Below are 71,751 nucleotides of genomic sequence, written 5' to 3' on the forward strand. Positions count from 1 at the left end.
GGCTACCTTTCTAAGCAAAAGCAGTACCATGATGTGGAAACCCAGGGCAGTTGAAGTTTTCAAAATACCCCCAGCAGGATATCCTTAAGTATCCTTGAAAGTATCCTCTTGAAGCGTGTTCAGGAATACCATGCCTTTTTAGTACTTGGTGCTGAGAATTGTGGATGCTTGTAATTCAGAGCAGCACGAAGATATCTTAACACTTCACCTCTGTGAAACTTCAGAACTATGAAAAAACCCATCACCTTTTATTTTATACATGCAGCTTCACAACTTATTATCCAAATACTAATTACATTAGCATTTTGCTCACCATATAGTAGAGCCATGAAAGTGATGATTCTGCATATAAACACTTCCTCTAACATGTCATAAATCAACAGAAACACAGGTTTAAAAATTTTCAACTTTGAAATTTATTTAGAACTCAGGGGTTAAGCGTGGTAAGTTTCCAATTGTCTGATAATAGCATACCCATTTAACTACCATGGAAATTGCACTAATTCCCCCTGCCCCCCTCCCCCTTAGAAATCTGGTTCATTTTAACAGCCCGTGGTTTTGCAAATAGTGCACTCTAGGACACTACTGCAATTCCTGAGTGTTCAAAGCTACTGTATAATACATTAAGCTGAAAGAAAACCAACAAAATTATTATTCAGAGCTAAACCAGCTATTTTACCTTACTGCTAAAGTACAGAATCTTCAAATGCAAATGTATTTTAACAAAATCAAGGAAATTGTTCTAGAATGCTTAAAAAGGGGAAGAGAAAAAAAAGAAAAGAAAAAGCCCACTGTTTTAAAAAATGGCATCCTTTTTGCCTTAGTTTAAAACTAAATAATTTTTAGCCTGAAGTCATTAGCCTCAAGACTGTTAAAAATGGTGAACTTAAGACTCACTCAAACTGATATGTAGTTGTGACTAAAATATCCATGTTGGTATTCCTTGACCTTTTAGGGTATTCCTAGCGGCTCTAACAAAAGCAGCATAACAGGGTATCTCTGGTTTATCATTCTAGTGCTCTTGAAAATGAGTTACTAACAGCACTGACCAGAGTGCTTACACAAGGAATTTCAGACAATCACCCTACAATGCACTTCAGCTTTACCGTGCAAAGCCAATCTAGTCACAAACATCCCCACATTAAACACATTAAATTGTGCCAAAGTATGTGACGTGAATAAATGTCAGCTAATCTACCAACACACTGACAAACGTCAGCATTGTTTAAGCCCAGAATAAAATTTCGTTTGTCAGAACTGACCTCCTCCATGGGCAGACTGTACAGTCTATCTAAGTTACTAGTTTTCATCCAGGAAAATCTCTTCCAAGTTGTATTTATGTTGACAAACAGGTTTAGAGGATAGTTTCAGCCCTCTAAATTAGCTGTGAGTTAAAACATCGAGAAAGAGGTTCCACCATCAGTTGATGGGATTTTTCCATGATAGACCACAATCACTTCTTGATCAAAACAAAGCTGAAGCAGTGGCAGCTGATGGAAAAGCCTATTACATTGTTCTTGCATCATTTCTCATGATGCAATAGTTAATTCTCATTTACAGATTATTTTAGCAGAAGGGTTCTTCAGGCTACAGCTGAACAAAAAGCAAGTTTTTGTCTTAAGTTATTTGTTTTCTTTATGGAAAATTGTTTTGAACAAAGAACTGATACTACAGGCAACTGCGAGCAAGATCTACCAAGAGATAACATATTCCACACTAGTATTGTGTCAATTGGCTTGCCAATCCTTTTCCCCTAAAACATTTTTAAAAACACTGGAAATACCTATGAAATTTAAAAAACAGCTCCTAAAACATCTGCTTAATGTCCTTTCCTTCAAATATAAAAGACCTCCACATTTCAGGGTCTTTTGCTATGGGTACAAGGGAGAGGTTGAGGAAGAGGTAAAAGGTAGGACAACTTCTATCTTTTCAGTTGCTATGTTACAAAACTTAAATGACTACTACTCTAGAGATTAAATACAGACTTTACATAAACAATCAGAACAATGGAAATAAACCATAACGGAAGCCATATAAAATCCTTATCAGGTCAAGTGACAGTATATTAAGAAAAACCATATATGTTATATAGAAGATAATATACACAGATTTTAAGAGTTATTTTGCCCCTTAAAAGTCACTGTCAGTAGGATCACAGTCTTACTGTACAGACAGGTGACTGGAATATTTGAAATTACTAATGGGGTAAATTAAGGTTATAGAAGCAAAATGTTATCAAGTACACCTTTGCACATGTCTAAACTATGACTTAAATTAAATGCCTTAAGCATTCTCCTACATACTCCACTTTCAATCTAAATGGAATATCACCGACAATATACAAAGAGGGCACTTCTAACCTAGTTAGTGTAACTATTCTACAGGACTACTATCTTACAAAGGAGATTAAGTTCAGATGTTTAGAAACTTTAAAAATAAAAGAAAGCTAGAAACCCTTAACAGCTACTCAAATGTAACTATAATTATCTTTTAGAGAGTATTAGACTAAACTCCAGTATTTGCTACAGCCATTGTATTAAAAGAAAGTTCTACCACACCTAAAGGATAAGGCATAGCCATCTACTAATTGGCATATTTGTTTATTTGTCTCAGTTTGTGAAAAGGTCCTTATTTGTGTAAGCAGCAAAACAAACTCCAACTGAATGATTGCTATATGCAAAAGAACTGAAGGCAATTGCCTCTGCAGTGAACTTTACAGTTCTCAACAGCACACACGCAACATGCTATCTGAAAAAAGTTACTAACTGAACTACATGTATTAAATACTGAAAAAAGTTTTACATTTTTTTATTATAATTTATTTTATTTAACAATCTAAGAAGTTTGCAGCCATCAGAAGTTCCAGTGCAATTTCAGGTGCAATTGGGAATTCAGGAATCTCCGTAGAGCTGTTAGTATAGCGGACCTTGTAGGTGAAATACATGCATACTTTGGATAGGACATGGGATGGGATCTCTCTAAAATTGACCTCATTTGTTTCATTTTCTGCAAACTGACCTGTAGAAAGAAAAAAACAACACACAAGAACACCAAACCAGAAGTCAAAATCTCAATTCACTGTAAAATGAAACAACTTACCATATAAATACAGTGCATTCTAAATGGACCTGCCTAAGTCTCATCTTCCTGGGTATTACATTCTCCATTGTAAAGCAGGATGTGCCACATTCAGAGCCCTCAAGAATATTAAGACACCCAGCATTATGAAATGTTTATTTAGGCTGCAGCCTATCAACAAGCCTATCAATTCTGAACAACTACACCAGCAATTTAGGTTTACTCCAATACAGCTGATAGGTACTTAGCTGCGTGCTAAGCTCTAAGAGGCATCAATCCAAATTTCTGGCTGTCTTATCAAATGAAAAAAAAGAAGTTTCTAGATGTTTCATATCTACACACACATGTGTATATCAGTAGTCCCTTCTATGACCCCGTAGCTTTGAATTCCTCAGTTTCAGGTAGATTTGATAAAAGAGTTGAAACCTCAAAGACACATTAACTTGACAAACAGTGAAAACAGCAGGGACAGGGAAATTCTAGTTGCACTGGAGGGAAGTTTACATGTAGTACAAGTTTATCCCTATTAGATACGAAAGAATTTATTCAGAATTCAAATCTCAAAACACAAGTACATTTGAAATTCACTTTCTATAGTGCCTTAGTGCCTATAACCATGAAACCTGGATGATACAAAAGTTAGGATCCTATGGTTCATTCCACAGGATTTCTATTATTTTTGTCTCTCTTCCCCTCACATCCTTGGACTTTCAACTCATTAAACTGAAAGACAATAAAAAAATACTAACATTAACTCCATGTTTATGGGAGACTAGCAATGTTTAGATTCACACTATTTCTATGGGCATCTCCTTCTAGATACAAAGCAGAGCTATTTACTAATGTCTACACAGATTTGTGTAGAAATATCTGCATGCACTGAAGCCAATATGGCTTGAATTCTAGCACAGGAACAGTTGGAAGCAAAAGAAGAAATGTTGGCATATTGACCAAGCTACAGCACTGAAATAAAAGACTTACAGATTGGTGAAATTATGACCTACTGAACTAGACAGCAACAGTTACTTTTCCTTGTGACCTATTTATCTTGTTAGTACTTATATAAAATATTCTGGACTGCTGAGTCCTATACAGAGTCAGTTTCTAGCCCTCTAAGCAGGCTACTTTGTCTTTTATTCCTTCACACTGAATGAATTCAGAGCAAGTCTTGTAACTATTCTTCCTCTTAGATGTCTGGGAGGCTGACATGGACACAAAACACTTACTACATATTTTCAAATGCAACTATTAAAATGACACTGAGCATTTTAATTGCTCAGTTTGTCCAAGTATTACTAAGTAATTAAAAAATATATTAAACCAATAGATCTCTCCAGTCTCACCAGAATCTGAATGAGAACATAAGACTGACCATATTCAGCTCCAAGCTCCATGTAGCCTACTGCCCCACCACTGAAGTGGCCAAAGGTAAACACACAGGATGCAAGTATTGAAGAGAGAAAGCACTTGTGTTAACTTCTCCCTGTTCTGTCCCCCACCCTTTTAGTCTTCAAAAATTAGTTCAGACACTTCTTAAACCAGATATAGTTTCATATATTCAGCACCACGTGAGGTCCTTCCCTCCTGGAAGTTTATCTACCCTCACCTCAAGCTAACTTTGATCATTAAGCTCAGGAACTCCCTGCCATAGGATGCTGTTAACATGTGGCCTTAACCCCAGTAGGCAGCAAAGCATCACACAGCCTCTTGCCCATTTACCCCTGATGTGGGAGGCCAAGGGAAGAGGAAAGGAACAGTAAAAGCAAGAAAACTTGTAGGCTGAGAGAAGAGAAAGGAAACAAAACAAGTGATGCAATGGTAATCACCACCTCCCATGGGCAGACTGATGACCAGACAATTCTCAAGCAAAAGATGGCTCACTTCCCTTTTTTACACCTCTCCCTTTTTCACTCTGGAATAAGACATATGGAATGTAATATCTCCTTCAGTGGTTTGTTCAGGTCATGTTGGTTGTGTTCCCTCCCAGCTTCTTGCACACCCTCATGTCTGCTTATTGAGAGAGTAAAGAGTGAGAAACAGAGGAGGCTTGAACAGTGTGCATCTTTCAGTAACAGCTAAAACAGGCACTTTATTTGCTCTGTTTTAGTCACAAATAAAAAGCACAGAACCATGTGACCTGCTATGAAAAAAATTAACTCCATATGGAATACCAGAAGTTCTGCCATAGATGTGGAAATAAAGAACTACCAGCTCTCATTCGTTTTGAACTTGGCAGCTCCATGTTTCATATAATACCCTCAAGTTCTCATACCATAGGAAACTAGTAGAAATGTAGAACAGAGTAAGATCCCTAACTGTCCAAATAGCAGTCCAATTTTATGTCTGGTACCACAATAACCCAACAGAAATGGACTGTTCTGCTGGAAACAGGAATTAGGCAGGATGTGGAAAAGTCAGCATTTTTTCTAACTTTCACTTACTGCATGATAAAAATCCAAACTGTCCAAAAGTGAAAACAAAGAAGGTAAAGGTACTAAGTCTTCTGTACCTACCTGGTCCACTCAACATAGCTTTTATTGTTCCTGATGTTAATGCATGCTCTCGTTTTACAATGAACTCATGGCCATCAGAGGATATTAACTTCACATACATAGCATCTGGGCCCTCACACCCACCGTATGTCTTCTCTTCTCCATCTGTAATGGAAAAACAACAACAGTTTCAGAGCACAATATACTGATTCACATTACTAAAAATGCAAGTTGCAGTTTTTTCTATGACTACATTTGCAGACTGAAGAGCCCAATACAACCAAAAATGAGAAAGAAGCATTTTGCATATTTGAAGCTTATTTTTCTGAAGTAACCAGCAATCTGTTTTAAAGTAATTTTGCAAAACTTGGAATTTTTTTATTAACATCCCTCCATCATCGAATTCTGACATGATTTTAAAAATCTCCATAGGAATGAAATTTTCCTTTAGACATTCTCAAGTCAATTGAATATGCTACTGCTTCCTTCCATTAAATATACAGTCATGTTTATCATACTAATACTTGCTAAAAATTAACCAAACACATATCTGATACTGAAAAATACAGACAGGAAAAAATGCCTTCTGAAGCACTGGTAAGAACAAAAGCAGTCAATATTCCTGCACTGAAGAAATGACATGAAGTAAGACTCATACTCTCTGACTGCCCAACCAGACCCAGAATCATACAGCATCAGTGCATACCTGTGCTGTGGCCTTTGGCAGAAAGCATGGAAAGTGCCAAAGCACGAAACCCAGGGAGATTTGAAAACTCTCCCCACAGCAGTTGGACTGTGCTTCCTCTGTTTCCCTTCTCCCTTCTGTTTCTCTGTATACCTGCTCTCTACTTTGTTGCTTCTGAAGGCTACATCCCCCTTCGCTTTTTGCGCCTTCTTTTATTGTATCCTGACAGTGCTACTTTTAAAAGCTGAATTACTGTTGCCTGTGTAGCAAATAAAACATTGCCCCAGTCAAGTTGCTTTGTGAACTTGAAGTTTAAATTGCATTATGTAGCTATTACCAATTTTAGTAAAGTTCTACCAGTGCCAAACATGCTATAATACAGTCAGAGAAAGTATAGACAAAATCAGAATCCATCCAATCCTGTTTCATTAACCAGTCATTTGTTGAGGCAGAAACAACAGTTTCAGAAATGTAGTCATATCACACACAATGTAATTTATCAGAAATCAGTCCGCATTATGATCTCTGAGCCAGAATTCAAGAGGCTGACTTTAGTTAACAAACAAACAAAGAATTATTTTAAAATAAGTACGCAGTGAAATTTTCTTGGGCACTATATAAACATTTAGTGCTCTAAAAGCCTAGAAGCATCCTATTTTAGTATGTACATTTTCAGGACCATGCATGTTAAGCAAGTGAAGTTTTTTGTTAGAATAGATGCACTCTAACAAATCTTCCAGTAAACAGTCACTTGAGAAAATTCTCCTACAAATCATCTTTAGGAAGTTTGAGGCTACAAGAAGTGACAAGATCAACATTTAAAGCCTTAAAATCCACCTCCTCTACTGACATGAGAGAATGCTTCAAATAATACAAAACCAAGAAACACTCTTGAGGTTGTGAACTTACCCATTCTCTTCTTATAAAAAAATGTTTCCTTTCAACTGCAGATTTTGCAATAGGAGCGTCTGAAAAAACACAAGTGGCAATATTTTGAGTCAGCAGCACAATTTTTAAATTCCCCTTACTTATTAGTCTTTATGTTACCATAAACACTCTTCCAAAGAGAACATGATGACAGACAACATGCAGTGTTGATGAGCAGTATGTTTTGAAAACAGGAAATCTAAGAAGTTCACCCATGGGAAATGCAAACCCTCCACCTTAGCACCTCCAGTACAAAGTGGAGGCCGACCTGCTGGAAAGCAGCTTTGCACAAACAGACCTGAGGGTGCTGGTGGACAAGTTGGACATGAGCCAGCAGCGTGCCCTGGCAGCAAAGATGGCCAACAGCACCCTGGACTTTATTTAAGAGCATTGCCAGAAGGTTGAGGCAGGTGATCCTGCCCCTCCACTTGGCACTGCTGGGACACATCTGGAGTGCTGGGTTCAGTATGACAGACTGAAGTGAGTCCTGCAAAGGGTCACAAAGATGACTGGGGGATTGAAGCACTTGTCATACAAGGACAGGCTGAGGGAACTGGGGTTGTTTAGGCCAGAGGAGAGAAGGCTCGGGGATCAGTCTAATCAGTATGCACTAAATACCTGGCCTTCAACCTGTCCTTCACAGAAGATTGACATTTCCCCATATCACCACCAATATCACCTAGATAATCTACTTCAGACATATAATGCAGGTACAGTTAACCAGGATCTCCCATAGCTGGTATACTGATATCCAGCTTGCTGCATGTGTTTTTCTCTGTGGAAAGGAAATTAAAGAGTTAGAGAAATGGAAGTACTTATTTGCAAAATAAATCTGGTATGTTCAGATACAACTTCTATTTCTTTACCCCAAGCTGCATCTCTTCTGTCTAAAAGAAAACTTTGGAAGAGAAATTCTACCCACCCACCTGCTGTCCTAAAATTCCTTTCGTAACAACAGCCACTCTGCAAACATTAACCCAGTACAAATCAATGACACTGCTGTGTGTCCACAGATCCAGGAAAATAGCACAAGTGATTCCAGATGGTCTCCCAGCTGATATTCAGGGTTGAGGGCAGTAAAGAGATCAGAATAGAGACCACATCCCACATTTGCTGCCTCCTATGTTTCTGGTAAACATTTATCAAAAAAATGTAAGCAAGCTGAGGAAGCTGCACAGTTTGGAAGAAGTACTACAGACACCTCATTGCTATTGTTGAACACTTCACTTCTGCCCAGCACTTTGATGCTGGTTTATTCCATCTGTCTTTTTACAAATATGAAGTAGTGCAAATGTCTCCTCAGGCTTTCATAAAAAGGCACTTTGTTATGCTCACCTAATGAAACTACACACACATAACCAATAGTTTTTAGTTGCCTGAAATGAGCAAAAATAATCCTCCACTTACACTGCTGCTTTCTTTGAAAGTTATCCTGACTTTACAAAACTATCTCTAAAAAATATTTTCTTTAGGACTGATATAAGCAACATTTTAACCTGTACTCTTGCAGGGGAAAAGTTCCTGAATATAAGGCACACTTAAGAATGTTCTTTGAGAGTTAATTTGCATATGCTATAATAGAAATTCCCTAACATGGTGTGTTAAATGCCTTCATCACTTTCCCTAATTCTAGGAACTCATCTAAGGAAATTACATTTGGGTGCTGGGACAGTAAGGGCCCAAAACTGATCTTGCACCCTATTTCAACAGTTTTTGCAAATAAAAATCAGTCATCTTATTGGAGAGTATCTGTTGCTCAGGAACTGAAGAAATACCTCACATTACTACTTCTACTTCGCAGAAGACGATCACTTGTACTACCTCTTTTTCTAGCCACAAAACCATCTCCTACATTGCAAAAGAGTAGTGAAACCATCTATGATTTATAAATAATAATACTTGGAAAAAATAAAAGAAAAACAACACGGAAGTGAAACCACTCTTTGGAAGTGTTGGTGATGATAAAATATGCCTTGGTTTACAATACAAATAATGCCACTAAACATGGAAATAAAAGCTAATTAATGGGATTGCAGATATATTAGCACCCTGCAAGGTAAAAGCCTAAGTTGAGGAAACTAATACATTGAAAGATTGAAAATGGAGAACTGAAAAAGTCTACACAAAAAAAAGTAGATGTCACAAAAATGCACAAAGAGTGTTTTAATAAATCAAATGTGCTATCATATGATTAGAGAGGAAAAAATACAGTAATTTACAAAGAAGAAAAAAATTATCAGGCTCAGTGGTCTGAATTCAATTGTACTAAACAGTAAAGCAGGATAAAAATGCAGTAAGCCTTTGTAGTTTTAGGGCATGCTGAACCAATCTAGTTTTTAAAAAATTAATCAGTCATTTTCTTTGGGAAAAAGGAAACTCAAACAAGATGCAATCTGGACTTCATACATCATCTGGGGTTAAATAAATGTGATGAGAGGTAATCTTAAAATGAGAAAGAATCTTTCTACAAGACTAGAAGAGTACAGTATGGTGTTGCAAACATAGAAAAGAACTACTAGTTCCTCCAAAGAAATATGTTGATTTTTTTTTAAACAATGCTGCCAGAAAAGAATAGGCAGATTTGGATGAGATAGAAGTGGAAAGCATTCCAACAGAAGTGGGACAAAACGTAACACAGACAAGTGACCAGTCCTGAAAACAGTGTACTAGAAGCCACATGAAATTAAGCCATATGAAATCAAGATTCCTGCATGAAGGGACCAATACAGTCTTCTTTCATGTAGTCAGGGCATGTTATTTGGGACTACAGTCTTTCTGTGGTAAACTATAAACTGATGAAGGTCTGTGGGAGCAAAAGAAAAACAAAATGGTGAGGCACAAAGAGGCAAATGCACATTGAGGATTCCTTTTCAATAAAGATAGGGAATATGAGTAATGTTGCACATGAACAACAGCTTGTCTGGAATACCACACGCAATTCTGAATTCCTTTTTTCAAGAAAAAAGTTTGAATTAGAAGAACTACAGAGGGAACCTACTGATATGACTAAAAAGCTTGTTTATAAAAATAAAAATTCATCTTCCTTATTCAGCTTAGCAAAACTGGGATGAAGATAAATATAAAAATTCATTAAAAGGATAAACATTGGTGGGAAAATGATGCCAGCATAATATCTCAGTTTCAGTTCAACTAATGAAAATAAGCAAAAATAAGGTACAATTTATAGCGCTATTCCAGAATCCAAGTTTGGTTCTGGATATGGAAAACTCCAAACATTCGACTGCCAAAAGTAAAAGATGTAGAAAAGCCAATGTGCTTTTAAGGAAAAGACATAATATTTCCAATATATGATGCATCTGACATGTTAGCAAGGGACGCGCTGAGTTTCACTCAATTTCCACTCTGATGCAATGATGTATCATTAAAAAAAAAATCATGGATACCATTAGCAGTATAGATTTATTCCTGACAAAATAGCCAACAGCAGGGAGCCCAGAAAAATCAGAGAGCCAATGCAACAAATGAGGAGAAAGGAAAACCAAGAAACTCAGGAACTCTGAAAAACCTAAAAAAACCAGTAACGGTTCCTCTTCTGGATCAAGAAGTGCTCAGTCTGTCACGATATTGTATGAAGATCAGAACACTTTCAAAGCCAGAAAAAAGTGCACACAGAAAATAAACCAAAAGAATATAGAAATACCTCCCACAAATTCTCACTTGTGCATACAGGGAGTACAAAAAGAATATGGAGGGAAATTTTCTGTACCTTTTTTAATTGACAATGGCATGGCCTTAAGTTTTAAATAACAGGTCAAGGAGAGTCAAGCAACCTTGTATGTTGTATTCCAAGAAATTGTTTTCTCTCACTGTGTTTCCAGTGTACTGTTTATTACAAAACATATCACTATATTTTCCTTCTGTATAATGGAAAGCAGCATAAACGACAAGACAATAGGAAGAAAGAGACAGATTTCTGAACATGCCTGGTAACTACCCATATTTTAATTACTTATCCACATTTTACAGTTGCCCTGTTTGACTTCACCAAGACTGCACCAATGCAGCAGTCAGGATAAGAACAATAAACGTTTCGTTAATGTGTACATTTTATATATTTTTGACTTGACTATTTCAGATTCCTGCAAAGAACCACTAATTTATGTTGAAGTACATTCACAATTCCATTTGCCCTTCAAGAAGCTTATGTGGCATTACCACAATGTAGCTCAGCTCCCTGACTTAAATCTCAAAAAAGCACATATATTAGATATTACTGTTCTCCTGCTTTGCCCCCTTAAAAAAAAAAGCAAAAACCTGCATTTATGAAGAGAAAGTTTACATAAAAGAGATATGCCACTTTTTAATCAGGAGAGAACATATAACTAAACCCAGTGTATTTGACACAGAAACTTTCCAACCAGTCTGAAAAGGACTTCCTGCTGCAGAAAACATAGAATTGTCTGGATGTTAGAGAACTGAAAATTGCCAGAAGCTGCCAAAATATTTACACCTACAAGGTAAAATAGTGTGAAATATCACAAACCTCTAAACCACCGCAATTAAGCCACACAAGGCAAGTGTCCTTGTTTCCCTACTTCCAACATCTTCTTACACCTCTAAGAAGAAATAGGAAGTTTAGTCTGTTTAGTCTAATCTTCTTCCTGCTTCTCTTGACCATCAAATGCAAGAACAAAACTGAAACTGGGATGTTCACCACCATCCCACTCACTCCCAAAGCTGCATGCTGATCTCTCAAGTTTGCCAGAATTTCCAGAATATAATTTCTTTGTATGCCTTCTACGCCAATGAGTGAAGCAAACTTGAAGGACATAGGCTAATGTAGCTGAACACACTGGACCACTGCACAGCTTCCAGAACCTCACTGCTCTGTTCTCATTTGCACAAAAACACTGAATCTATGCAAACATTTCAAGCATTCAGATTCTTTGATCCCACAGGAAAATCCTTTAACAACTCAGCTTCTGGTTGTTCAAGGAAATTCAAGTAAGCTTCCAACTCATTAGCTGCACGACATACACACGACTTTTGTACACTTCAGCTGCTGACATTTCTATCCTACACTATCCACTTCTGGAAAACATGGCAAATTGGCCTTCACCAATTCCTATGTTTGTTTAAAAGCCAAATGTGACAATTTTTTGTGTCATTTATATATCAGTAAGAGTTTATCAATTACCAAAGACTGCTGTGTGCTACAACTGCAGCCTCCTACTGTTCAATCCTAAATTCTACCCTACCCTGTATAATAACTTGCTTAAAAACACTGCTCTTCAGTTTAGCATTCACTGCTCAGAACACGTCAAAAAATAATTCAGGTAATAATAATTAAGGGATTGAAGCATATTTAGAAAAAACATGAGAAGAAACTGGGAGAGCATGATTTCCAAATCAGCTGATTCACTACTCCAATACTCCCAGGCTCTAAAATTCAAATTTCCTGGGACACACAGGAATGTGAGAGAAAGGCATACTGCACCTGAATGCTAGTTGAGATAAACAGGAGATGGGGTAGGATTGCATGTACAGAGTACAAAAGATCTTAAGATTTCTTTTCCTGTTTAAAGAAACTTTCCTTTTCAGTAATTCCCCAGAAAGCTTCAAGGAAAAAAACCTCAAAAACATGGGCAGGAGAGTGTCACTGTTTTCTTCCAAAGAAACTTCCAAGCTGTACTGTACAGCTCTTGCCATTGTGGGGAAACAGGCAAAATTTTACAGGGCATGGATTTCTACCCTCTTGTTGTAGGCATTCACCAAAAACTGCTGCATTCACCAAAAACTGCTGCTATGCAAACTACCCCACAAGAGAGTCAACTAAATCCTGAGCCTTTCTAGGTGGTAGGAGACTTGTCAAAATACATACAAGTTCCTTAAAATAATCTGACAAACCCCATACTTTCATGGCATAACTTGAGGATTTCTTGTAACATACATGAGAATTGTAAAAACACAGTAAAACACCTGAGGCTGAGCATGAGTATCCTTGAGTGTGATACTCATTTGTCTCTCTACAACAATATTACAACAATTAATAATAATAAAATTCTTCACATTAAGACTATGTGAAACTATTTAAATCTGTTCATTACCCACTCTGGTATAGGAAAAAAAAAAAAAAAGAGAAAATCTCAAATGGCTTTTCTCTGACACAACAAGGAAAAAATAAATGCTGTAGTGCTAAAAGTGTCTAAAAATTATCTCAAAGCTCCCAGTGAAAACATTAGCAAAAATTTTACTGACATAAACATTTTACTGATATAACTTAAGCTCATTAAAAGGCTGATCTCAAGGCATAAGGTGTGTGCCACCTGCGCAAAGATGTGGCCAACAGGAAAACTAACAAACACTTATTGCCATTCAAAGTAACTCTTCAGTTAATTGAACATGATCCCTCCCCCAACAACTATTTTGGCCTTTATTATAGCAAAAGAAGAAAATTGGGAGCATGTAGGGGATTACTCAGAAATAAGTGCACGAAGTGGTTCTTACCCTAAAGATCTCTGACGTGCCTGTTTATCTATGTTTTTCTGGTTTGCTTCCAAAAACCATCGAAGCCAAGTAAACAAACAGCCTGTGACTATCTAGGTCTCCTCACAACGCAAAGCTTAACTTACCAAACGCATTTAGAAATATTTAATTAAAGTTAACTGGTGGAAGACCAAATTGACTGTCAAAGCTAACTGCCAGCAGCACCCGCACCTTTTCACACACAAATGTGAAGCCCTCAATAACTTACCAATGCTCAGGTTACCTTGTATTAAAGCAGAACCTCTCTCTGAGGAACACACGGCACTCAAAAGCTCATTTCTGTCACTACAAGTAGGGGTATCACCCTTTTCTTTGCTTACATTCGCCGACCATTACAGCCGAATCACTTTAACCAGCACGTCTCACCTTGGCAAAACAACCCCTGGGGGCGCATCCTAAATTCTTTCGGCCTGAACTTTTCCCCTCTCCCTACGGCCTGGCGTAGGGAAAGGGGGAACGTCACTTACGGCAGGAGTTTGGGAGCGATGCTCAAACCCAGCACTGCTCCAGAGCCCCTTTTCCGGCGGCGCCGGGATTCCAAATAGAGCGTTCTGGGGGAGGAACGTGCCTTTCGCCACCTCCTCGGTGGGAGAACCCCGGCCTGGCACCGCGCCCTGCGCTCCCCGACGGCCCCGGCGCCGCTCCGGCCCCTCCGCCCGGCCCCCGTTCTGCCCCCCGCCGGGCGCGGGGCGAGGCCCGCCGCCCGCCGCGGGGCCGCCTGCCGGGGCTGCCCGCTCCCCGCCCGACGGGGCGCCCCGCCCCCGCGGTGTCCCTGGCGGCCCCGGCGGGGTCTCGCTCCCGCGGCCGCCCCTCACCCGTGGGCGCCGCTCCCTCCGCCCCGCTCGCAGGGCCGCGGTGTCGGCCCAGCTGCCTCCGAGCGCTTCCGCCCGGGTCACGGGCCGCTTCCGCTCCCCCGCGCCCAGCCCGTGCGGCGCCCGTGCTCCCGGCATGCTGTGCGCGCCGAGCGGTGCTTGCTGGGGCGCGTAGTTCCCGGGGGCATGTGCAGGCCCGCCATGTCAGGGTTCGGGGCTGTCGACCGAGAGCGGCTGAACACGAGCGAACGCGTGCCCGGCTGGCCAGGAAGGCCAGTGGCGTCTTGGCTTGTGTGCAGAATGGTGTGGCCAGCAGGAACAGGGTAGTGATGTGCTCAGCGCTGATGAGGCCGCACCTCGAGTCCTGTGTTCAGTTCTGGCCTCTCAATTAGTGCACAACATCGAGGTGCTGGACGCTGTCCAGAGGAGGATAACGAAGCTGGGAAAAGGTTCTGGCGCACAAGCCTTATGAGGAGCACCCTAGGGAGCTGGGGTAATTTAGCCTGGAGAAGAGAAGGCTCAGTGAAAACCTTATGGCTCTCTACAACTGTCTGAAAGGAGATTCATAGGTGGGGTCAGCCCAGGCAGCTGGCGAGAGGACACAAAGCAATGGCCTCAAGCTGTGTCAGGGGAGGTTAATGTTGGGCATTCCTCACAGGAGGAATTTCTTCACAGAAAGAATGTTAGACATGGGAATGGGCTGCCCAGAGAGGTGGTGGAGTCACCATCTGTGAGGGGTGTTTAAGGGATGATTTGATGTGGCGGTTAATGCCATGGTCTAATTGACGTGGTTGGACTCGATGCCCTCAGAGGTGTTTTCCGGCCCAGCTCATGCTGGCATTCTGCGGCCGAGCGGGAGATGCTGACGGGGGCGCCGCGGAGCTGGAGCCGGTCGGAGCCTCCTACTGCCGGAACCAAAGCGCGGCGCGGCGGCGGCGTGCCGGGGGCTGTCGGTGTGGCACCGCCCGCCGTGTCCCCGGTGCGGCCGCGGCCCCGCCATGCTCCCGCTGCTGCTGCTCCGGGCCGCCGCCGCCCCCGCCGCCTGCCGCCCCATCGCTTCCGCATGGCTGCGGGGAGCCGCGCACCCCGCCTGCCGCCACCGGGCCGCTGTGGCTGCTGCGAGCCCCCACCAGGTTCTGTATGGGGACTGTGTGGGAGCGGGGGGAGGGTTCTCGCCCCCCGGGGAAAGGGCGGCGGCCCTGGGATTGGCGGTTTTACCCTAAGGGGACTTTGAGGAGGAAAGCGAGGTGCTCCTCGGGGCGTACCTCCTCTGATACGCTCAGGTGAAACCCCACCTGCAATGCTTTGTCCAGCTCTGGGGCCCCCATCGACCTGCTGGGGCGAGTCCAGAGGAGGCCACCAAAGTGGCTGGAGGCATGTAGCACTTCTCCTACGGTGAATGATTGGGGCAATTGAGTTTGTTCATCCTGGAGAAGAGACGGCTTCGGGGTGACCTAATTGTGGCCTTCCAGTACCCGGAGGGAGCCTACAAGAAAGTCCTGTAGGGAAAAGGGTCTTTTTACAAGGGCATGAAGTGCCAGGACAATGGGGAATTGATTAAAACTGAGAGTAAGTTTAGCTAATCTAAGACATTAGGAAAAAGAATCCTTTTCTGTGAGGGTGGTGAGGCTCTGGAGTGGCTTGCCTAGAGAAGCTGTGGATGCCCCAACCCTCAAGGTGCTTAAGGCCAGCCTGGATGGAGCTTGGAGCAAACTGGTGTAGTGGAAGGTGTCCCTACCTACAACAGGGCTGTTGGAACTGGATGATCTTTAAGGGCCAGTTCAACCCAGGCCATTCTATTATTTTATGATCAGACAGAGATGTGATGAATGCAGATGCCATGAATGTCTCTCTACAAAGCTGTGTGTAAATTGATTGCTGCCTCAATTATCAGTAATGGAGTTGCAAATATTTCATGCTAATTTGGGATATTTACATGGTAAGTTATTAAAACAGTCAGCACATTAGCTCGAGTTTCTGGCATGCTTTGGAGTGTAACCTAACTTTAATCCTTAGTTTGAAATGCTGGGGGTAGGTTCAGGGCAAGGAGAAACTTTGTCTGAGTGTATACATGTACATATATGTGTGTGTGCATGGATAGGTAGATGTAAGGTGTGATACTGATGTTCCTTAGCCCTGTACTGGTTTCATCTTTCAGGTTGCATCTTTTCAAGGAGTGGCTGTTCGCAGCCTCAGCACATCCTCCCCTCATGATCACCCAGAACATGGAAGATTGGTTTATAAAGGAAATTTGGCAAAGACAGTGCTGGGTATGTGACTCAAAGTGGTTTATATTGCCTTTTTTTGTTGTTGCAGTTTTAACAGTATTTAGTAACTTTAAAATGAAACAATAAAAGTGAGTGTTCTCCTTTCCAAGTTTGCCAAAATCTGGATCATATGTACAAAAAAGGCTGGTGGTGGTGCTTGGTTTCTGCTTCTCTGCTTGAGTGTGCACGGAGCTCTGTTCGTCTCTGTAACCCCTTAGCCTTCTTTGTTTTCTTGAGGCCCTTGGGGTGGCTTACCCAGCCCAGTAAGCAACAAAGATGAGCTATAACTGCTGTTTAGTTTCTGTGTGCTTGGAAGTGTTCCTGAAATACTTCCCAGGCAGGCAGGTATTATGATGAAGAGCTCCATCTCTAATGAGACTTTGCAAATCTTTCTTTGGCCAGTGAATGTTACAAAGACTTAGTGAATGGGAAAGCCATTGGATGTTTTCTGATACACATCTTTGAAATGTGTCCTAACATATGTAATTGTCGCAGCATCTTGGGCTCCTGGTTTTCAGAGTGATTTAAGGACTGTAGGTAGTCCACAGCACTGGCTACTGTCTTTCAAGCCACGTGGAAAATGGGTGGGGAGTACTTGTTAATATTTAGTAACTCAGGGTTTTTGCATGGCAACCAAGCCAGCTTCTTTGTAATACACACTGAATGTCAACATTAGTTGTTGATGAGGAGGGAAATTCCCTGTCTGCCATCTCTTCAATGAGCACCATTAGATGTGTCCATGAATGGAGTCAAGTCTTATTAGAAATGAGTTCTTCTGCCTGTGAAGGCAGAAAAGAACTTCATATGTGAGCATAACAGCTAATAGCTGACTGCATCACAGAAATAGAGCCTGCTTTGATAAACCCAGCATGAAGGTGCAAACAATTCAGAACAGTGGCAACGAGGCAGATTGGGCTTTCAATGGTTTCTCCATAAGCTTAAAAAAATAGGGAAAGGGGTTTTCAGTAACTTCATAATTTCAGGTAATGGCATTGTTATGTGGTAGAAAAATAAAGGTAATTGTGGAGAAAATGTTGCTCATAATTGTTAACCTTTATTTTCTTTGATTTCTTTTATGTAGGTGTGAAGTTTTTCTCTTACTCCACCAGCATATTCAACCTGTTCATGATGCCCTATATCATGCTCAAAAGTGGTATTGGAGTGGAAAGTTTGCTTGTCCAAGGTGCCTTTTATGGGTTGATCGGGATTTTTACGTTTGTAACTCCGGTTACTTTACATCTCCTTACAAAAGGTTACGTGATCCGGCTCTATTACAAAGATGAAGTGGACACCTATACAGCCATTACCTACAATGCCATCTTGGCAGAAAAAGCAACTGTTTTCCATCAGAAGGATGTAAAGATTCCAGACATCTCCAAGATGTTTACAACATTTTATGCTAAAACGAAGTCAATGCTTGTTAATCCTACGCTTTTCCCAAATCCTCAGGATTATAACCATCTCATGGGTTATGACAAATCCTCAATTTTTAAATTTGAGGATTTAGAGGCGGTAAAGGAAGCTGATGAAAGGAAATAATTTGAAGATAATGTCAGTATCATTGTCCATAATGCAGTACTATGTATGTGAAAGAATGTAAAAATGTATTACACTTGCTTAAGTATCGGGTAGCTGGAGTTTTCCATATGCATTTTGGAATGCATACAGAGAGACACTTTTTAAAAAATATTGCAAACAGTGTGAGGATTTCTTTAGAGTTAATGACATAAAATGCAGTAAAAAAAGGAGATGCTTAGCCCTGTCTTTTGCTTGTTTATTCTTGTTTTGATTGTTGGTTTTAGCTCTCCAGAGAACTGTAAAATGCCTGAGCTGTGTGGCAGTCCTACCACCTCTGTGTGAGAAGACACTAATTTCCTATCAAGTACGTAGTTAAGATGTTCGACTTTAAATATTAATTGTACTTAATCTAAAGATACCAAAAATACCAGGCTTTTTGTTCCTGCTGGTGATGGTATAAAGGGAGTGATCGTGGCTTTCCCTTCCCTTTGTGAGACCATCGGTAGCCAGGAGGAGTCTCTGGAAAGCAGACAGGTATTCTTGTGAATTCCTGCTACAACTCCCTCCCAGAGGAGAGAAGAACATGAGGAGAATGGCTGTGTATATATAGACCAGTAAGTTCTAGCTACTCAAAGGTACTCTCAGGTAAACTAAATACCACTCCGAGCAACCCTGTCCCCAAAGGTGGAGAGCAAGAAGCTTCTCTTCTTGGGCACTGGAAAGCACAGTGACATAAGATTTGCTCTGTGAGCATCCGACTGACAAGAGGTGCTGTATTTGAATCAACAAAATTACAGGAGCTAGTGGTTAAAATGCATTCTCTCGGCATTTATGTAAGGTGGGGAAGCAATTGTGCCTTTAAAGAACACACCTCTTGATTTTCAGGTGAAGAAAGCCACCTTTTACTCAACTTAAAAAAGGGAATCTGGTCTTGGACTGGTTCTTCTCCCTTGAGTGTGTAGAGGTTGGATTTAAATTTTTTAGCTGAAGGCACATAAACTGACAGATACTTGTTTTCTAAGAATGAGGGGCCTAAATATTTTGAGACATAAAAATCACTGAATTGAAAAAACCCCAAAATTAAAATTAATCCTTTTGTGTTAACAGTGCCCTTTGTAATAAGAAAATCTGATACTTGCTACTAGTCCTCTTGATCCTGCAAATAAAAAAAATATAGCTAACTTTCAAGCTGTTTCTGAAGTTGTAGCTGAAAAACTGTATTTAAAAGTCTAAATGTCTTCCAATACTATTATTTCAATTTCCTTTTGTGGGATGACACCACACATGATATTAAACAGGGGTTTTGAATGTTGCTTTTCTGACTGCCCTCAGTGTACTTGCTTAGTAATTAAAAAGCAAATTGTCCCATCCCAATATTTTTGAGGCAGTTTTTTTGTGTTGGCACAACTATAATTTTAAAAGAGTAATAAAGTCTTGTTAAGCCAGTATCATTCCATGGATAGCAATAATATATAAATAAAACCTTCATAAAATTATATTGAACATGTGAGGTTCAAATTATATTGAACAAGCAGTTCTGATCACCTGGTTGTACTACTTGTCCTCATTGAAATTATGTTTTACACTTAGTTAAAAGTAATCTTTGTCTGGTTCATTAACTCACTTCTTTTGGTGCTTGCATTAAAAGATGAGGTTGGCTTGATCTTCCAATGACAAATACGGGCAAAACAGGAAATAGTGTTTGCTGGAGAAGGTAAGTAAAAGGCCCCAAAATTATATTTATGTAGTCCATAAGCAATATCAAAATTCTCATCTTTTCCTTCTGACTGCAAAAAGTTTTCATTTCTAAATTTGAGATTTGGCCAATTCAGAATTAAGCAGCAAGAGTAAGATATCTCCGTGCCAGTGGCTAAATTGCTGTGAATGGAAGATAAATATTATTCTGCTTGTGTTCTGATAGCGAAAAGCAAGTGAAGCTAGTAGGTGGCTTTCTGACACACAGATGATTAAAAATAATATTAAAGAATCCAGAATTCTGCTAGAAGATAGGTGATGATTCTGGCTGGGATGTAGTCTCAGAAAAAATACCTAATACTTCCAATGTGCAACTTGAAAATAATAGGATAGTACTTTAATATTAGGAACAAGAAGACCAGACTTACTGAAGATACTCAATATTCTACTTGCTTTTGCTTTGTTTGCTGCTACACTTAGATTGGAATTGTAGGACCGCTTAGGTTGGAAAGGACCTCCAAGATCATTAACTCCAACCACTAAGCCAGCACTGCCAAGTCCACCAATAAACCATGTCCTTAAGTATCACATTTATATATCTTTTAGATACCTTCTGGCATGATGACTCAACCACTTCCCCAGGGAGCCATGCCAGTGCTTGACAGCCCTTTCAGTGAAGAAATCTTTCCTAATACCCTGGCTAAACGTCCCCTGGTGCAACTTGAGGCTGTTTCCTCTTGTCCTGTTTCTTGTTTCTTGGGAGAAGAGACAGATCCCCACCTTGGTACAACCTGCTTTCAGGTTGTAGAGACTGATAAGATCACTCCTGAGCCTCATTTTCTCCAGTCTGAACAACCCCAGTTCCCCCAGCTGTTTGTTCCTCATAAGACTTGTGCTCCAGACCCTTCACCAGCTTCACTGCTCTTCTCTGGACACACTTGAACACCTCAATGTCCTTTGTGTTGTGAAGGGCCCAAAAATGAACACAGAACTTGAGTATATTCCGCATATGTGACTGGTTTAGATCCCTGGAATTGTTGACAGCAGTTATTCACATTAGAATCAAAATAAAGGAAGGGAATTGTAATGCAAAAAGACTTCCAAGATGTGTTTCTTCTCTGCTCTGGGTTCTGAGCAGTCTGTCTTAAGATAATTTTAGTGCATTGTCTGCATTTCCAGGTGGGAAGCTCTGAAGTGCTTTGTGTCTTTCTACAGTAGAAAATGTGCGTAAATCAGAACAGGCCCTTTTGCTACTAACAAATCATGCAAGGGAATCAACTGTGGTGTGTTTCAATAAACAAATTGTTACCAGGTAATTCCCAAAGTCTGTTAGCTCCATATCTGTTTAACAACCCTATTAATTATGTGAATTACTATTTTTTCTAGTGTATTTTTCTTCAGTTTCATATACTTGGTGAAAACCAGTACTAAGTGCAGAAGTATTACTGCCTGCTAACATTTTCATCCCTGGAAGTTGTTGATATTTGTTTGGGTTAGGTAACCTGTACATGATATGGAAGAAAGTATTTATGAGATCTAAAGAATGTGCTTGAACATGTGGAGGTTCTGAAGGAAATACTGATGTAGGAGCCCAGTTTTCTGAAATAAGTGATTTACAAACTGTTTATTTGCAAGGCAGTGCCTACTGTGAAGGCTGACAGCTCCAGCAGCCTTTTCAGGACCAACCAATCAGTTGTGCATAGCAGCTGGACACATCTTACCCTGGTCCCAGTTTGACTCAATCTGGGGTGAAGAGCAGGAATGTATCAATGTGTTTCAGCAATAGTGTGGCCAGCAGGACGAGGGCAGTGATTGCCCCCCTTTCCTTGGCCCCTCATATACTGTGTTCACTTTTGGGGCCCTTAATTCAGGGAGGACATTAAGGTGCTGGAGTGTGTCCAGAGAAGAGCAATGAAGATGGTGAAGGGTCTAGAGGGTGAGTCCTGAGAGGAGCAGCTGAAAGAGCTGTGATTGTTTAGCCTGGAGTAAAGGAGGCTCAGGGGGACCTTTTCTTAGAGAAGGTGTAGCCAGATGGGGGTCACTGATCTCCCAGGAAAACAGCAACAGGATGAGAGGAAATGTCCTCAAGTTGTGCCAGGGAGGTTCAGGTTTGACATCAGGTGAAACAGAAAGGGTGATTAGACTTTGGAACAGGGTACCAAGGTCATAGGTCAAACCTATGGCCAAACAGCGCTGTGCCAACTATACCAGGGCATTGAGTGCCACGTCCAGTCTTGCCTTGAACACCTCCATCTGTGAGGTTAGTTTTGGCATGTTTTGGTCCTTTCCACTGCACCTCAGTTCCTCCCAGACAATTTTCTTTTAGTCACTAAATCTCCCCATTTTCTTTCTTTTTTTTTTCTTTGATTGCATTTCATTTGATCCTATCTCCTCTCCAGAGTGTTTGTAGGTCTTTTGTGTTTCGCAAGATTTTGTTTCCCTTCCCGGAATTCCATTTCTTTTCGGGACGGGAAATGAAATCTTGCAAAACAGAAAAGAAAGACTTACAAACACTCTGGAAAGGAGATAGGATCAAATGAAATGCAATCAAAGCAAAAACAAAAAACCAGAAAATTGGGACATTTTGTGACTACAAGCAAATGGACCAGGATTAATGAGGTGCAGTGCAAAAGACCAAAACATGCCAAAACTAACCTCACGGATGCTGTAAAAGCAGGGGAAAAAATCAAGGAGGAAGACAGAACTTTGAGGGGAAGATATGAGAGACATGGCATGGATACTGAAAAAAAACTTTTGGCCAAAGTGAAAGCCATCAAAAGGCATGGGATGCCATGAAGTGCAGGGGCTTGGACCAAAGCTTGCCAAAATTTATCCCCATTAAAATCTTAGAAACAAAAAAGAAAGACTTAGAAACACTCTGGAAAGGAGATATGATCAAAGGAATATGATCAAATGCAATTGAAGAAAAGAAAAAAGAAAATAGGGACATTTTGTGACTACAAGCAAATGGACCAGGATTAATGAGGTGCAGTGCAAAGGACCAAAACATGCCAAAACTAACCTTACAGATGCTGCAAAAGCAGGGGAAACAATCAAGGAGGAAGAAAGAACTTTGAGGGGAAGGTATCAGAGACATGGCATGGATACTGAAAAGAAAATAAATTTTTGGCCAAAGTGAAAGCCATCAAAAGGCATGGGATGCCATCAAGTGCATGGATATGGGCCAAAGCTTGCCCAGTTTATCCCCACTGAAATCACAAGATTTCTTTTCCTTTGCCTAAACGAGGTGTTCAAGGAAACACCGTCTATATGTTGGACTCCATGATTTTGTGGGTCTTTTCCAACCTAGGTAATTCTGTTAGTCTGTATGAAATTACCGAAGCCTCTATTCTAGACACATTCTTCCTATCCCTTTCCAGCCTTAAAAGCTTCTAAAAAAGGTCATACATTACTCTTTTTTTATCTTTTCCCTTTGAATAACAGTCAGGATACATGCAAATTTTTCTTTTTAGACTTTTACTACATGCTATTTTCTTGCTGGTGGTCCTCTCCCTTTCTCAAGTTTTTGGCTTTGTCCACAGTTTTATTCATTAGTCCCTATCTGTTCTTAATTCTAAAGTACAAAGTTCCTTTTCATTTTTAAAAGTTATTTTTTAAATTAAATTATCCTACAACCCTCTTTTTTTTTGTGCAAATATAAAAGTTTTTGATGAGGAAATTATCCCTTTCTGGTACTTCAAAGGGAAATGTTTAAAGCTGTGGGATACTTCACGCTCTTAACCACACTCTGTAGAATTAAAAGTTAACTAATTTGACTGGACCTTGCTTTATTACATACCAAACTCATCATATTGGCAAAGATGAAGAAAATCTGTAAGTTTTTGTATGGAACCATGAGGGCTTGATTTAGGTGATGGAAACTTCATGAAAGTCTCTTTGTGCTGTAAAAATTAAGAGCAGACGTGAATTATTACAGCTGCTCAACATAACTTAATAGGGTGGAAACTTGGTAAACTGCTGTAATTTGGTTGCTCTGGAGTTCTGTGGCCATACCACAGATTTCTTCACGTCTCATACCATGGATTTCTTCATTCCCCAGTGTACAGCATAGCCTGCTGCAGCCTGCATGAGAAATGGGACAAGTGTGCTTAGCTGTGAGTTGGATCCACTATAATAAGATTATCCCAGAGCTACACAGACCTCACCAAGCAGCTATTTTAAGCAGGGAATAGCAGAGAACAAGAGCAAGCAGCCGTAAAATATGTCCAGCTGTCTCCCTTTCTAGAATTCCAGGATGGAAAGTGTTGCTGTGGTGTGCATACTGTGAGCCTCAGGTAGGACATGTCCCTTTCTTATCCCTTCATCCTCTTCTTTCTCTTCTTTTTGGCAATTTTAGTAGTTTAATGAATACTTCAGGGTACAACTGTAAGTTTTAGTCCTAAACTCGGCTTGCAGAGAATAAACCATAAGGCTACTGGCAAGAGGCAGGGAGTTATTTCCAACATAATGGTTTGCACAGGAAAACCATACCACCTGGTATGTGTTTGCTACATTTTAATAGTCTCCAGTGGTTTAATGGGATTTATTCAAATCAAACCACTAAGCTAAAGTTCATACAGCATTTAACAAAACATATTCAGTGTAATGCACAGCAATTTTTCTATCTTTCAAAAACTCTTTGGTTTCTTACTCAAGTGCTACCAATGCACCTCTGGATATGTTCAGTGCCCTACTCTTGGTTTAGACTGCCGTGGCACTCTCAAGCATTTAATCAGTTGCATGTAGAGGAAATGAATCCTCTACTTCTTTATTGTATCCCTGGGCATGACTTTCTACTTCCAAACTTTCTACTTATAAACATTGTCAAAGATAGGGTGAGGGGATTTGAGAATAGTCCGCGGTTTTCTATTCTTCTATGCTGATATCTGAGTGTATTTTTATTTTGTGAATGCGGTTTTATGCCTTATATAGGTCCCTTTTACGTTATGATGCCTTCAGCATCAACCCTAAACCCAGAATCAGAAGAAATAAATGTCTGCTTCCAGGTGCAAAACTGTCTACTTCAAAAACTCACAAATGGTCCTGCAAGGAAAATTATTATTTGGTCTTTCTTTATTTGATAAATGTGGTTAATGTCTTGAAAGAGTTTTCCATTAAAGTGAAATTTCGTTACATGCCAAAAGGTAGGATATAATCTTCAATTCTGTCTAACACTTTGAAATTGAGCACTTTCCCCTGTTATACTGGTGTACTATTATTTATTTTTCTGTGGTGGGATATTACAATCATGCATATTAAAAATCTTTCCAGAGGGACTTTTAATGACTTATAAGTGCTCATCTGGTCAATGTACTCGTCTGCAGCCGACAATCCAAATACAAAGTGATTTTTTTGAAAAGCAATCAAAAGTAAGTTAAGCACTTCTTGGATGCATTGAGAAAGAAGATAAAAATATCATTAATTATTTTAAGGATTTTAACCACAAATCAGCGAGGAACCTTGGAATAAACTTCTATTCTCAACATTGCAGATGTAGCAAAATTAAAAGTCATAGGTATGAAGTTCTGAATTCTTTAGACTTGAATTTATGTACTGTTAATTGGACATGAGAGCTGGTTCCTACTGAATTTACTTTCAAAGTATTTCGAAATAAACGAAGTATTTCACTGAAAAAACCTCAGTGAAGTAACATTATTGTGCAGCTCTTTCCACTTCTTCCTTTTTGCCTTCCTTCTGGATTGGAATATATAAGAAAAAGATTATAGTAAAGAAAAAAGATTTTGTAAAATTAAAGTGTATAGAACTTTATAATCTTCTGCAGTGATCCTCATACTGACTTGAAGGGAGCAGAACAGACTCTTCACACTACTAGTGCACTGGTTTGGGACTTTAGTGATCATCACAAGACATCACTTCTATGAACAGCATTGGTGTTGGTGTGAAACGCCACAGGCATCTAAAACAGAATTTGCTGAAAGTATTTAAAAATAATTAAGGTTATTTTGATTTAATGACAGTTTGACCAAACACAGCAGTCAAGGTTGTAGGCTTTATAATCATGGTCATAAAGGATATTTTAGCTATGATACTAGTAGTACTTAGTGTTCCTATTTTCCCATTTAGCCAGCCAGGTACTTTTAAATTGAGCTTTCTTACACTGACTTTTTAAAGCATTTGAATAGTCTTGTGCAATAAAAATGCAATAAGGAAGGATCAGGTTTCTGTATGTGTCTGTCTGTCTGAGCCACCAGGGGGGACTCATTCCTCATCTATAACTTTTCTGCAGCAAGTATCTGACAAAAACACCCATGCTTGAACCAGGTCTAGAAAGTCAATTCAGCTGAGAGTTTGTCTTCTTTCATATTAAGAGAGCTTTATGTAAAATCTTGTCAATCTGCAGTGCTCTTTCCACTCTGCCCATGAGTGCATCAGCCGCCCAACGCATTAAGCAGCAATGCCAGACCAAGTCTGGCCACAGAGGGACCCATGTTCAGCTGGGAAATCTTGTATATCAGTGGAGTACGGTCACTGCCACCCCCTGCCTGCTTCAAACTGACCTGGGACTTGTGCTAAACCTGTTGGACTGACAGAAGACTCAGCAGAGAGCCTGGCTTGGCTTGTCACAGGTTAAATTCCTTCACACCACTGGTCATGGTTTTGTGGCTGAAAGGAATATTTTTTTGGCTGTGCAAGCAAAAGGTAGCTCTTCTTTCATAGCTGTTTCATAGCTCCTTTGTGACTGTCTCACTACTGCATTTCTTTTTTCCAACTCTTACAGCCTTCCTGATTTATTTCAATTTCATTGTGTGTCTTACTATTTTTAAGCAAAATTTGTCCATCTTGAAACAGAACTGTGTTATTGCTATGATCGCAAGGATGTTTTATAGCATCCTGTTAAACAACAGCAAAAATCTGTGTGTGATGTATGTACTCTGGAGACTTGTCAGGAAAGTTATATAATTTTGAATTCCCACTTAAAAGCCAAATACTGAAAATTTCTTAAAATTTTGAACTCTGTCAGGCCAGTGGGACTCTTCTTGTGGTCTATAGAAGGATTTGGAAATACTGAAGGGAATTCTCTAGCTGCATTAAATTTTCAAATTTTTGTCTTATTTTGTAAATTATTTCATGTAGTAGTTAATTATTTGGTACTTTCAGGCACCTTTAATTCAATTTTCCCTTTCCCTAATTAATCTAGGAATTACCCCCATCTCTGGGCACAATCAGTCATGGTTTTTGTGCACATCATAACATCAGATGGTTGCATTCAGCTCCATTTGAAATATGTAATCTAATTACATTCCTTCAGATGTCTGGTGTATTCTTAAAGCATGCTGAGCTTTGTAAGAAGCTCACATGAAAACCAGTGAGAGGTACTGGCTACCATAAAAATAAGAGAATGGACTTGGTTTTCATCAGTTGTGGATTTTTCTCTTCTTTAATATGTGCAGGAAACTCTGTGTTTGAAATTATGCCTTTAAAAATCTTACCCTGGATGACTCAACTAAACTTGCTCATTACATGCTTCTGGTAGTCATAATGTCATTCCACTTCCCCATTTCACACAGTTTTCTCTTTAATTTTTCACTCTTGGTTTCAGCTGCATTGTCTGGGGAAAATGTAACAGCAAAAGCAGGAATTCTTTTTCTTAACAAAATTTAGTGTGGTGATAACTGACAGTGGTGCTGCAGAATTAACAAAGATTGCAGAGAATTTGATAAATAGCAGAACTTTCCCTGAAGACATGTGACTGACGATGACTGTGCTGAATTTTCTTCCTCTTTCTCCCAAGTGAAGTTTTATACCATCGGATACTGAGCAAAAAAAGTAACTATGTTTGGACTCCTTTTTTTCATTTTATTTACCCCTGGAGTCAGTGAATTCATTTGTACATCATCAGATCTTGAAATGTCATATACTTTTTGCGGTAAGTAAAAAAATAGGTAATCCTTTTGTTAAATTTCTGGAATAATTACTGTAGTCTGAGGGATTGTGAGTTTTCTTTTAAATTTGTTTCTTTTCTTTCTATTTTTCTTTGAGAAATACAGAAAAAGAACAAGAAGTATATTTCTGTTATTAATCACTCTAAGAATTTTACTTCATAGGCATAAATCTTACCACAAGGCTGGTTCCAGCAGCTAGAAGAGAGAGAATTTTATTCTCAAGTAAAGTAGGCATGTTTTTGTTCAGAAAATATTAGAAGATAATGGATTTAAACTAGTTTTGCAAGTACTCTGTTGTATAAATTATACCCATTGAGTTAACCAGTATGTTACAATGAAAAGCTTGAAGTATGTGAAAAAAAAAAGAGGGAATGTCGTATTCTGTCAGGCTGCAGTACCAATCAGGTTCTGAGACAGCATGGTGTGTCCCTCCTTGCCCTGTCTGTGTCATGGGCTGATATTTTGTGAATTTTAAAAATGCAAGGTGGCTCAGTCACAGAGCAAATCTACTCAAAGGTTCATTTACATTACCTGGAAAATACGCTGATGCATTAAAAATATTTTTAGCTCTTGTCAGCATGATTAGCATAAGTAGGGATATTTTCAGTAGAAGAACATGCTGGTTAAGTGCTAATGAAAAGTTTGTATATCTTCAAAGGGAAATAAAGGTACTTTTGTCTCTGGTTTTTGTGTGCAAAATATCATCAACCAAAAATTTACTTCTCTTTACTTAAAGAAATATGATACTGGTTTTGCCCTTTAAATGTAAAAATAATTAATAATATAATTTTAAAAACATATTTAATATTTGCCACATATATTATATTAAGCAAATTTATAGCATATAACTTAAATACATTTAAAAATATATATGTGATTTTTGTGTGTATAACTGTATATTCTTATTATTTTTATTGAGAAATCTATTCACACTATCACTGTGAAATTTTTTTTTCCCTGTAGATTCTGCAGCTCATTCTTTCATGTTTAATCTGACACCTTGCAGCACAAAGAACAAACCTATCTGGAAGGCTGCTCTTACCTGGATTCCAAGTGAGTGTCTCTTAACTAGACAATTATATTCTGGAAATGCTGAAAATGAAATACAACTGAAAGACTGACACTTCATCCTAAATGCCATGTGATTTAGAGAATTGGTTTCTGGGCTTAAAAATGGAACAGGTAAACTATAGTGATGGACAGAAATGATGATTTATGAAACGTGTTTGAGTTTTACTTGGAGCAGTTACCAGAGCCCTGCACACAGGACTGTCACTGTAAATGCAAATCTGTGACAGTTTGGGTGTATGGGCATTTTGGTCTTCTGGCCTGGACCAGATCCAAGTCTTTTAAAGGAGAGAGAGTATCATCAGGCCATCCAACTATGGCAGGACTTCTATGAAGAATATGTGTGTTTCAGAAGCTGGAAATGGTACTGCATTTTGTGTGCAAACCTAACTGTGGTCTTTAAACCCACCTTTAAGCCAGCAAGCTCAGCTAATGAAGTGTTTAGGACCTGGCTGTATCATAAACTTCCCCTTCTGCATTAGGTTTCCTTCTCTTGAAAGACATTTTTATGATGCATTCATGATAGTTTCTTTGCAACACCTGCTTAAAACTAAGGTCTTAATTTGAGCCCGTGTTTAGGGTAGCTGTGGAGCTGAATGAACTCTGTTTCCTTTACTAAAGAAATTAAAACAGACTTTGAAATTTTTCTTCCAAATGTTTTTAAGACTAATTTTTTGTTGTTGTTGTTAAAAACAACAATAGCTTTTTTCTTTTTTGTTTTTCTGGAAGTAGCAGTTTTCAAGATAGATACCTTTTTAATTTTGGGGGAGTCTTACAAAAATACAGTATTTTGGCTAAATCTAGTTTTTATCTAAACAGCACATCTCCATATATGCTTTTCCTCTCCATCAGTTACCATTTTCTTACTTGCAATGTTTTAATTAGGAAGTGACATCCACTTTTTGAAGATTGTCTTCAATGTCTGGTATGATGGTGCCAAAGCACTCGTCTGGAAAGAACTCCTCTGCAGCGGAGCTGACGATGAATACTCACTGTGCGGAACACTGAAAGGAGGTTGGTGTGAAAATACATGGTGCAATCAAGCCATGCAAACAGAGTTTTATCTCCACAATCTAGACCTTGCTTGGCAGGAAGCAGACCTCAGAGCAGGCAATTCTCCAGTGCCAGAATTCCAGTGAAGTAGAAAATATCCAAATTCTTTATTTTAACATCCTTGTACTGCAGTTTCCATCTCCATAAATGAGGATTACTAATATCCTTCATCTGATGATGACACTTATTCTGAACATCTCTAAAATGACATGGAAAGATTGGATTTGACTGGACTGAACAGGAAATTTGAGAGGCACTGTGGGCACTGCTAATATCCAGAACAAAGTTTATTTAGACATGTGTCTGGATGGGTTTTTTAAGAGATTTTATACACCTATGTAGGATGTTTTTGGTTTTTTTTTCCTATAGAGAAGAGTGAATCCTTTGGTAGGGGCTAACAAATATTAACACAATACATACTCAGATTCAGAGAATCCAGGCAGGATGTCAGACTAAAGGCCAAAAAGACCTGTAAGGATGTCAAAATACAGTCAGTTTTCCTTTCTTTAAAAATCAGTATTAGCTCTATTCAGTTACCATTCAAGTGAACTACTATTACAAGTTAAATTACTGGAGTTATCACAGTAGGATTTGTCTGGAGGAGATGTTGCAGGAGCACTGTGGTTAATTCCTATTTTCTGATGTGGTTTCAACAAAAAGTCAGAGCTCTGAGAGAAGAACCAGATGAGGGCTTTATCAGTGAAAGAGTAAGTGACGTTGGCAACTGCTACTGAGAGATATTCCATATTGCTTTGAAATTATTTAGGCAGCCTGATTGATGGCTTTATGATTAAGTAACTCTTTGTATTATAATTATCTCTGTTTTTCAGAAACACTTGACTCAGCATTTGACATTAAAGGCTCAAGATTTGAATTTCCAAAGGTACTTTTCAATGTTCTATATAATAGTAAAATCACATACTTACAGGTATACTTTTTTCTGAAGATGTTCACCCAAACTGACGAAAACAGAAGAGGAAATGTCAGAAAACTTTCTTATAATAGAATTGATGACAATAAAATGGTAGCATCTCTGAAATGATAGATGTTCAAAGGTTATTATTCCTCTATCTTTCTTCCTTTATTTTATAAAAGAAAAGACCAAAGTAATCGGTTAATGTCACCTTAGTTATTCCATTTTGTTTGGTAAATTATTCTCTTTTCTTTTACCTGTTCGAGTAAATCCATTCATGTTCCTTCTGCCCATTTCATTCTTTATTTTACATTCTCTTCACATGCTGCTCTTTTACTCCATGAAACCATTTTCAAAGATTTGAAATGGGATAACAGTATCCAAAAAGTAAAAGCAGTGCTCTACTGTTAAACCAGGGGCAGCACCAGTCCTCAAGTTAAGCCACTCTCATCCAACAACTGCCTCATCAGTTGTCTGAGCTTTTCCAAGACCCTTATCAAGACTATTAATCCCTAAAAATGTCACTAAGGAGCTCCTACTGGTCCAAAATATCCACCATTCCCCTTTACTCATGGATCTCCAACAGTCCAAGAGATCTTGTAGCCCCAGAGCTTGTAACAGACTGGAACATCCTCTGCCATGAGCTGTCCTCCTATCCATGAAGAACTCATGGTAGACCTGACACTTCCTGGTGGGACTAGGAAATGCTGTTCCTGAGTAGGCGGGTCATGAGAAGGAAGGTGAACACTGTTTTATTTTTATGCACTCATATACCTGACTATACCTATGAGAACAGTCCCTGATGGGAATGTGTCTTTTTCAGTTCTAACAGAAATCACCAGAATTATTCCAAGAAGCCAGTTAGACAAGAGCAGGCAGTATTGTGGACTAATTTTCTTCTTTTTTTTTTCTTCCTTGTTTTAGGGCAATTATAGTATTGTTGTGCAAGGATTCTCTGATGATTCTGAGAATAATATGGTCATATGCTTGAATTTCACCATGATAGTAAAATAAGATGCTTTCTGAGTGCAACAAACTTCTCAAATAATTCCAGAATATGGAGGCCACTTCTGTGAGCAACTGGAATCCAAGCTGTGAAGTAATATGCACACTGAATTTCCTGAGGCAGAATACATCATGTGCTGTCTGGGAAGCTATAAGATATAGTCTTTCTCATTTGTAGCACAGCCATAATCAGTTGCTCAGCCAATGTGCCCAAAATTTCTGGGAATCAGGCATCCTGATTAATCCATGGAATTACCCTGACTGGATGTCAGGCTGGTCCTGCATTTTGGTGCTGTGCCTTGAGTTACATTAAAGCTGAGTGCTTCAGACTGAGCTAAAGTAATCAAGAAGTTTTGAAGTTTTGAAGTGCCAGAATCAGAAGTTCATCAGTATTCAATTTAAAATAACACAGCAATCGAATTTGGGAACCCTGCTGTGAGGTGGTGGGGGGGTGTTTTTTTGGTTTGTTTGAGTTTTTTTTCTTTTCTTGTAACAATAAAACTTGTTAGTACAATCAACTTAAGAGATGGTTGTTATTCTCCTGTTATTTTGTGATGTTTCTTCAGATGTTTCATATTGTTCTGCTCTGTTTACACCAAGCTGAAACAGAGGAGTAATAATTTGTTATGTGGTAGTAACTGATGTGGATAAAATCCAATGTGGAACACTTTTTTTTTCCAGTTACACTGATACAGTACAGCTGAATTTAGTCATCCAGAGCTGCAGCTGCAATCCCTTAGGATGTTTTTAGCTCTTGCTCAGGGTCCGAGGGGCAGAGGCTACACAAACTGTGTCCTTCAGAAGTGGGAGGGTGGTGTCACACAACAGGTTGATCTATTCCTCACTTATTCCTTTAAGGTATTTCCAAAATTTTCCTGGAGCTTTTACCCCTTGGGCAGCCGACACTGAGTACCCACCTGCCCTCTCTGTTGCTTTCCTGCACCCCAGACCTTCAGTCAGACTTTGGTGGAGTATAAGATTTGGTCCTTAGGAAAAGTGCTGTCCTGTTTCCATCCTCAGCCCCCAGGCAGCAGGGCTGGTGAACTTAGTGAGTTCAGAGACTTTTCCCCAACTAACAGGACACTGTTGAAGGTGCACATTGTGCTGGCTACTAGTTCATGCTGTCTAGCAGATTGCTTCCAAATGCCTGGAAAAAATTAAAAGCCAGAACAAACCAACCTCTTTCAGACTGCTAAATACCAAGCATGCAAATTAGAAGAAGTGAAGCTTTTAATCTCACTTTATACAGAAAGAAAGATGTTTTTCAAACTTGGTATCAGAAAACTCAAGGAAAAGCTCCACACCCAAGTTTGTAGATATTCCATTTAAAACTTGGTTTTAAATGATAGGTATTTTGGCTAAATAAAGCAAAATTATTAAGAGTCAATAAAAACAGAAGTAGAACTGCATAATGACTGAAGATAAGAAGCCATGATTACATATAAGTGATGGTGGCAAAGCACCTGTGCTTTCTGATGGTTCACAGACCATTCCAGGAGCAATCCAAGCTGGAGTATCACAACATGTTCTGCATATGTTTGAGCTGATTTACTAGAGTTGTGATCAATTTATTCCTAACTTGAAATACCAATCAAGAAGCAACCTGAGAGCATGACAAGCAATAATTACCTTTCTTCTACTGTTTTGCTTATTTCAAATAGTGTCTGTTTCAAATTATTGACCTAAGGAACAGTCTTACCTTATTATGTCCCTGTGTATACATTTCATGGCAACCAGCGACCACAAGTCTCAAAATCGTCTTCAGTGACGAGGTGTTCTGAGGGTTTTTTGGCCTGAATTATTTGGGATGTTAGAAGAAATATTTTGTTTATTAAGCAGCAAGTAACACAAGTAAGAGAGATTAACACTTCTGGAGATCAAAGACATTCATGTGCTCTATTTTACATAAGCATGTTCTAATGCTTTATGGATATTACAGAAAATTTGCAGTACATGTAAAGGTATAAATAGAATTTCTGTCTCTGAATAGAGACCTTTACAGATAAACATATGCACTCAGTATCTTGCCTTGCAGAATTTTTCAGTATAGATCTTCAGCTGAAGGGTTATGATTGTACATGCCAGCAGATAGGACAGCAAGGCAGAGCGCAGGAGCCACACTTTATAAAGCAAAGACTTTTCAAAGGCCTCAAGTTTTCTCCTTCTATGACTGGAAATATCCACTTCAGTGCTGGTGACTGCCACACCACAATCTCCCCTGGACAAGAGGATATAGATTTTGTAAAGTGTCAGATCATGCAAACAGCTTGGTCTGAAATTGCTGTGATACTGTAGGGTGAAGGGCTGAGCTGAAGGCAAAGCTTTGCTCTTCATGTCTGGTTCCTGGGGCAGAGTTCTTAAAAAGTTTTCCTTCCTTCCTTCTGCTGTCCAGAGCTGACAACTGTTATCACTGATTTCCTTTCCAAACTTCCCTGAGCCCATATTCAGGGCTCCATAGCAAAGAGGAGTTTCCTTAGGATGAAGTGAGCTGCTTGAGCTCTATGAAGATTAATCTGAATGTTTCCCTTTTCTTCACTTTATTAGTCCAGTAAACTTCGATCCATTTTTTTGCTTCTTCATTTTCTGCCTCTGTCTAGAGTTGGAATGGTGTGAATACTGTGAAATAAAACACCAACTAAAAATTTCTTTCTTAAAATATTCTGTGAGAGCTACATGCCCTGAGATCCTTGTATTTTGCCAGGAGTTCCAGCGAAATGTGCAAAGCCTCCTCCCGTGCAAACAAAAGAAAATCAAGGAAGGTTTTGTGTTTAGCATATTTATGTGAAATTAATATCTAAAGCCTTCACAAATACCTCTTTTTCTCTCCCTCATTACTGTTGTTTTCAAGAGGCTGTCAGGATTTTCTGCAGATGGGAAAAGAGCTTTTCTTCACCCCCTCACCCTCTGTTGCCAAATATGTAATTATGAGAAGAAGCAGTTCCTGTACAATGTGGTTTCCAAAAAGACTGCACACTTTGAGCTGTGGTATTACAGTTTTATTTGATAAAAGCCATAAAGTATTCATAATTTCAAGTGAGTGAAAGTCTGCTGACCACAATACATGTACTTTTGCTGGCTGAATTTGTAACATCATTTGAGATAGATACACAAAGATAATTCCATGTAATTCAGGTATTACAGCAGCATCTCTTGTGTCCAGGGAAGCAATTCCCTTGGTCACCCCTTAGCTTGGATGACACAAAGCACAGATACTGTGAACAAATAAACTACGTGGTCCCTGCAGCAAGAAGGAGTTGGATTTAATGATGCAGGAGATGTGTCTTGATCTGTCTTTCAGACATGAAAGGAGAACCATAGCAGCATAAATCCCTTCTGCACAACATTTTTTTCCTTGGTGGAAAGTGCTAGCAATTGCCTTGGAAGGGTCTGTGTAGCACATTTTGCTGAATGACTTCAGCTCCTTCGTTCTGCCTGTGGGTCCCTGCCAGCACGAGTGAGTTCAGGGCAGCAGATGGGGTAGTGACATTTCTAATGAGAAGAGAGAGGAAGGAGGGAGGGAAGAGAGGGGGTTCCTGCCTGCAGAGTTTAGGGAAGAGAGGACAGGAGAAATGAAATTTGGAAAGTCTTCTTGCCGTCAATAGAAATTACTGGACTTTGGAAATCTTGGATAGTAGGCACTGTGCACACATACTTGTGTTGTGGATCCCAGGCACCCCTATAGATCCTTTGGCTGCAGTAGATGGGTATGTCCCTAACCTCTTTTCTTCAAGATATATTTTACTACTGGCAAAAAGAGAAATATGTGCATATAAAACATATGCATTTAATATATATGCATATATATGAATGTATATATTTGGCCAGGTATAACAGCTTCCCAAAGATTCTGTATGGGAACAAAACAAACAAACAAAAAAACCCCACAACATCTTTTTTCCTTGAGCTTTAGCTTAAATGGCTGTCTTAGCTATGAGTATTTTGTTTTTAAATTCAAAGTTCTTGATAAAATAATTTCTTGCTGACAAACTAAAAGCAAAACTTTTAATAGTGAGCCTGGCTGTTTGCTCACAGGAGGGAACAGTTACTGTACTAAGTATTTCTGTACTAAGTACTAAGATTTCTGTCTGCCCATTTCCCTGTGCTGCACAAAACCTTTGAGAACTAGAGAGCAGATCGTATTTTTTTCTTGTAACTTCTGCCAACTGCACACATCCACTGAGTGTTTTTTTCTCTGAGTGCATCATTACTGAAGTACCTCCATGATGATTATGAGGTTGGTTTAGTTCTTAAACACATTCTGTTCAGTCACATTCCATTTAGACTTTTCACTGTATTACCCACAATTTTTATGTTTTTAGCATACCAGTGCAGTCCAAAATTTCAGTAATATAAATAAATAAATAAAAACAAAACCAAAAAACCAAAAGAAATATACACAGAAAACAAAATAATAATTTTAGTCCTCTGAAAGCAATAGAGTTGAAATATAGTACTTCACTTATGATGTGCCTAAAGGAGGAAATAATAAAAAACATTGTGCATAGTGAACAATTGTTCACTATGACTGTGAATTAATTTGAGCCTGCTTTAGAATGATATGACTTCATTTCACGTCTGAATATCAGCTGAACAGACTGGTAGTTATCTTTTCTAATCATGTGTCGTCGGTTGGACACAAGGTTTTCGGGGTGAAGGAAGAGACGAGATGGGCTCCATGATCAGAAGGCTTGATTTATTATATTATGATATATACATATATTATACTATACTAAAAAGAAAAAGAAAAGGAGAGTTTCCAGAAGCTGCTAACTACCTAAGAATAGAATAGAAAGAAAGAATGAATAACAAACCTTGCTCTCTCGGACTGTGTCGAGAGAGCTCAGTTCCAGATTGGCCATTACCTCCAAACACTCAATCTGGGCCAATCCAGAACTGACCTGCTGCATTCCACAGAAGCAGATAACCTATTGTTTATGTCTGGCTGCTGAACTTCTCGGCTTCAGCAGGAAAATCCTAAGAGAGGATTTTTCATAAAAGAAATGTCTGTGACAATCATGTATCACACTGAAGTGGTGTGCTCCATGTCAGCGGATATTGCATGTAGTGGAATTTTCCCAGTATCTTTAAAGCATTAAAGATACTTTTATGACACAGATGTAACGTAGACAGAACAATGAATATCATTGATGAAAGTTTCACAGATGGCTGTCAGAAAACACACTATCAGCAGGAGTATTCTTTTCTGATTCCCCAAGCTACATTCCAGTGATTCTGACTGCTAATTGTACAGTTTCTTTAACCTGTGAAAGTTTTTGTGATTTTAGTATTCTAATTAAGGAGGAAAAGAGATCTTAAAAAAAAAAAACCAAAGTAATATGTTATCTAGAGCAACCTAAAATATTAAAACAAAGAAACAGTATTGTCAGATGAGTAGTAGGGGAAAAAAGTGGTTGTGGGAAAGAAATAATTTTGATTACTGCAGAATGTTGTGTATTTATTTTGACCAAATAATTTTTAAAAAAGGAGGTTTCAATTCCTTTAAATCTGAGACACCTCAGCAAATAAGAAGTATTTTTCTGCTTCTGTTTTTTGACAAATAGTTATTTGAGCAAAGATTATTGTGCCACAAGATCATTGTGGTTTTGCTGATAAGCCAGGACTTGAGCTGTGATGGTTGTACTCATGTTAGTACCTACTTGACAACCTGAATTGTCCTTTTGGGCACAGATGTGCCCACTTCTATATTACTTTATATGCCTTTTTCTGGAATTGATGGCAACATTACAACTTTGCAAAGAGTACAACAGGAAGCAAGTTGTCAAGGGGAGCAGATCAAACCGTGTATTTTGACTTTATAAATTATAATTTTCTTATTGTACTTCTGGTTTTATAAAAAGTAAATGCTCCAGAAAATAGAACAACTAGACAGACTGATATGCCTCCTCCATAGGCACCTTTAGGAGTATATGTATAGAGTAACCAAAATTTAGACTAAAATAAAATAGTTCAGTTGGACGGGACCTCAGTGATCACCTCATCCAACTATCTGACCACTTAAGTGTGGATCCAAAGCTAAAGCATATTTTAATAGCATTCTGGACTTGATGTGCCAACTTCTGATAAACTCTGCTAGACGTGTTGAGTATCTCCAAATCTCCTTGAAGCTGCAAGTTGGACATATTCAGCAATATATAATTTTATATATCCCAACCATAGTGTAGTCACAATGAAAACTATTTTGTTTAAGTGTAGGTGAGAGGTCTGTGATAAAATAAAGATGTGGTATTTCCTTCCAGATTGGTATTGGTTCTACAGCAAATATTTTATACAAGAGTTACTTTGTTCAAGATGCCAAGCTGGGATGTCTGTGAGAAGAATGGGGAGCAACAGAGAAGGAGGTGTCTTCTGGCCTTGCTGGAGGTACAGCACTGTGCAGAGTCCACAGCCACTGTCACTGCTGTGATGGGAGCAGGATCACGGCTGCTCGCTGTCTTACTGTTGCCTCTTTGACAGGTACCATCTATTGCTGTGATAGTCCTACTTCTTCACCCAAAAATCACAATGTTCTGTGAGGAAATACACACTAAAATTATAAATATAATTTCAGTTTTGGAAACACATCTGTAAATAAGGAAAAGAGTACATGTGGTATAAACAGTTACCTAAAATATACATTCAAATGCAAAGTGTTTGAAGTATTGATCCACAAACACTACAATATCCATAAGTCAAGCATTAATATTAGGTTTATTTGAAGGAGGTGACTTGTTTCAAATATTCTGTCAATACAAGGATAACTAAGACACCATAATTCTGTGGCAAGTGCTAGAATTCTCCATAAGCTCGAGGTATTAATCAATTACAACAATCTGGTTTTTATAGCTTTTGGATTGCAGTGGTGCCTCCTGTGAGTAGCTTGTAATCAGGACTTTTGCTTCCCTGCTGCATACCATATAAATATTTATGAAATTAGTAAAATAATATTTTAAGGGTTCTTTGAAATGTGAATCATAGCCATATCCAGAGAACCTACTAAGGATCTAGCACCAAGAGAGTGACCTGGAATCCCTGTTTGGCCTCTCCAAAGAACAACCCACAAATCCTATGCAATGGGGGACTGGTTCTGTGCCATGCAAGATAACTTTCTACAGAGCATGGCAGACTGAAACAATTCTTGTTTTCCAATGCAATTTCCATTGTAATTTGTATTTTAAGGAATTAACAGTCTGGAAATCACATAGTATGACACAGCAGAGCATATGCCATAACCTAAGGATTTCACTGGACTACTAAGGTAGAAACAAAGCCAGATTCCTAACTCTGATTGGCCTTGACCATATGCCTTGTTTGGATGTTTAATTTGATGTCATGTGTGTTTGCCATAAAATTCAGCTGGTTTTTTTGCAGTGGTCTAGCATGTTTCCAAGGCATATCACAATGATCACAGTTCTGGGAAATATAAAATGGTAGGCAAATTAAACTACCTCATTTTTCACCACAATAAAGAATGTCTGTTTTATCAAAAAGGTCCTAACACAAGAAGTACATTGGTGCAATCTTTAGACAAAATCACTAAGTCTTTCAGTAATATTCTCTATTTTTAGGTTCTATCTGAAGGCTGAGAAAAAAGCAATATATTTTGAGGTACATTACCCTAGTGTGCACTGTAGTCAGATGGAAATCTTTCTGTCTGGTGTCTCTTGCTGGGCCTGGGTGATTTTCCTTTATGCACATAATAGCAAACTGCAAAATGTTACCTGCATGCTTTATATTAGTTTTTCTCTATTAATTTCTGTTGGGGGGAGCAGGGGGGAAAGATAATATTTGACTTTAAATGGGTAAGATAAATATCTAAATGTTCAGGAAAGAAATGGAATACACTCTCTTTAGGATTTAAATTCTTAACAACATTTCCAAAGTTGCATCAAGCCCAGAATTAAAGGAGGAAGTTGGCTGCAAGTTAGTGCCTCTCTGTAAAATCAACAACTGCTCTCAGAATTACAGCACTGGAGAGTTTATCCTTGCTGACGACTGACAGGATATTTTCTTGCTGAATAAAAAATGAGCAATCAAACATGGAAGGGAGTCCTGTGCTTAGAATCAAATTCGACACATTCTTAAGCACGGCACAAACTTTTTTTAAGCCAATGAAGCCATTTTTAGGAGGATTTTTGCAGCTTGGCACTGATAAGGTGAGTGCCTACACATAATGTGTCCTTGTCACCATGGTCCTGAATGACTCAAACCACTTGTAATGTGGCAGAAAGATTTTCACCTGTAGACTGTCAGTTTGAATCTGTCAAGCAACCAGAAGTTCCTGCTGCAAGAAATTTTATGCAAAAACTCCAAGCTGTGCTAGAAGAATATTAAGGCTGCATGTATAGTTGTATTCTCATTTCAGGCAGGACTGTCATTCATTTTTAACATCCCCCTTTCGGCTACAGCATGATGATTTTGTCTTTAATAACTCAATCACATAGCACCCTTCAAGCAGTGTGGGACAGGCATTTTCCCCAAATCTGCAGAAATGTTTGCTTTGATGAACAGAAATCTTTATTCAGTTTCTGAGCTTCTGGGTAAGCTTATCCCAGTCTAAGTGAAGGAACTCAAAAATAAGCACATATTTGAATGACACTGTGCATCACAGTCACTGTCATGATGAAAGTTTAGTTGTATTGAAAGTGTCTTTCCTGAAAATCTATTGAATTAAAACACCAAAGCAGAAAGGAGAAATGCTTGTTTTAACTATGTGAAAAATGGGTCCCTTACATAATCAGAAATAAAAAGCTAGTTGTAGGTTAAATAGCTTTTGCCTCCTGGGGTGTTTGCTTTCATCAAATGAAATACAAGAGATCTAAATGCTCGTTTAGCCTTTCCACAGAAAAATCTGACTCTGTTCAGCTTTAAACTCAAGAATCTCTCCAAAAGACAGGTTCTGTTACCTTGATTTCTTGAAGAAATTATGTTGTTGAAGGTTTTCTGTTTCCTGCAGATCTCTCCACATATCAGCAAACTTCCCCACCTCCTTTACTGTAAACCCTGGAACACAAAAATCTCCTCCAAAACAGAGGGCTTTTGTCTAGGCAAGTGCCTCAGGTTCACCCCTCTCTATGTACAGGCTCAGTTTTGAAGATGGCTTTGTTGAAGGGTTGATTGTTGGCTGAACCAGCACCTTTCTATGCTCCCTATGAAAATAAAAAATAACTAAATGAAGATGGTTTCTCGTGTGGTGGTCACTTATGCTGCTAGTGTTGCAGCCAGCCGAGTTTTTCTCTGTATGGTTGTATAGGGAATCTTCTGCAATGCCCTGAGTATTCTTTGAGGAAAATATGTGTTGAGAGTCCTGAAAAATCCTGCAATGCTTGGAATAGACAGAGCTGGAAAGTCTTTGTAATATTGTAATTTGTTTGGGCTAATGATCCCAATCGGCACTATCAGGTCAAGGCTTTTGGGAGTTGTTGGGCTGGAGGCAAACTCAAATTTAGTCATAGAGTACTGAAATTAAGAGAACTATTTTCTGCTTTAAATGAGGTGTTAATTATCTTAGTAATTGAAAGCAGACTAATTAACTTGGAGAGTGACTGACATCGCTCAAGTAGAGTTGTAAGAAATGCTGAGCTGCTGAGGAAGCACATAGCAGAGTGCAGTCAAGGATCCCTGGTCCATTGAGGGGCCCTTGGTTTGTATGGTCATTTTGGCTGACTGCTCGAGCATCCGGGAAGAGGACTGGGCTGCAGTGTTGTGTCCTGGCCCGAGGCCAGAGACCTCCTGTGCTGCTGTCCCCGTGGCACACCTGGGCTGCTCCTGCAGCCACCAACTCCAGCCTGGGCTTCACCTCCCTCCTTGTCCCCATGTCCCTGTGTGCCCTGTGGGAGAAAGAAGAGCAATGGAGAGGCATCTGGATCCAGCAAGCGCCTCTGTAATTCAGCATCAGCCTGAAAGGGAGGCTGGGAAATATTATTAACCAGAGTAGTGAACAGCTTCCGTTGCCTTGGAGCTATTGCTTTTGTCTCTAGCAGGGCTGCTTTGAATATTAAAGAAACTAATAGGGATCCAAATTAAAAACTGTGATTAATGTTATGAACCAGCCTAGTGTGCTTACTCTGTGAGAAAGCAAGGAATAATAGAAAACAATCCAAAGCCTCTCTTGCCAAAGTGAGCAAGTTCATTAAGTTGTATGGTGGCTGCTGCAACAAAGATAGATATTTTATAGTGCAAAGTAACTCCTATGTTGGCATTTGGCAGAAAGCTACTGTTCTGGTGAAAACAGAAAACAAGTATTTTACACATTTTCTTTTTTTTTTTTTATTTGTTGTGGGTTTTTTTTTTGCTGGTAGTGTTGTTGAAGTCCAGAATACTACAGTGACTATATCTTGCAATGATATGACATGTTCATGAATATTATTTTTAGATGCAGCTTGGCCATTCTTTTTTACAGGCATGGTATTAATTCAAATCCACTTCTTCTTGCTTCTGTTGTTATCTTCAGTTACCACCCCCATATCAGCCTCATGCTCTTCTGCATTCTTTCAGTTTTCTTTTCAAGACAAGTTCCAGCTATTGTATATAAATATCTTTTTTAAAATTTATTTGACTACTAAAGTAAATTTATTCTTCATATAGCTTTTCAATATGATACATATGGCCACAAAATGACAGTCTTTTTTTTAATCAGCAGATGCTAAAAATGTTTATTCATTATGAAATACAGAAAGAAAGATAGTAGGGGATTAAACAAATAATGAATGTGTGTATGAGTATATCCATCTGTATATAAAAGCTTTAGCAGCAGACACAGCAAAGAGTTTGGAGCTTCTTCTAGCAGTGGTTGATGCAGTCCAAGCTCCTGCTTAGCCTGAGTGTTCCCTTCACTCTCCCAAGTGGGTCAGGGCTGCAAGTACTGTTCCAGCATGAATATGTTGAGTTTATTGGGGTGGAAGCCATTTCTGTGCTAAAGACCCTCATTAGGTCTTTCCATGTCCTTTCTATGGAGATACAGATCTCCCCCATAAAGATAAATGGTCATCTGAATATTTTTTGAGCATCATAAAAAGCAGACACTAAACCCTTCCATAAATTAACAAAAAAATAAAAAACACACAAATGAAATGACCAACAAAACACTACTGACCTGTGGAAAATGTATGCAAGTTGTTTCTCCTTGCAAGCTCTGCCTTGTGTTAAGAGGTGTTAAGCAGCCACAGCTTATAGAATTGCAACATTCAGAGTGCTGAAAAATCCAGTGATAATATGAGACAGTTCATTTAAACCTATGTGCTCAATGTTCTCAGTATTGGCTCCTGTTTCTGGTTTTAGCAGTCATGGCCTGTTCAAAACTGAAGAAAGAAAACCTTTTTGTATTATTTTGCAACTACTAGACAAATTTCACATGGTGAAAGTTGATACAAACACATCAGTTTTGTTCAGAGCCAGAAAGCCTTTGCAATGGTTATGGTGCAACTGTGCGACACAATACAGTTTGGACAGGTTTTTATAAGTATTGAAAATTAATCTAAATTTATGTTTCCGCAGAAATTATTCCAACAGCAGTTCCATGGCATTAAGACTTTTCATTTCCTAGCTTTGAAAAGTGACACTCACCTGCTTTCTAGTAAGTAATTGCTAATGAGCAGATGTGAGACCTGAAGGACATTCCTTTCACAGCTGTAGAGTGTCTGTTATGCTCCATGCAATGAGAAGGAGCCATTCCCATATTTTCACTTAAATTCCAAGAATAGCTAGACTTTCATTCAAAGAATCTGAAAAAAGAAGATCCATGAAACGCAAACAGCAATTTTGTAAAGGTGATGACTTTCTGCTGCTACTGTCAGTCATGGCTGTGAGTGGTCCTTCAGATTAGCAGATAAAGGCAGCCTGCAGTGCTGGGGGAACAGGGCTATCCACTGTGAGCCTGCTTTAGGAGGTGGCAGGAAAACAGAAGTGTGATGCCCTTACTGGAGCTGAAGCGTCCATTAATGCAGGATTATGCTGCTGAGTCTCCAATCATGTTGTCATGAAAGGGGTTTCACTGGAAATCTGGCTACTTTGTGGAGAGAGATGCTGAGCCTGGAGATCCCAATTTCATTGCCCAGGCGGCTGAACTGGGGAGACACCAATCTCAAGGATTGTTGACAGACCAGAAAGCTGGGAGAGCATCCTGGACCAGGCACAGAAACTGAATTCTGCCCTTGAATAATTAGATAAAAGGATGTGTGGTTGAGTCTCCTCATGACAGCAGACTGTGAGGTAACCAAACAGGACTGGCTGTTTATTTACTTGTAGAGACTTCAGCAGCTTGTAGTCTTCCCAGACTTCTGCATGTGTGTCTTCTCCAAAGGAAACCCTGAACAGCTTTCTTTTAATGGAATTTTTACCTCTCCATGGGTCAGTGTAAATACTGAATGCAATATTTAGTCTAACTTATGTGCCAAGAAATAAAGAATTCTATGTTTGTGGGTTGTATGTGTCTTCAAATTTGTAGACTGTTCAGCAAATAGGAAATCCATAGTCTACAAAATGTAAGCTGCTTTTACAGTGTGTTCAGAATATATGGTACAGTGGTCTCAGTGACAAAAATTTAAGTGTTTAAGGATGGAGGTGTTGATACCAGCAAAATAAAACAAAGAGATGTTCTATTAGATTTACCAGGTTAGCACTTCATTTAAATAACATTGTCCTATCTATTTTATAGCAGACAGTCATGACACTCCTGATTTAATATCTTACTGAAGTTTTTTCCTTTTTCTAGCTACTCCATGAAATGTGAATTTAAGTCTAACCTGAAGAATGAAGTTCTGCACAATAATATTCTGTCATCACTTATGGATAAAACCATTTGTTTAGTTTTATACACAGATGAGAGAAGATTTTTCACTTTAGTTGGGTATTTGATGACTAAAGAAAGCTTAAGGAAAAAGGAGAATGAAGTGAAATTTACAGCCTGAGGGTAAACTCAAATTCAGATTTCCCTGCCCAGACATTACCTGCTAGAACAGTTTTTCAGCTCACTCAGGAAACACCAAGCTACCTCCTCTGCAGGAAATATCATTGGCATTCTAAGGGCTTTGTTTGTCATGGAGTAGTACAGAGAGTGGTCATCCATAGAATTTGTAATAGAATAAAGGACTGCATTGTTCATATTCAAGCAGATCTTAGGGAAGGAAAAGTTCTTTGGGCTACTTAGAAAGTATACTCTGTTAAACCCATGGCAAATTCCCTGTGATTTGGGTTGAAATAGTGAATAATTTGGGCAATGCTTATCATACACACACCACATGCAGGGTTGGTTCAATCCTGTGTCAGAATTAAGTTATCTCCTTGCTATGCAGCTGTGTGGGTTGACCCTGGCTGGTGCCCACTCTATCACTGCCCTCCTCAGCTAGAGAAAATATAATGAAATGCTCATGGGCTGAGAAAAGGACAGGAAGAGGTCACTTAGCAATTACAACCACAGGTGAAACAGACAACTTGGGCTAAATTAATTTAATTTACTGGCAATCAAATTGGAGTTGGGTAATGAGAGGTAAAAATTTAAGCCTGAAGAACCTCATGTCATTAAAGACCCACAGATAGCTTAACAGAGACCATAATGCAAACTTCCCCCGTGCTGGTGTCAGACTGGCCTACAACATGGACCCCATTGGCCCCTTAGGGCCAGCACAGGACACAGTGTGCTCTCAAACTGATGAGCTGAAAACTTTAATCACCAAACATGCAATGGCTATTATTTGTCCAAAACAGGTGACCACTGCTATCAAACATGATACTGGCTGCATTGTCAGAATTGCAACAGAAATAGAACAAACTTCTGAACATCATTGGAATGGTGCTTTTATGAGATATGCACCATCTGCAAACAGCAAATTGCATCTTATATTACATCCTATGATCGTTGTACTATTGTGCTGCATTTTATTTGTTTTGCTAGTAATATATTTTTATATCTACGCTTATCACATATCTCCCTGTGTTGGAAAAATGAATGACCAGTTGTTACCTGATTTGAGCTTAAGTGAGGGCCAAAATCTTCCCCTGAGCAAGGCAAGAGGACTAACAGCTGCACCCCTCACCTAGGCTCTGTTTTTTCTCAGACGTCTGTGGCAAGGAGCAAGGGTGACTGTCCATTCTACTCTGGTTTTGGCCCAACATACAGCTGATGTCACACCCCAACATGTGGTGTGACATCACTGAGGCACAGACAGAGCAACATGTAAGCTGGAGAGTTTGTGGGCTGGAGACTTTGTGAATTAATAAAGAGATGAATTAAAGAATTCATGTTTTCTGAATAAAGAGCATTGAGCCCCATTTATTTATTTTTTATATTTAATGAGGTCCTGATATAAAGTTTAACTTGTTGATTATGTCATCATGTAAACTAAGATATCCAAACCGTACATGACATTTCGGTGTGTGGTAGAAGTAAAAAACTGGAAAAGGAAAACTGCCTTTTTCTTTCGTCCAACTTATGAGTCTCTCTGATTACTAAGGATTATTCAGTTTAGATATGAGATCAATGCATCATGGGTTACCTGTAAATCACTGTAAACAATTTAGTAAAATATTTATTTTTAAAGGAAGCATCTCTGTTCTGGCCTTTGAGGATAAGAAAAATCTTTGCCAAGGCACCTAAGCTAGGTAAGAGTTAAAGTTTCTCCCTTTTCTTTGTCTGTCACTATTTCTGTAGGTGTTAGGAGATCTACTTTGAGACGTCTTGATCCAGAAAGGCTGAGGTGAAGTAAGGTTGTTTGCATTTGTGCTTTGTGAGGGTTTACTTAAAACAAATTATTCAAGTTCAGATGTTTAAACATTTGCTCTTTTTCTTCTTTCAGCTCATGAAAATTATTTCTATCCATAAAAGAGATCTTAGTGTTCTCTGAGGACTTGTGCTACTGTAAGAATTGTCAGTCTGTCCTCCTTTTTTTCCCTGCCGTTGTCCTTATCTAGGGAATTTTCCTCTGCAAAGGAGACTACAAAGCTTACAGCATGCCATGCATATCTTACATGCTGTCCTGGGAGTCAGCTGCAGAGTCACCATCTCTGTCTGTTGTCCTGTCAATGAAAATAGATTCTCAGTCCTACGATTACGAATCACAACATGAGTCCTGGCTGCCTTGCCTGACTTTGCCTGCTTTATATGAGCAAAGAGAAGATGGAAGGGGCTGGGTTTTCAAAGGCAAAGGATACGCCATTAGCTAGTTACTGCACTAATATGCGAATTCTAAAGCCACTTGGCAAATTTCAGTGGAAAACCTCCTTTCCTTTCTTAAAAAGAATCTCTGCAATTATTTGGTGTTTGATAAGAAAGCAGACTGTCTGAAAGTGTTCTGGAGAAGCTGCTTCCCAGCAATCTCACAGGCAGTGTTTGCTCATTAGTTGGAGTCACTGGCGAGCAGCGACTCTGCCGCAGTCCCTGGAGCGCTGTCAGTCAGTGCCTTTGATTGCTGGGGATTGCTCAAAGAAGTGACAAATGTTTCCCTTCACCTGATGCACCAGAGAAAAACAGCAATTACCCAAACATTGCATCTTGCTGTAACAGCCTCTTGCCTCCTGTGTGTGAGGCCGAGTGCTACTCCTGGAGAAGAAGAGTGGTTCACTTCAGTGTACTGTGTATTGCAGAGTGCTGTGTCCAGCTCTGGCCCCTCAGTTTGGGAAGGACGTTGAGACACTTCAGCTCATCCAGAGGAAGCAACAAGGCTGGTGAGGGGCTGGGAACACAAGTCCTGTAAGGAATGACTGAGGGAGCTGGGTGTGTTTAGCCTGGAGGAAAGGAGACAGGGGTGACCTTACAGCTCTCAAGCAGACTCCTTGAAAGGTGGCCATAGCCAGGTGGGGTTGGTCTCTTCCTCCAGGCAGCAACTGACAGAACCAGAGAACACAGTCTCAAGCTGCACCAAGGAAAATATAGGTTGAAAATTAGGAAAAAGTTTTTTACGGAAAGAATGATAAAGTTCCGAAATTAATGGCCTGGCCAGGAGGTGGTGGAGTTACCATCCCTGGATGTGTTTAGAAAAAGACTGGATATGGCACTCGATGCCATGGTTTAGTAGAGGTGTTAGGGCTGGGTTGGACTCAATGATCTTGAAGGTCTCTTCCAACCTAGTGATTCTGTGAATTCTGTGAATTCTGTGAATTCAGTATGTTGGGATGTGCCCCATCCCTGATGTGCCCGGGTTTATGTGACGACTGCCCCAGCAACAGGTTAAATAAAGTGTGGTGAGAGGGGGAACTCAGGGAGCCTAAACTGCAAAAGGGATTAGTAGCCCTGTTACACAAGACTGCAGGTTTAATTCAAAGGCATGTTGAGCCCACACCTCTTCTGCATCTGACACCTTTATCTCGCTCTTAATAACATCACTGTTGAGGGGAAGTGACGGTGGAATTCACCTGTAGTTTCCTTGTACATTTTATTGCCCGTTCCTTTAGAAATTCAGTAATCATTTGGCAGAGAGCCTGGCAGCAAAACCAGACCAATAAACTGAAAGTTGGCCATTATATTTGGTTTGCTTGCACATGAGTAAACAGCACAAAAAAGAAGCAGCAATACACAGTCCAGTGAGAAAATGGCAATTTTAAGAGCAAACAAGTACAAAAAGAAGTAAAAACAAGAGACGTGCAAAAGGAATTCTGCAGAGAGGCGGCAAAGGAATATTATTGCTGTGTGGAGGTCTTAAAGGTCTGTCTGTCTGAGGCCTGACAGCCCTGCAGAAGCTGTGGCACATTTTTTTTGTTGTCTGCCATGGGATGGTCATCTCTGACAGAGCAAGCTGCTGGGCTCAGAATTCCTGTAGGATTTCTCATGTACACTTGTCAGGTTTCATTAGTCAATGTCCTTGCTGTATGGCGTGAATCCACATGAAGGTCCATGGGAAGTGGCTAATGAAGGTTTTTAAGTTTCAATTAGTGGCCTGACAATGAAAAGCAATATGTGCATACAAGAGCTCTCAGCTGGCTTGCAAGGAAGAAATGGGAAGTACTCCTTGTGGTCTCAACAAGGAAGAGCAAAAAACGTGGGGGAGATTTGTTCTGACATCTGGTTTGTGTTGCTGCAAGTCATCCCTGCACAGCCTTCCCTGTGGACTGGGGTGACCTGAGGCTGTTCAGAACTGTGGCTGTTGTTTGTCACAGGTTTAAGTGACAATTCTTTTGGGTTTTGGGTTTTGTCCTGTTGCTTGTGTCACAAGTAGTTTGCATAATAATCATCAGTGAGCAAGTGGGAAGTACAAAAGTGCAATTGATTATCCTCAGGAGAGAGAGAGTATCATTTTGAAGCATTCCCAAAGCTCAGGAGGACCAGATTTCCTTTGGTGTGCCCAGAGCTCCTGTAGGGGTAACTACCCCTGGGCTGTTTTACACACAGAAATCCTGGACAAGTCATTGAGTATCACTTCCCATTTCACATCTAGAGCACCCCAGACATGTCTGACTGAGAGCAGTCCTGAGGCAGCAGGTCCCCTTCATCCCACAGGTGATGGACTTGCTGTGCATACGCATGTGGTGTTTCGGGGGGCAGCACATCCTGGGCAGAAGCAGACTTCAGGACACACAGGCTGATGTGATGGTCTTGGTAAGGAGAGAAAGCAGTTGGGTCTGAGCTTTAGTATCTTCTCCACAAAGCACTCACTGAGGCCAATTTGCTGATCAAAGTTTACACAGAAGACCACAAACATGAATTAACTGTATCTTAACTGAGTATTCAGGCTTGATTTTTCAGCAAGTAACTGTTTGAGGGGAACAGTTTAATTTAATAATTAAATAATTCTTAAATTTAATAGACATTAGGATTATCTAATTTAATAGACATTAGGATTCTTCTAATTCTGAATGAATGATTCACACAGGCTGAGATTTGCTGTGAATTTAGCTGCTTCTTCAGCTCATGAGCTTTTTACAAGTAACATGCAGCTTTCTCTACATTATTTGTTTTTCAATTTAATCAAGTAGGGCCTTAACTTAGGATCAAACTAGGGGAATGACAAAGAATTTTTGTGTCAGAATCTGACCCTACATTAATTTATATCTTGTTTTCTTTCCTCAAGAGATGGAATTATAAATAGTCTGAGAGAAGCATTGACTACTGAGTGCATGATTTCAAGTAGTCCATGTGTGCTGTGTTCTGGTACATGGTGTAGCTGACAGATGCTTTGAACTCTGGTAGCCAGAGAGACACTCAAATCTTCACTCATGGTTTTGTGCCTTCTCAAGAGGCAGGGAGCATGTTAGGGCAAGATGGCAGATGGTGAAATTTATGATGGTTCAGGAAATGTTAAATATGCTTTTTTTGGGCTAAGGACATCCTGCCAATTAATTATTCTTGAGTAAAATTCTAACATGAGGCATTAACTGGACTACAGCTTCTGCCAAGTCCATATAGTTTCAGCTGTGAAGTATTTCACAATGCTGTGCTCTGACAAATTACATTTCTTCTGTGCTGGGATGCTGCTGATACCATTTGGGAGTTTTGTCTCTCTACTTTGCGGAAAAAAAGAAAAAACTTAAATTGCTAAGGAGCACAAGTTTAATTGATTTTCTAAAAGCATTAAGGGGAAGCATAAGTCACAGGTTTGGGCAAAGTTCACCTATTATCATGCCATACAAGATATTTCTCTGGGGCTTTGATATTCTTTCCTACCAAAATACCTAAAGCACTTCAAAAGGTTTATTTCTCCTAACAAGCCTGGGTGTGGATATTTTTGTTTGTTTGTTTGTGTGGTTTGGTTTTTTTTTTTCCAAATAGTAAAATTTGAATGGTGCTGCAGATGTATGACATATAACAGCCTGGGGCTAGAAAAAATACAAAAGTATTGATGCAGAACTGAACAGAGTTGCTGTGTCCAAAGGATATCTGCTTGTGGACTTGAGCAGGGCAGATAGTATTTGCTTTGCTTCTCTATTGATTTTCCTTCCTGGCCTTGAGGGGCCCCAGAGAAAGTGAAAAGGCTTGGTGTTTCTCAACCCTCTTAATACAGACATACCCAAAATGATTTGTCTAAAATTTCCATGGCACTGCAGAGAACTGACCCCAAAGCACCCCACTTGCACCCTCAACATATTCTGCCTAGGCAAGGAGAGAGAAACACATCACTGGTGACAGTGAACTCTGTTTCAAGTCCTGCCTTGGTGCCCTGGGGTCAGATATGGGATACGTGCTCTGCCTGTGATTAGACAGCATCTAGTAGAAAGCTGAGATAGTTTTTTTTTCTTCAGCTTTCCCAGGTAGGAATGTGGGCTTGGATCTTGCACTGGATCCCTTCTTCTCCATCCAGGCAGCTCCACAGCAGCACTTGTCATGCCTCAGGGTAACAGAGCGACTTGTTTATCTGCTGCAATGAGCACTGCTGAGTCTTCAGAGGAGTGGAATTACATTCTGCATGGTGACTTGGGCTGCAGCCATGTTACTAAACATTGGCTAAAATTTCCCCTGCTTGTTGCCCTCACTTTATCCGCCATCGTGGGAGCAATGTTAGGGGCAGTAACACAGAAAGATCTGCAGAAAATGTTGGCATTTTATCCACTCTGTTGTCTCGCTGTCTTCAGCTGGATGACATGGCGCTGCAAATATTGTAAATATTAGCCCATGCTTGTGATGTTCTCCCTGTTGGGTCTTCTGGCAAAGATTTGGTTAATTTTTTTTGTAGGGGTGGGTAAGACGACAAACCCTTCTGCTCCCATTCAGCAGCAGACAACTCCATTTATTCAAAATTTAACTTTAAAAAGAGATCAAACACAGTGTCAGGATTCCTTAGGATTTTCAGTGCTTGGTTTTGAGAGCCAGTGAGGAAGACTGTCATCTTTTGGCTTTCATAGAAGGTGCAGCTTTTGCTGGCATAGCTCTGAGCAGGGTAGCTCAGCCTGGGTGCATGTGGGGTGAGGAACAGCTGCAGAGCCAGAGAGGAGCTGCCAACCTGTGGACAAGCATGTGGTGGATTTTAAGTCTTTGTATGTAATGCCAGTTTTAAGTCTTTTCTTTAGCCAGCTTTAGGGACAGGAATCTGGGTGCATGGTCCGTAAGTGGAGTAACAATCTGTTACTGCACTTACAGACCATGCACGCAGCCATCCTGCGGATCTGTGCCACTCCCATGGTCTTCAGGAGGTTACACAGTCTGATCTCCTGCCATTCCTGACCTGTGTGTAATTTGTGTTATCAGGGGAATTGTTTGGACAGAGGAAAAGAGTTTAATTAGGAGAATAGAATTCCTTCACGACAAAAATGGCTATATATTGTCCCTTCTCAACACTGCAAAAAAGAAGATATTAATTAAATATTTAATGTGAAGTAAGAGATTTTATTTAGATAAAAAAAACCAGGTTCATTTCTGTTGGTAAATTGAAATCAACTCCTTTCCTAGAAGCTGCAAACCCACACTCCTCTAACTCACACATGCACAAAATCCACCCCCTTGCTTTCAGCGAGTCCTCACAAGACCTGGGAGCTGCAAGAATGGCTCCTGGAAGTGGCAAAGCTGGGTGAGGACAGTTCCTTTCAGTCACTAACCTACTGTATAACAACTGCTCTGGGCTCTAACTAAACTTTGTCCATTGCACCATGGCCCTGGATTTTTAAAGCAGGTGCTAAAAAAAATGCACCAGGGTGACATATGGAACATGATCCCATATGCCATCCATTCCCTTGGAGATGGTAAGAAGGACTTGGGGGGAACTATAGCATAAAAAGAGCTTCTTTGCAGTGGTCACAGTTAACATGTCTGTATGATAAAAGTAGGGTGAAAAGAAGGAAGGAGGTATGCAAAGCTGATACTGATGGAAACCCTATTACTTAGGCAATGTTATTCAAGAACAATTTATCTGTGAGAAAATATGACACTTGTAATGTAGCCAAGTCCTTTGCAAGCTGTAGAGGCAGCTGCACAGTCTTGCCTGAGGCATTGAGCATGCCATCTGAGCAAGTTACAAGGAAATCTCTTTAAATAAAAAGGGGAAAAAAAAAAGCAGTTCATTAATATTAGGCACTCTGTGTCCTGCCAGAATGCTTGCTTTTCATATCAAGGGTCTGATTCTCCAGAAGTACTTTTTTGTCCTCTTTTGGATTGCTGACCAATTCAGTGGAGAGAATGTGTAAGGAAGCCAAAATCATATTCACTCACGAAGTATCTTTGAAATAGAGCTTTCTGGATTGTCCTATATTTGAAAGACTCTTTCATGGGTACATGGTGTGTGATTCAGCCACAAGCAGAATGAGGTTCCTCTTGTGAAATTGCAGATTTCTGCAGCGTCTTCATCTGAACTATCTCTCAGCCCACCCTACAATAAACAATGGAGAGAAACAAACAACTACATGAGTCTGCTACTTCTGAAATGTTTTGGATATCCACGTAATCAAAGGTGATTTGTGCCTGAGGAGTGCCATCTTCTTTCTTTTGGCAGTAGAGATGCCTTTAGACATCTACTGTAAAGTTAGGGAAAATGAATCCCAGCATGAAAGTATGCATCATTTTAAAAAGGCTAGCTCAGGTAGTCTGGATGGCCACAAGGCATCCAAATCCTGCATTCTCAGCTTTTATTTTTACATTGTCTGTGACAGATTCTCAGTTTTCTACTCAAATTCCTCCTTTTCCCCAAAGCACCGTCATCTTTTCTTAATTTTTTCTCTCATTCTACTGGCAGGCGCAAACAGCAGAATACCCTTTGAATAGTAGCCAGCAGTACAGCAGCCTCCTAAACTGAGTGTGTCCAATGAACCACAAGGTGGGTTCTGTAGTAAATCTCAGCATACTGGGTGTTGATAAATGGCATGACAGAGCAGCTGGTTGGGATTTTTGGATTACGGTTTGTTATTAGAAAATGACAGTTCACAGAAGTAAAAAGGACTGGTGGGAGCATAGTGGCTCCAAAGAAATTTTCCCAGTGGAGCTTTTGGTTTGTGATACTGAGAAATAGAGTGAGCTTGGTCAGCTACTAGGAATAGCCCTGGTTCATGTCCTGAGAGACCTTTAGTTAGATCTGGAGGCTGAATTTAGCTCTCCCATGCAAGAAGAATCCACTCCATTGAGAGTAGAAAAGGGAAACATCTTATGTAAAACTTTGGGAGGTGTCAGCATAATTTGTATCTGAAATGAGTACAACTGTTCCCTGTAAAAATATGAAAGAGAAAACTCTTCCTGTCCAGGAGATCTCAGGAGAGGTCTCCGAAGGCCTCCTGAGGTTTGTTAGGAGATTAACAAACTTAAATGCACTTCATGCTTGTTAATGCAAGAGAGATAAGTAGTAGGGTTTTAACTTTGACCTGTATAAACCAATTGCTTTAAAAAAGTCGAGATAGTTAATAAAAATTATTATGGGGTCCATCCAGATGGGTTGAGTTATAAGTGAAACACAGTTTCCACTGTGATTTTTTTTTTGCTGCAGAACACCCATGCTGCTCCATTATTTCTCAGAAAGTCTTACTGAATACAAGAGAAATGACCCTGGAAAAGAAAAGGAGATACTCTGAAATTATTTCAAAGCTTTTTTGTTTTCCAAGGTGGGAATGTGTTCTGTGTCTAACACGCACAGTGCTTTGCAGTGAGACCCTGCTTAGCTGGAGATGCATACAAACGCTGGCAACGCTTTCTGTTGCAAGAGAGGACAGGAACAACAGCTTGTAATTCATAAAATCATAGAATGGTTTGGGTTGGAAGAGATCTTCAAGATCATCTGGTTCCAACACCCCTTCCATTAGCAGGGACATTTTACACTGGACCAGTTTGCTCAGAGTTCCATCCAGCCTGGCCTTGAGTACTTCCAGGGATGGGGCATCCACAGCTTTTCTGGACAGCCACAACTTTTCTGGACAGCCTGTTTCAGTGCCCCACCACCTTGCAGGAAAGACTTTCTTCCTAATCGAAACCCATTCTCTTTTATTTTGGATCCATTCCCCCTTCTCCTGTCACTACATGCCCTTGTCCATAGCCCCTCTCTGGCTTTCTTGCAGGGCCCCATTGGTACTGGAAGGCTTCTGTAAGATTTCCCTGGAGTCTTCTCATCAAGTCTCCCAGTCTGTCTTCACAGGAGAAGTGTCTCAGCCCTCTGATCATTTTTGTGGCCTCCTCTGGACTTCCTCCAGGAGGCCCACTTCCTTTTTACATTGAGGACTCCAGAGCTGGATGCAGCATTCCAGGTGGGATCTCATGAGGGCAGAGTAGAAAGGCAGAATAACCTCTCTTGACCTGCTGGCCACTCTGCTTTTGGTTGGCTTTCTGGGATGCCAGAACACATTGTTGGGTCATGTTGAGCTTCTCATCAACCAGCACTCCCAAATCCTTCTTCTCAGGGCTGCTCTCAATCTGTTCTCCACCCAGCTTGTACTTGTACTTGGGATCCTCCCTACCCATGTGCAGGACTTTGTACTTAAGCATTGTATTGTCCCAAGCAATCCAGTTGGTATGAATTGTCTTTGGAATAAATGAGGTGGAATACTACAACAGTGCCAGATTTAAGGTTGTTTGGCAGTTTTTTGTAAACATGCTATTGACCTCATTTTGACTGGTAGGTAGCCAATAGCCACTTCAGTTAACATTCAGTGCTACAATTAGCTATAAAGAGTTTTGACAGGATCAATAATTCACCCATTGATCTTTTACATTCATTATTTTGCATCTAAAGGGTGCCTAAGCATTAATCAGAAAATTATTTACTGAGATGGTCTTGTGAAATCACTGTCTGCCCCCTAAAAGGCAAGGGAAGGAAATGCTACATGGATTTCAGGTGAGTTACTGATGACCCCTTGTCTGGGGCTGGCAGGACCCAATGGCAGGGAAGTGTCTGCTGCCCTTCCAGCACTGATTTCAGCCAGAGCCATGCTCTCTTTAGGCACCTGCTGATCTGTATAAATCTCCAGGGCTGTCCCACACAGTTCTCTGCTTAAAGGCTTTTGGCATGATCACGCATCTTTCTGAGAGCTTTGTGGGACAGTGTGGAAGAGCTGGGGGTGCAGGGTGACAGCGTCTGCTGCCTCAAGTGCATAAATAGCCCAGATGAAGACAAAAGGCAGGTGGCAAATTAGGACATAAACTTTGGTCTGTGGGACCAGCAGCCAGTTCCCTGTGTGTCCAAATGACACAGCTAATCATTGGGAATTTGTACCCATGCCATCCTCACTCCTTGGCTAGCACCCACCCACAGTCTGCTGCAGTTTTGCAAGGCATTCACACTGTTTGTCCTGCTCCAGTATCTCACACAGCCAGTGCCATTGGGTATAAAAATGTCGCAATACACAGACAAGAGACACAGACAGAGAAGAGATACAGCCAGAAAAGCAGTCATGGTTGCAGCAGGGTCTGTGACCTCCGGCCACTGGCAATATGCAGGCTGATCCCAGCCTGGAGGCAGAAGCTGACACTGGCAACCCCAAAGCCAGCCTGTCTGAGGCCACCTACCCCAATTTAAATTTGATCTACCTTGCTACATTCTTAATTAAGGAAAGCAGCTTCCATGCTAGTACCTCTGTGCCAGTTCACACTGTACAGTTATTTTCATCATGCAGGGAAAATGGTTGTGTACTCTGCACAAACCTTCAGCCACCAGGAAAACCTTTTTTCCCCCAGGCTCCCTCCCTTTCCGAATAAGATGAAATAAGTAGGAAGCTAGTTAGTAAGAAAAAAAATGAATATGAAACTAGGAAATATGTTATGGAAAAGGATAAATAGCTGAATAGCAGCTAAATTCCAACTGTAGCATGTCTGTCATTCTCCCAAAGACCTTTGGAAACATGCCTGCTTCATGCAAGCTGGATTTGGATTTCAGGGAATGCATGTGCACTACTACTGTGCTATAAATAAACATCTGCTGTACTGGGTCCACTGGCTCAGTACATCCAACTTCTCTGAACCCTCCCACCTGTGCTTTTTGCCTTTGGATATGCACTGCCTGACCCAAGAAAAGAGGTAGCAGGATTGAGGCCTTGAAATATTTTTGCTGTTTAAATAATGCTGTAATCATGTGTCAATTAAGACAGGAAGAGCTTTCTGCGGGTTTTAAGACTGACTTATATCACTTTGGGTTGAGCCAGTACATAATTTGAAAGAGGATTGCACACATGCAAGTTGTTGGCTTAGGTATCTCAGTTTCTGAGGGAATGAGAGAGGGAAGGGGTTGCAGAAACGAGAGCTGACAATGCTGTGTCATGGCTCCTCTCTCTTCCTCCTCCTCTTTCTAGTTTCACACTGAAGATCAACTGAGTAAACATCTGATGTGTGGCATCCTGCACCTATGCCTAGCAAAGCTGCTCTGATTATACTTCCCCAGCTTTTTGTAGGAGTCAGATGTCCATTCTGGTGTTGTTGGTGAAAATCTCTTTTTAGGGTAGATCACAGCCAACCTTGGAAAAACTTCCTGTTTTTTTTGGCAAGGATGAAGATGATTTTATAACTGCAACATTATTGCCATTTTAAAAATTGAAATTTAAATGAAGGTTAAAGGGAGTAGCACAACTAATCTTAATGGAGATTTGTTGTCATTTTTAAAATTGTAATTGTAATTTTTTCTATTGTACAAATTGGGTTACTTTTTGGGCTCCCTCATCTTGAATACTGCACTATACTCTAATATTGTGGTACATACATCATATTTGAAAGCAGAAATATTCACTTAGGCAGGTGTTCTTGAATTTTCAGAGAAAAAAGTCCAGACCACAGTATGAACTGACTACCCTACAGTATGGATTTGATAATCACAGGAGCTTGGATCAGAAACTTAATTCTTGAGCCATATGAAACATGCTGCTCCAGATATCTTCTCTACAAAGCTGCAACTTTGGGGAGACAAAGATTCCAGTCTTCCAGTTTTGAGAAGAAAATAAAATGTAGCTGTTCTTCAGACAAACAGCCTTTCATAGTTTTTTGCTTGTACTGAAACTTGGCTGAAGGTGAGGACAGATTCAGAGATAAATGTTCTCTGTTGCCACTTGTACAGTCTGATTATATAGCATGGCAAAAAGAAGACTTGCATTAAATTTAAACTACATATATTTTGATCTGACACGCTTACATTTTTTAACTTCCTTGGCAACATTAGGCAGCAATTATTTCTGTAATTTTACAGTGATGGGGAAGTTCAGAATCATTAATTTAAAATTCTTCAAACGGTGAGACACTAATTTTGAATCTGAATCATATGTTTTGGACTCATTTCTGCTCTATGCAATTAATGCCATGATGAATTCCCAAGGAACACAATGCCAGCATAAGAGGTTCTTGTATTATCATTTCCACAATCCCAGTCACGAAGGTCACCAAGAGGAAACTGTTATGAGTGCCTTTCCCTGGCAGTCAGGTTTTTGATAATGTTGCTTGTTGGGACATCCTGAATCAGCTCCCCTGCAGCTGCACTTCCCAAGCCAAGAGTATAGGAGGTCTGACTACTTTGTTGTCTTTACATCTTCTATCTGTATTTAAAGGAAATAAAATGAGATATTTTGCTGAGGCAAAAGCTCTCATACAGTTCTATCACATTTGAAGAAATTGTCTGAATATTTTTTGGGGGGACCAGAACACCTCCCCCCTTTCCAAAACAATCTACCAGCTCTGCTCGTGCAAAAGACAAGGAACAGAACTGTGTGTTAGCCTTCTCCTTTCCTTTTTGTCCTTTTATGAGCAGAAATTCTGGATTATTACACCTAAAACTTTGAGTCTTGAGCTATTCCAAGAAGTCAATTATTCGAAGGTCCAGAGATATTTAATCTCTATGTTATGTTTATGATCATTAAGAAGATTACTTGCAATTTGATGACAATACTTGTTCTCTTCAAAGGTGGTTTTGGGGATGTTAATACTTGGAGAGGCAGAAAACGCAAATTATTGAATTAACTTGTGATTACACTGAATTTTGGAAAACAGCGTGGCTTCTTTCCTGGCTCTTGTTTTTATTGTGGAGCTTCAGCACAGCAAAAAATAATTTGGGAGTTAACACCTTGTGCTACTCTCTGTACATTAAGTTTTGAGAAGAAAATCAAATCTAGCTGTTCTCCAGACAAACAACCTTTCATAGCTTTTTACTTTTATAATTGGCAGTTGTGTATAGGGTGGAATACGCATAAAAATTAAAAGTTAATTTAGTCTTGTACTTTATGCAAAGACAGAAAGCATTATAGATCTGTTAAATATCCAAGAGAAGTTACATTGTGTCAGTTTTCCAGGTAAAGTTTAGCTATTTAGTCTGTAAAGTCCTCAAGATAAGGGGTTTTCAAGATTTTCTTTCAATTTTTGTTTAAATAGTTTACTTCAAATTGTTCCCTCAAAGTATTTCCAACACAAGAGCTGCAACATAGGTTTGCTGCCTGACAGCAGAACTGATTGAAATACAAATGGAGCTGTCACTGTTCAAGTTGAGTGAGACATAAAAAGGAAACAAATGACATGAATGATGAAAACTAGCTTAGCTTTTAAAGCAGTTCTGTTATTGTTAATGTAAGATGTTGTTATTGCAGGCAGTTTACAGCACCTTGTGTTCTCCATCTTTACATATTTGTTTCTTATCTTTAAAAACCTCGAGCCTGCATTTATGTAGCTCCCTGAGAACAATTGCTCTTAAACTTACTTTTGGTTTCTGCTGTTGAGAGTAGTGATGGTGACAATAGAAACAGCTCCAGTGTTTTTCTTTATGATCTCCCAGAGGATATTCGGCTCTTCAGGCAGTGCTTGCAGCTTGATGTGCTGTGGTAATCATCACACACAGATGAACCACAAATTGATAAAGCTTGACACTTTAATACTGCACCTATCTGAATGACAGAAGGTGAAGGACTACAGAAGGGATATGAGAGGTAGTTGTGATAGTCCTGGGAGCAGCTGAGGAGCAAAGAAAAAGCCTGAGTAACTACAGAGCTGCTACTCTGACCTTAGTGTACACGAGGAGCTGTGTAATACTATAGCAGATACAGATTTTTAGGAATTATGATTAAAAGCTTTCACTTCTGAGCTATGAACCAGAGTATGCATTACCAGCAATGACACGGCTTAGTTTTTATGGAATGCCAGCATTATTCACCAATAAGACTTTGATCTAAAAAAAGGAATGCCATGTTTTTGGTTTGTTTTCAGTCAACAATGAGGACATGACAGAGAAACACTTTTTGGCTGAACCAACAAGCCTTGATGAGAGCTGGGGAAAGGAACTCAGAGACTTCAGCATGGAGGAGACTTGGAACTTCATTGCAGCAATAGCGGACTCAAGAAAAATCTTTAGGAGGACCTGTGCCATGTTAGGCCTTCTGAAGGGTTGGGAGAAAGGGCACAAGGAGCCCCACTGAGCTCCCTGGGGAAGGGCAGGAAGAAAGAAGTGACTTTTCTAGTCATAATGTGCTTGAGATGGTAGTTAAAGCCATGAGGCAGGTTTGATAAATCTGTCCAGGCAGTTTTTCCACCAAGTCACTGGAAAACAGCTACAGCCTTTACTCTTGGTATGACAATACTCGCAGAAAACAGAATTACCATTATATTAATCATATTTTAGAACATATTAAAAAATATGTTACTTTACTCAGCAAAATGAATTGCTTTCTAGTAATGTCTCAAGGGTACAAAGGCCAGGGAGGAAAGGAGATGCTTAAACTAAAGGACAGTGCTGTCATTGCACTAAATGCATATGTAAAACAGAAAGAAGTTCCTAACAGAGAAATGAGGATTTAGATCCTCTGGTCAGAGTAGTCAGGGACCAAATTCCTACCCCTTCCTCCCCAATACTGGTGTTTGATAATGATGGACACAGAAATGCAATGTTTTAGAAGCTGTTTTAGATGCACAGAATCAAGATTTTGTCATGAAATACCAAACATAATTTCATTAAAGTTCTGTTGCAACAGCTGCCCTGACAGTTCATGACTGGTTTTGTCAGTGAAATACCACCCACATGGGAAGTCTTGGAGAGGTCTAGGAAGGGTGCCCTTCCCAATACTGCAATCTACTGTATTTTCATAGTGAGGGTGGAGACAGGAGTTATATTAATATGCCAATAACTTGATTGCAGTGCTCAATTGCATCCACAAACGATGTAAATGGACACATTTCCAATTGATGAAGCTACACTCACTCGAAAGAGCTGGTAACACCTGTTAGCAGTGCAATGCCCAGAATGCGGAGCATACTGAGTGTGATTCTGCCCCGTAAAGGGCCTTGCTGGAAACACACAGCTCATCATGCCCTGCAGAGGTTGCACCTTGCTGAAAACTTAGGCATGAGCTATGAGCCATCTTCAAGCTTGTAACAGGACATAGTTTTTTAATCTAGCCAACTTGTCTCCTGTTCCCTAAGAGAAGAAGCAGAAAGTATCTCTTTGTCCAAGGCCTGAACCCTCTAGACATCCTGTCTTTCTTAAAATAACTCTTATTGTACCCCAATTAAGGAAGTTTATCTTCTCCAGATCCTGTTACACGTGGTGCTGGTGTAACTCAATGCACAAAAATGCATTATCCTTTTTTTTTGTGTATGCACCTGAATGTGAGTGTGTGTGTGCACACTGGCCTTTTAAACAATTTTCTTTGATTTGCTGGTAATTAGTTACATGAATATACACCAGTATCTGAATTCACCTAAATAAACAGCCTTAAAAAACAAAGGTAAAAATGCCATATATTCAGGTGTCTTTTGGCTCAGTGGATTCACTGGATGCCCCATTTCTGGCCAACAAGCATATAAATCTACCTAGTAAAGAAAACTTCAATTCTAATGAGCAGCTATTTGGGAGCAGCAGAAACAAATACCTTTTCCAATATTGCTCCATTTTCCTGAGGTCAGATGTAGTGTTATCAATGGGACTGCAGGGGTACGTGCTTGCTATGTGGGTGTGTTGGAAGGAAAAAGGAAGTTATTATGGTGGGAAAATTGCACTATTTTGGGTTGTTTTGAGGTTTGACTGGCATGAATTCAAGTAGTTCTGACAAATACTCTCCTCAATATATTCCTACTTTTTTCTTTTGATAGGAAAAGTTTAAGCAACTTCACCTTCATTAAGAATGTCACCTGGAAAAAGTAATCAAAATACCTTCAATTTTTAATATTATAATGAGGTAACAAGTACATAGCTGATTTTACAGGTTAGGATGAATACTTGTTATTCAGATTAATTTAGATAACATGTGCAAGATAAGGCTGAGTTGGGAGGGGCTCTGAACAACTTGTTGTGGAAGATATCCCTGCCCATGGCAGAGGGATTGGAACTACACGACATTTAAGGTCCCTTCCAAATCAAACCATTCTATAATCCTAAGATAGATGGCATCAAGATCAAAGACTTTGGGAAACATTAATTCATGTAGCCCAATGGCACAGATTTACTGGATGATTCTTGAAGTCTTAAAAGGTCTATGTTAGTGTTGAAGATTACAGAACTGTTATGTGTAGGGAGATGTCTTATGGAAATACTGCAAGACAGTTTACAAGACATTGGGTACTTGTTTCTTAAGAGAGAATTTGTTCTGGAAGTGGAAAACAAAATACACTTACAAGCTCTTTGAAATTACAGGATTTATTTTAAGCCTTTTTGACTGCTTTTTGTTTTCTCTTCTCTTCCTTGTTCCTTCTTTTATATTTTATTAACTTGAATAGAGTGAAAAAGAAGATATAAAGCAATTTTATTTCAATTATTACACTTTTTTTCAGGATCAAAGGGTAGAATTTTATACTGGGAAATGTCATATTTACTAAAATTATTCACTCTACAGTATTTATTTTCCTCAATTGTTAATGGTGATTACTGTTGGGGTGATGGTCTGAATACTGTTTACTCCATCTACCACCATGTAATAGCATGAATCTGTGTCACAGTTCCTGGCTAAGAAGTCAGTTAATAAAAACCTGCTGCTGCCTCAAATTTCACTATTTCCTGTAGGGGATACAGTATGGGTAAATGAAGGTGGTATAGAATGTAATCTTATCCCCTAAAGAGTTGCAATTGAACCAATTACGAAAGATTAGGAGCAGGCCTGATGTTAACAGGCCACACCTGTAGCCAATAAGAAGAGTGTTATAAAAGAGTGGATTGGTGGGAACTGGAGTCAGTTGGCTACTGTGAGGACAAGGAAGAGTCAATGCCTAGAGGAGTTGCCTACAAGAAACATCAAGGAGGTACGGAACTCTGGCAGTACGGAAACTTTGCAATGTAATGATAATAGAACTCTTGCACTGTAATGACAACAATTTCCAAACAGCAAATCTAGCCCTCAGAGTCTTCCCAAGCAAACAGAAGGCATATCTATTCCAATGGAAGCATCAGCCCAGTGGGTTGGAGGATGCTTTACATGAGGATGGCTGTGCTGGCTGTGTGTGGTGACTCCAGGGGGACCAAGCCTCCCTCATGGAGCAGCGGTGCTGCTGTGTGCTGGTGATGCCCTCCCTGCTACCACTCACTGCTGAGCTGCCAGGAAACAGCAGAAGAATTCTCCTCAGTTTATCCCCTATACATCACTTGCTTATTTAGCCTAAAGCACGCTTCCTTCCCATCTGTGAGGCTGCATATGTCTAAGGTCAGCTAAGGGAATTCTGTTCTCTATTAATGAAAGCTGTTTTAAAAAATAAACCCACCATGTGTAAAAAAAAAAAAAAAAGGAGAGTTAAGAAAGGCTATAAAATCTCAAAATGGATATTCATCCTATTTTTCACCCTCAATTAAAAAAAAAAAACATTTTGTAAAGAGAGTATTTTCCTTCTGAGACTTTGTTGCTTCCATCAGAAAGCCCAAATTAAGATTGCACTTTGCTGTATAGGTGAAAAGCTGTATCCATAAATGACGTAGATTACAGAGCAACTCAGCAACCTCCAGATTTAATTCTGACAGGCAGGAGCAGGTGTATGCCATGAAGTGCAACCCTGGAAAGATGACCCCGCATGACTATTAATTTACATTTGATAGTTGTAAGATAAAGTAAGGGTTAATTAAGGAACTTCCAGAAGGGGCACCGGATGTTCAGGTGAAAGGTAGAGCAAGGAATATGTGTAGACCTAGAAATAGGCCAGCTGGTTTATGTTATTATTTTATTTTTCACTGAGACCTTCAAGTGATTGTAAAGCCCTACAGGGAAATGTGCTCTGTGATGACCTGAGTATTATGTCAAATGCCTTAGAGGCTGAGGCACTGGTTTACCATATCCTGCTGTGAGAGTATTGGAAGCTAGGATGGTGCCTTGTGGACTGAGTACAAGGCAGGCATGCTTTGCAGTATTGTGTTATGAAGCTTTGAAAAAATATGCTTTTCACCCCAGGCAAGCTTGACAAAATGGACAGGACCCAATAAAGTCTTTATTTAAACTTCTTCGATTACTTTCCTACCATTTTCTTTCTGCTAGCCATAATCTCATTCTATTTCTCTGTACCAGGGTAAAGTAGAATGAATGTTCCTGCTTTTGCTGGTTTAACTTGTCTCTCATACATCATATCTGCTCATTAATTTTGCTGTTAGCAGTAATAACATGGGCAGATGAGCTACTGCACCATCAGACAGAGCTCCCATTTGGGAAAGGAAGAGTTTGCTTTGCTTTGATTCCATCTTTTTTTTTCTGCCCTCAGGAATTATTAAGTCAGTAGGAATGTAAAAAACATTAGTAAACCCTGATGCAGAAGAGAAATTCCTGTTTGCAATATTTTATGGCTATGTGGTTTTATTTTGCTCTGCTAAAAATCTAAAATAACTGCACCTTCTCAGGAAGTAGAAAAGACTGTTCTCATTAGCCAGGGAGTTGGATGGCTCTTTTACCAAGAACAAGCCTTGGATCTTCTAGGCTGTTGTTTCCTCCTTCCTGATAAATACCTCCTTCCCTTTCTCATTTGTTCTCAGGCATTGCAGCCCTCTACATTGCACCATCTGGGCTGCACATGCTGATTTGTGTTGTTGGAAATAAGTGAGATTTTTGCTGTTGTGGGGAGAACTACATTTTATAGCCCTTCTAGTCACCTCTCAGGTGACATCTCTGCTCCTCTGTTCCACCTCTGGTGGAAGTTCATAACCTGTCCAGAAAGGGAGACTCATTGGTTGGTTTTGTAGTGACTTTCTAGCTGTGATATTGAACAGGCACAACACAGCTTCACACTTGGAGATTTTTGAAGGCGCTGGAAGTGGCTCAGACCCACCTGAGTCAGCATCAAAGGGAAGCTTATTATTGCACTTCCTCTTATTTAAACCTACTGCTTTTTGACACAAGCTGATGAAGAAAGGCAGATCTCTTACCCCAACCTCTTGGCCAGAAGGAACACACTGTTCTGTTGCTTTTCTTCCTTTCTTCCCCTTTCTCCTCCCATGGGATGACTGGTTGCCACTGTATTTACCCCCAGTCTGGCCACAGGTTCACCTGGCTTGGTCACTCAAATATGCCTTTAGAGATTAACAAAAGACAGTGATGCTTCTGAGGTAGGGAATTTTATCTTCTCCTGTCCCCTTGCTCTGTGGAGGGATAGAATGTAAGAAAATAAAGATAGTGCAGAAGATAGTCTTATATCTGAGGAGTTGCAGCTGTACTAATCACCAAAGATTAGGAACAGGCCTTCCTTAACAGGCCACAGCTGTGTCCAATAAGAAGAGGAGTGCTACAAAACAGTGGGTTAGGTGGGTGAGGAGAGAGTTGGAGTTTGTTGGTTGTACTGTGAGGAAGAGGGAGTCAGTGCTGTGAGGAGATGCCCATGAGAAATCACCAAGAATGTAGGGGACTTTTGAAATAAGATGACAACATTGCTCTCCCTTTGTCAGACTGTTGACTTTACATTGCCAAAGTTTTGGGCCAAAACTGCGTTTGAGTATTTATGTGGATGTTTTCAGTATCTCCATGTTGCTCAGATTCAGGTAGTGAGGCAGGTTGATGGGTATCCTGAGTATCAAGGCACAAGACACTCCAAGGAATTTGGGGGAGCTGGAACATTAGCACATCTTCAGTTCCCATGTTATCTAGATTTTCTTCCTCTCTGGCCCTCAGTGGGCAACAGCACACACCCCTCTTATGCTCAGTACCAAGGGAAAAACACTGCTTTGGCACTGGAGTGACCAACTTTTCCCTGTGTCAATGTCCTCCACAGCAAACAGGGCTTAGTACTGAAACACTGTGCATCTCCAACAACTCATGTCTGAAACATTTGATGTTTATTGGACTTTTCCAGTTCTTTGGTACCTCCGCATTTCCTCTTAAGAAAGAGCTACCTGGGAAAATTCACAGCCATGAAATTTTTTCATGTGACACTTCTCTACCAGCTTTATATAGGACTAAAATTTTCCAGCATTCTTTTGTCATCCTTTAGTCATGAATGAAAAACACCTTTGTTACAAAGTGGATCAGTTCAGTCAAGTTCTGTAATGACAGGTCTTTCTTCCTATGTATAAATAGTTCCCATAGTGTCAGACTTAAATGTTCATGCTTGTTTGTTTATTCAGGGCCTGGGTCAAATGCCTGCCTTTGCATCAGCTACTAGTACAAGGGTTACACCTTAATGTTGATTTTGTTTGTTTTGGCGTTATTCAAAGATTTAAAGATATAGCTCCCTATTTTTTTCTTAATAAATAATAAATTTTAAAAATCAGTGTGTCAAGACTAGGCTTGAAACAATAAGGCTACTTGTCATGTTAAGAATTATGCAAATTTTTCTGTTGTATTAAAAGAGATTTGGCAGAAAATAAACCCCCTTCCATTCCAGCTGGTTCTCAGATATCAGAGGGGCTGGGGGTGGCTGGGCTTAGGTTTTGAGCACTAAGCACCAGAAGTGTGGAGCCAACTGGCTCTGTAAATCCAGCCACATTCTCTGAGACTACCACAATTACAGATTCACAAATAGTGCCATACACTCCAGGTCTGCTCATACCAAATAAACTCTCCCAGCTGATTAGAAGTCTGGTTGTGTTCAATACCTCTCATGGGCAGGGGCAAAGTAGTTTACTGAGCAACAGAAATGCAGGTTTTTATTGGATTGTCAGTGATAAGACACTGTCTGCAGAAACATGCGTGAATATACAAAATATGAGTAACACAGCCAGCAAAAAATGCTGTAAATTGAGAGCTGACTCCATAGTACTAAAGGCATGATCACCACAGGGTTGTTTTCTGAATTTCCCAAGGAAGCATCCAGTATAGGTGACTGCTTGAATCATACCCAGTGGGTGTCCTTATGGGGAAGGAGATTGCTGCAGCCATAGTTAACCACCCCAGGACACAAGATGAAATCTCTGACCTTCCTTTCCATTGAAACTACATTTATATTGTTTTGGTTTATTTTTTTTTGAGGGGAAAATGAAATATTACAGTTGATGTGATTTCATATTTAGGTGGAGTTTTAATGACCTTAGTCATACATGTAAAGCGTGTGCAGGTTTTACTTAATTTGCATATGCCAGAGTATGGAAAGTAATATGTGTTTTTGTGTCAATGGAACAAAGTTCAGCTTTCAGTCACCATTTGGGTTATTTCTTTGGCTCAGTTCCTGTTAGCTGCATTGTTTTAAACAGAGCATGACCACAACGCCTCTGTGCCACCCCATCCTTTGTTCCATGTCTCTCTCAGGGCAGTACATCAAGTTTCCTCAGTGCTCCTGCTCCTAAGGCATGCAGTCTGTTTCTGGTGAACCATAACTAAGGCTTGCACTCCTTCTTGATGAACTTTGTTATATCAGGATTTTCTCTACGCTCCTATATGTTGGAGAAATCAGGTTCTGTAATAATCTTCCAAACAGTTCAGGAGTTGAAATATGAATGGAGATCCCTCAGCTGATGTGGTTGTCTGTGACATCCTGGGACTGAACAGATTCTTTATACTATTGAATTTAATGAACAGGAAAAGGAACAATGCCTTTAGTTGTGATCAACTGTCATATATATAGACACCTTCAGTAGGAGTTTATTTTATGAAGGAATATACAGTGATTGGTTTTGGAACATCAGTCCAAACTATTGAAGTTTCACATAACACAGCCAAAACCTGAGAGCTCAGTCAGGTCATAAAGAATCACCCCTGTATAAGTGAAGGAAACATGAGGGGCCTTGGTTGGCTTGAGGAATGTCTTGACATTTAGGTGTGCAAAGCTCAGAGGGTGGCTGTGCCCAGGCTTGAAGGAAAAAAGATGCAGTTCTGCAGCCCCAGACCTTCCCCCCGTGGCCCAGCTGTGGACACTTCCTGGGGGCAGAAGGAAAGGTTCCATGGGTGGGCAGGGAGTGCTGGTGTGTGCTGATGTCAGATCTCAGGTGCCAGCCCTCACCCTGCCTGGTGAGAGCCTCGAGAGGTCTCTCTCTGTGCCCTCTGCCAGGCTTAGGGGTATGTTCCTGGTTTGGGTGCTCTGGAACAGAACTCTCTTCCTCATCTGTATACCGTGCCTTACCCTTCAGCATGAAATCCAAGCAACCTCAGGAGTGAAATGTAAGCATTTCCTAGACCCTGTAGGGGGAAGGGTGGGACTGGGGCTGCAGTTTCCATCTGTCCTGGCATCAGTATTGCACAAATGAGCATTTGCATGGTGTATTTTTAGACAGTATTGAAAAGTCTCAGAAATTTTGATACTATATGGAGTCAGTGACTGCCTTCAGATCTAGAGAAAAAAATTGTCTTTTCTGGTCTTTGAAATGATTTAATTTTTCTTATTTCTAAGGAATTTTTGTTTGTTTTTTGAACACACCTGGTGTCTTTAATACTTAGTTCCTTAATCCCTTATTAATAGGATTTTTAAACCTGACAAACAGCTCAACCAGAGAAGCAAATCCAATGGTAAAGCAGAATTTGATCTAAGTCTCTGAGAATGTAAGCCCACAGAGTAACTGGCCTGCAGATAAATCAATATACATCTCTCTGGGTATATGTTCATCTTGCAGTGTATAAACTGCAATAAATCACCAGAAAAGACAGAGGCAAATTCTTCCAGGAATATGTTTATAGGTGAATTCTAACTGTATAAAGAAAGTGATGTATTTTCAGAGCAAGAAAAGATTATACGACTACATCTTTGACTTCAGAAAGAGTATTTTTAATTTACAGGTGTTAAACTTGATTCTGTGTGCTGGAAACAATTTAAAGTGGCAGTTCAATTATCACTGTTCTTCACTATTTCAGAATTGGTCTTATAATTCCTAAAATTCCAAAAATACTTAAGAATCTTTTAAAACACACAAAAATTATAATCAGGTATAGAATCTTTGAAATATTGCAAAATTCCTGCAAAATGTGGAAAAAATATAATAATTCAAGAAGAGATTTTTCTTAGTCTTCATAACCCAGACAAGGCATAGAAAGCTCTTCCTTTTTGATCTCAAGTTAACAAAGAACTTAAGCATATATGAAAAAGATTAGGATGAGTATAAAATGAAGACATGAATGGTGACATAAAAATATTTGTATAAATACAAAATGAAATATATAAATAAAATATTATGCACAGGAAAAAAATTAAAAAGTGAAAATGTTATTTCAATAAGGATAAAAACCATAGTGATTGCAACATTCAGGGAAACATTCAACTTTAAAAAAAATCTTAAAAAAGATTACACATAGTCTCATAAATTATTGTCATGTTACCGGGAAAAAAAATTAGTATAGTTAAGATTTATATTTATCAAACTGTTGCATCATAGAATCAAGGTAGTTGGAGCTAGATTTTTACTTGAAAAATATCTCCATTGTATAGAAGAATAAGGGCTTAAATACAGTTCCAAGTAAATTAAAAAAGCCGTGGCATGCTATTTGTTTGAGGAATACCAGTAGTATAAGCTAGAAGTGGGAAGCCAGAGCAATAGCAAAAAGTGACCCGGAGGAGCTGCAATGTTTATCTCTGATAGGAAAAGAAAGAGAAAAAGAGATTTTGATGCACAACAAAGAAATGAGAGCATTTGAAAAACTTCCTGAAAAAGGAAATCATTCATTTCTGTGATTTTATCAGATGCCGAAGAGCCTGATATCTTGAGAGGGTGAATATCCTGATCCCACTGGTGCTGCTGAGCCCAGGGAATTAGGAGGCTGCTTATGCATCCCTTAATATCAGGTCTCAGATGAAGGAAATTAAGGAAGTGCAGATTTATGTGGTGGGAGAAAGAAAAGAAGGCAGCAAAATCGGCTACTGCATCAGGAACTGATTGCTGCAAAGGAGGACTGGAAAAGCTAAAGCAAATTGGTGCCAGTGGTAAGACATTAGGAGATAGGATATCTAAAAAGCAGGCTTCCTATGTTTCCCATGAGAGTACTGGGATCACCTGCTCGAAAGCAGAAAGCTGTAGATGAAGCCATGTTGTGGCAGTTGTGTGTTCCACTTGGCATGCCTTTAGCAGCTGCAGTGTACCTGGAGCTCAGGGCTTCCTGGCATAAAAAATCCTAACCCTAGGCGACGTAACCCTAACCCTATAACCTAACCGGAGGCAGAAAAGTCAGCCTAGGGTTATAGATGGTCCCAATGAAAAAGCTGAGGAGGCAGCCATGTTGTGGCAGTTTTGCACTCTACTTGGGATGACTATCGCAGCTGCAGTGTGCCTGGAGCTCAGGGCTTTCTGATGTTTAAAAAACCCTAACCCTAGGCTAACCCTAACCCTAACCCTAGAGAGGTAAATCAGCCTAGGGTTAGGGATGGTACGAAGGAAAAAGCTGCAGAGTCAGCCATGTTGTGGCAGTTTTGGCGTTCCCCTTGGGTTGCCTTTTGCAGCTGCAGTGTGCCTGGAGCTCAGGGCTTCCTGGTTTAAAAAACCCTAACCCTAGGCGTAACCCTAACCCTAACCCTAGGTTGGGAAATCAGCCTAGGTTTAGGGATGGTCCGAAGGAAAAACTGTGCAGAGTCAGCCATGTTGTGGCAGTTTTGAGCTCCCCTTGGGTTGTCTTTTGCAGCTGCAGTGTGACTGGTGCTCAGGGCTTCCTGGTTTAAAAATCCCTAACCCTAGGCGTAACCCTAACCCTAACCCTAGGTTGGGAAATCAGCCTAGGGTTAGGGATGGTCTGAATGAAAAATGTGCAGAGTCAGCCATGTTGTGGCAGTTTTGCGCTCCCCTTGGGTTGTCTATTGCAGCTGCAGTGTGACTGGCGCTCAGGGCTTCCTGGTTTAAAAAACCCTAAACCTCGGCGTAACCCTAACCCTAGGTTGGGAAATCAGCCTAGGGTTAGGGATGGTCTGAATGAAAAATGTGCAGAGTCAGCCATGTTGTGGCAGTTTTGCACTCCTCTTGGAATGCCTTTCGCAGCTGCAGTGTGCCATGAGCTCAGGGCTTCCTGGTTTTGAAAACATTAACCCTAGGCGTAACCCTAACCCTACACATCGGGAGGTAAATCAGCCTAGGGTATAGGGATGGTACGAAGGAAAGAATTGCAGAGTCAGCAATGTTGTGGCAGTTTTGCGCTCCCCTTGGGTTGTCTATTGCAGCTGCAGTGTAACTGGAGCTCAGAGATTCCTGGTTTTAAAAAACCTAACCCTAGGCGTAACCCTAACCCTAACCTGCGGAAGGTAAACAAGCTTAGGGTAAGGGATGGTCTGAATGAAAAATGTGCAGAGTCAGGCGTGTTGTGGCAGTTTTGGCACTCCCCTTGGGTTGTCTATTGCAGCTGCAGTGTGACTGGTGCTCAGGGCTTCCTGGTTTAAAAATCCCTAACCCTAGGCGTAACCCTAACCCTAAACCTAGGTTGGGAAATCAGCCTAGGGTTAGGGATGGTCTGAATGAAAAATGTGCAGAGTCAGCCATGTTGTGGCAGTTTTGCGCTCCCCTTGGGTTGTCTATTGCAGCTGCAGTGTAACTGGTGCTCAGGGCTTCCTGGTTTAAAAATCCCTAACCCTAGGCGTAACCCTAACCCTAACCCTAGGTTGGGAAATCAGCCTAGGGTTAGGGATGGTCTGAATGAAAAATGTGCAGAGTCAGCCATGTTGTGGCAGTTTTGCGCTCCCCTTGGGTTGTCTATTGCAGCTGCAGTGTAACTGGCGCTCAGGGCTTCGTGGTTTAAAAACCCTAACCCTA

The 71,751-nt window shown here is 40.0% G+C and overlaps 3 protein-coding genes across 4 annotated transcripts; 2 read left to right on the forward strand and 1 right to left on the reverse strand.

Annotated features, from left to right (window-relative positions):
* Positions 1-392: 392 nt before the first annotated feature.
* ELOC (elongin C) lies at positions 393-14,597 on the reverse strand. Of its 2 annotated transcripts, none has more exons than XM_030971675.1 (4): positions 14,505-14,597; positions 7,165-7,223; positions 5,592-5,735; positions 393-3,018 (listed from the first exon to the last, which is right to left on the reverse strand). In XM_030971675.1, the coding sequence occupies exons 2-4, from the start codon at positions 7,166-7,168 to the stop codon at positions 2,828-2,830; spliced, it is 339 nt and encodes a 112-aa protein (XP_030827535.1). In that variant the 5' UTR covers positions 7,169-7,223; positions 14,505-14,597; the 3' UTR covers positions 393-2,827. The 2 variants fall into 2 exon arrangements, with proteins under 2 accessions (XP_030827535.1, XP_030827536.1); XM_030971676.1 differs by lacking the exon at positions 14,505-14,597 and adding an exon at positions 14,157-14,325.
* Positions 14,598-15,231: 634 nt separating this feature from the next.
* On the forward strand, positions 15,232-19,882 carry TMEM70 (transmembrane protein 70). Its single transcript, XM_030971464.1, has 3 exons — positions 15,232-15,634; positions 16,660-16,771; positions 17,850-19,882. The coding sequence occupies exons 1-3, from the start codon at positions 15,500-15,502 to the stop codon at positions 18,305-18,307; spliced, it is 705 nt and encodes a 234-aa protein (XP_030827324.1). The 5' UTR covers positions 15,232-15,499; the 3' UTR covers positions 18,308-19,882.
* Positions 19,883-27,751: 7,869 nt separating this feature from the next.
* On the forward strand, positions 27,752-32,042 carry LY96 (lymphocyte antigen 96). Its single transcript, XM_030943554.1, has 5 exons — positions 27,752-27,869; positions 28,849-28,938; positions 29,839-29,967; positions 30,837-30,889; positions 31,844-32,042. Exons 1-5 carry the CDS (start codon positions 27,776-27,778, stop codon positions 31,931-31,933), a joined length of 456 nt encoding a protein of 151 aa, XP_030799414.1. The 5' UTR covers positions 27,752-27,775; the 3' UTR covers positions 31,934-32,042.
* Positions 32,043-71,751: the final 39,709 nt, after the last annotated feature.

Source organism: Camarhynchus parvulus, chromosome 2 (genome assembly GCF_901933205.1).
Source record: "Camarhynchus parvulus chromosome 2, STF_HiC, whole genome shotgun sequence".
Lineage (NCBI taxonomy): Eukaryota > Metazoa > Chordata > Aves > Passeriformes > Thraupidae > Camarhynchus > Camarhynchus parvulus.

Coding starts and splice junctions, on each gene's coding strand:
- ELOC (XM_030971675.1), bottom strand. Junction 3,019..5,591: donor AGCTATGTTGAGTGGACCAG/GTAGGTACAGAA, acceptor TTCTTTCTACAG/GTCAGTTTGCAGAAAATGAA.
- TMEM70 (XM_030971464.1), top strand. CDS start 15,500: ATGCTCCCGCTGCTGCTGCTCCGGGCCGCCGCCGCCCCCGCCGCCTGC. Junction 15,635..16,659: donor CTGCTGCGAGCCCCCACCAG/GTTCTGTATGGG, acceptor TTCATCTTTCAG/GTTGCATCTTTTCAAGGAGT. Junction 16,772..17,849: donor TTTGGCAAAGACAGTGCTGG/GTATGTGACTCA, acceptor TCTTTTATGTAG/GTGTGAAGTTTTTCTCTTAC.
- LY96 (XM_030943554.1), top strand. CDS start 27,776: ATGTTTGGACTCCTTTTTTTCATTTTATTTACCCCTGGAGTCAGTGAA. Junction 27,870..28,848: donor AATGTCATATACTTTTTGCG/GTAAGTAAAAAA, acceptor TTTTCCCTGTAG/ATTCTGCAGCTCATTCTTTC. Junction 30,890..31,843: donor CAAGATTTGAATTTCCAAAG/GTACTTTTCAAT, acceptor TCCTTGTTTTAG/GGCAATTATAGTATTGTTGT.